This window comes from Phyllostomus hastatus, unplaced genomic scaffold (genome assembly GCF_019186645.2).
Source record: "Phyllostomus hastatus isolate PE091 unplaced genomic scaffold, TTU_PhHast_1.1 phas_contig_65, whole genome shotgun sequence".
NCBI classification, from domain to species: domain Eukaryota; kingdom Metazoa; phylum Chordata; class Mammalia; order Chiroptera; family Phyllostomidae; genus Phyllostomus; species Phyllostomus hastatus.
The window spans coordinates 956248-1028336 of record NW_025333932.1 but is presented as its reverse complement, the minus strand read 5'-3'; the positions used below and the strand labels follow the sequence as shown (position 1 = coordinate 1028336).

At 37.9% G+C, this 72089-nt stretch overlaps 1 protein-coding gene and 1 long non-coding RNA gene across 2 annotated transcripts in view; one reads left to right on the top strand and one right to left on the bottom strand.

Moving 5' to 3' along the window:
* LOC123825752 overlaps positions 1-26129 on the top strand; it is a 29157-nt gene extending 3028 nt beyond the window's left edge. Inside the window, exon 3 of the long non-coding RNA XR_006786954.1 lies at positions 25938-26129. This is a non-coding gene — a long non-coding RNA (uncharacterized LOC123825752). The remainder of the gene's footprint in view (positions 1-25937) is intronic.
* Positions 26130-53596: 27467 nt separating this feature from the next.
* Positions 53597-59545, bottom strand: MRPL15 (mitochondrial ribosomal protein L15). The gene is made up of 5 exons (XM_045849446.1): positions 59355-59545; positions 58386-58540; positions 57744-57909; positions 54908-55031; positions 53597-54425 (listed from the first exon to the last, which is right to left on the bottom strand). The coding sequence occupies exons 1-5, from the start codon at positions 59460-59462 to the stop codon at positions 54088-54090; spliced, it is 891 nt and encodes a 296-aa protein (XP_045705402.1). The 5' UTR covers positions 59463-59545; the 3' UTR covers positions 53597-54087.
* Between the last annotated feature and the right edge of the window lie 12544 nt (positions 59546-72089).

The window sequence follows — 72089 nt, the reverse complement described above, 5'->3', positions numbered from 1 at the left end:
CACCTCACAGGTGAGGTTTGGATTACACATGAAGCTCATGGTTTCTAGACCCAAAGATTTCACATACTAGGAGGCTGCATTAAAACCTACCCTGTTTCGAGATTGTGTTAAAACCTCAGGTAGATGTGTCACCCACTTGAGTTATATGCTTGTCCTTATCCAGCATTTCTTATTTGTGAATTAATTAAAGAGAAAAAAAAAGTGGGGTGGGTGAGTGGAGGAGGGAATATATATATGTGTATGTATATGTGTGTGTGTGTGTGTATTCATCATTAACTTTAAATATCTTAAAGTTACCCAAAAATTTCTTTGGCAAATTCCTTTCTTCTTGTGGAAATAGCCTCCTATCCATCTCTGATCACGCTCCTTGCTTAGTCCTGGTTTAACTATAAACCCCTTTACCCTCTCAGTAAACAGAGACATCACTGTCCACCATACCTAAATCTATAAGGTAAAAACCAAAACACAACAACAACAACAACAAAAACACCTCAGCATTTCTCTCTTTTTAAGTAAGAACCTTGAATATCTGCTTAAATTACAAAAAGAAAAACCTTGCATGTCCATTCTTTGGAAACAGCTGCACAATACTTTAATTTCTAATGCATTGGTTCCTATCCTTACACTGTCAGGGCTCATCCTTAACCTTTGCTTGTTACACTCAAGTTCTTCAGGGGGTAGCTGTTAAACTGTGATACGGCAAAGTTGTCCTTGTGAAAAAGTTCTCCTACATTTTTGTTCACAACGTGTCCTTTTAGAAGTGATAAATGTTTCTGACATCCAGTTAATTTAGGCACTGTAAGAATGAACTGGTGAGAAGTGATAAATTAGCACCTGGTCTGGTGTGATCACAGAAGTCATGCCCAATGCAGTTTGGACACCTGGTGTCCTGGGGAAACATAGTTTCCCAAAAAGATCATCACAGCTCTGCCACTAAACCAGCTCTGTGACCAAGAGTCACTGAACTTCTATGTAGTTTGAAATTTACATTTTTATGACGGAATGGGACCTATGATGTCACTGGTAGGCCTAAAATGCACATCCTCAGGATTATGTTGGTTAAGCACAGATAGTCCACTGTAACAGCAGGACTTAAACTGGTCAGGCAGACCTTCCTTCTTCTACCATCTTTAACTTATGAGAACTATTAACCTAATTTATTTTTTAAGTGGTGGTATTAATACCAAGATGACAACTCTGCCAGAAAAGAAAAAATCCTAACCACTTTTTAAAAATTACATTTATTAAGTTAACATTTATTTCCAAGTGCCAGGTAAGCTCTTTAAAAGGAATCACTGGGTTAAATCTCACTCCAGTCTTTAGGGTTGGTGCCATTATCTTCACCATTTTTGAGAGGAGGAAACTGAGGTACAGAGAGGTGAGGAATATTCTCAGGGTCATACACTAGTAAATAGTGAAGCTAGGATTAAAATGAATCCAGACTGCATGTTCTTTACTATTACTCATGCTATCTAAAACTCATAGTGATTTGAATTGCAATTCATCTGAAAACACCAGGGATTGCACAGAATAATCAGTGTGTTCTACAGGACTGGGGCTGGGACTAAAATCCTTTACTTTCATGGACTTGGGTTATTGTTAAAATATCCTTTATAGTCCTCTGAGGTAAAATCTATAAGTTCTTGCATGAATCAGAAGAAGAAATGTCAAAGATGCTTGTGGGGGAAGGGAGAGTATGAAATATAATTAGGTAATTGAAGAAAATGATCAGTTTCAAACTGTTTTGATCAGCTGAATTGTTCTCTATTTATTGTACAAACAGAATGGGGTGATCAAAGACAATTTGTGTTCCTATCTTAGGGGAGTGGTCATTGTGATTAGCAGTTTCTGAAGATATTTTAACAGCCCCACCCTGCCTCTATTCCTCTCACCCCCAGTTAAGCAATCAGTCCTAGAGGCCTGAGGACCCCACCTCTCTGTGATATGTAGAGGTGGGAGAAAGGAGCGAGTAAGCAAGCAAGCTATGCAAAGAATTTGTAGAGGACACACAAGTTCATGAATGGAATGGCCTTCAAGATCCCCCAAATATCTCATTTCCAATCTTCTTTTGTATTAAAGAACATGGTCTGAAACCACAGCCAGCCAGAATTAAAAGACAAAGCCCATTTTCCATGAGGAATGGCCCTTCTCCATGGAACGCCCTTCCTCTCATATTCTTACAAAATGATGATTGACTGACCCTCTAAGTGTGGAATCTCCTGTTGATCACCCTGCCCATCAGCTAACACTGAACTCTCCTATAACCTCCTCTTTAAGTAAGCTGTGGACAGGTAGCCAAAGAGAGTGGGTAGGACAGGGCATTCAGGCCAAGGCAGCAGCCTATGTAAAGGCCAGGAGAAGAGAAAACACGCAGCTCACAAACACTGAGCAAAGGTTCTTCATCTTGGCTGCCTATTAGATTCACCTGGAGAGCGTAGGAAAGTCTCCAAGTCCATGTTGCACCCCAAATTAATGAACAGGTTCTCTAGGGTCAAGGCACAGAAATCTGTGATCTCAATGCAGCCATGTTTGAGATCTCATGACCTGGATTGCAGAGAATGAGCCCAAAGAAAAGCCAGGGATGAGGTTGAGAGCTGGCATTGAAAAGTATATGGAGGAGATAGTGGGGCCTTCAACGAATTTTCTGTTGTTGTTTTTTTTAATTGAATTTTTGGGTGGTACTGATTATCAAAATTATACTAGTTTCAGGTACACAATTTCACAACACATCATCTGTACACTGAACTCTATGTTAGGCACCCCAAGTCCCCTTATACCCTTTCTCAATACCTAAGATCCCCCTCCCACAGCCCCCACCCCCAGAATTCACCACACCATTGTCTGTGTCCATGGGTGGGGTGGAGTGAAGGGATTGAGAGAAAAAAAAGAGAAAGAAAACTCATGGAATTCTCTGTTTTGTTTTTTTTTAATTATGAGAGAATCATGATCAGATGCTGCAGGTGAATAAGAAATGGGAATGCAACAAAAGTGAAGCAGGAAAGACAGTAAAGAGGCTGCTGTGAAAGCAAGACAGGGGATGGTAGTGACTGGCCAGGGCTAACTCCAGATACAGTCAGCATCCAGAGCTCACAGAAGGTGGGCTTGAGATAGAGGGAGTGATATGGGAAGAGTCAGGGAATGGGGACAGCCGCATGACCAAAGGAGATGAAGAATGAAGAGTGGGTCATGACTATCCAAAGCAGCTTCATAGGCCTGTTCTGCTATTTCTCAGAATGTGCTAGCAGGAACAAGCCAATGAGACCAGTAGCTTTTGGGACTCTGGTCTGTGCTGTCACTCTAGCCACAGGAGTCACTTGCTCTTCAGGGTGGGGAGACAGAACCAGAAGAGCAGGAGTTATCATCTCCAGTCTAGCAGTGAACACAACTTATGTCTTAGGGCCCTGACCAGCTCCCATCAGCATCCGGAAAGTATCTATAAATTGCCCATATTCTTGAAACAAAAAACTGGAACATATGAGCTGACCATGAATTTTTATAACACTTGAAGTATAATCTGAGAGACATCATTTGGATACCAAAATATTGAAATTTCTAGTTCTTTTTTTTACTTTTTATGTGCACACAAAGATAGGATATTTAAAATAGGACTATGCCAGAAAATCCTGGAAGTATAATCTCAATAATCATATATTGCATGTTTGTACACATGATAAAAAATGATTTTGAAAATGTTCAAGCCCTGGCTGGCATAGCTCAGTGGATTGAGCGCGGACTGTGAACCAAAGTGTCACAGGTTTGATTCCCAGTCAGGGCACATGCCTGGGTTGGAGGCCACGGCCCCCAGCAACCACACACTGATGTTTCTCTCTCTCTCTTTCTCCCTCCCTTCCCTCTCTAAAAATAAATAAATAAAATCTTTAAAATAAAAAAAAGAAAATGTTCAAAAATGAGGACATTAGCACAGAAAGAGAAACTTTCATGAGCATCAATCTTCTAAAGTAATTCTCTAATCTATGCAAAGTTGTTGAGAGAGAAGGGAGAAACCAACCAATGAAGCAGTTTCCAGAAATAACAAAATAAATAAAAATAAAATACTGTGATTATATCTAGAGGAAAAAAAGTACTGTATTTTGAATTACAAAATAAAACTATGAGGAAGAAACCCAGCTCCATGATTGCAAATTTAAGTATTTAGCATGCAACTCATTCTTACATTAATTTCAGTTAAGGATACCAATAACTTACCATGTTAAACCAAGACTGCTGAACAGAGCACAGGAACCTAGCCTGAAGGTGCCCTCACACTTTCTGTGGGACCCCAGAAGCCTGTCCTTGCTTGGGTGCCATGTCTGTCTAACGAGCCATTGAAATAAGTGTTTCTCCTTCCTGTTGCCCATTGGAAGCACCTAGAGAGATTTAAAAACATATCAGTGTCCCTAGAATTTTCCAGAACTATTAAATTGGACTTTGGTAGTGGGTTTTTGGCATCAATATTTTTAAAAACTCCCCAAGTGATTCTTGTGCACTGCCAGAGTTGAGAGTTACCAAATGAGCTAGCTGATTTCTATGTTCTCTTTACAAAATTAGGTTTCTATTTTATGGGACACTTCTCCCTCAGATTCATACTCCACAAAAGAAAATGCAGAATGGCACAAGCTTCCTTTTGTTTTCAGCTGTTGTATGTATATATGCCAAGACACCACACATGGAGGTCAAGACCAACATTTTAAAAGGGGAATGCTTTCAGACTTTAAGTATGATCTTCAATATTATAATGGCTCGGTTTGTTTTAAGGTGAACTTCAAAGTTGCTTCTAAAAGGTATTTGGTGCTTTCAGGTGCTAAAAGGTCCTCAGGTGAGTACAAAGATGATGGAAATGGTACAGAGTGCTTTGCCCGGGTGAGTGCAGTGCTGTGAAGCCAGCACTCACGTGGGAAACTGGCTCGAGGTAATGGCATTCCTGCCACTAACCTTTATGCCAGTGGAGTGAGCAGTTTTTCTAAATACAATGGAACCTCTGCCACTTTGAAGATAAGCTTGCACAGGCCACTTAAAACAATAATTCTGTACTTTCTTTCCTGTTTCTAGATTTATTTTAAGTATTAGTATAAAATGTCAGAGCAGCTGATAGCAGCCAGATCAGTTTGTATAAAACTCAACTGCCTGTTTGTAGTATATTACAGCTATATTTGACACAGGAAAGCACTTAATCATGCATGCTATCAGCACACCACACCCACCTTTGTGAGGACCCTTGGAGGCTGTGAGATTTATCACTGTGAACTTGAACTGGATGGACAGGCCCTAATGGATAATGCAGGCTGCTTCTGAGAAGTTAGGGCTAAAAGTGTACCATCCACAATCCAACTGCCAAAAGAAAGGTCAAGAATGCAAGCCACCTCCCAGGAATGGCTCAGGGGTATCCCACCTATGTCTTAACTTTTATCTCAAGAGGTTGAAATTTTATGAGTTTAAATCTGATGACTTTGTAAGAATCTTTCTATGCCCATTTTACCTCCAAAACTGCCTTTTCTGAAGTCCCCTTAACTATGTTTTTTCTTCATGCCAACTGGTAAGTGACACTGTTTAAAAAGAAAAGGCAATATGGCGTTTTTGCAGTTAACCAACTTCTTTTCCCTTGTACCATTTCATTGGTACCTGGGAGTGGGGGGAGGGGTCATTCTCTTCATTTTACATATTGGACATCAGAAGTCCTTGTAGATAACTGAGCTAACCAAGGGAAAGCTGTCCACAGGAGACCCCGATCCAGAAGTCCCATCCCTACATTTTTCCTCTTAAATGGGAAGCACAAGGGCCATATGATCAGCGTTTGCATTTGGGCCCAAGTTGAGAAATCTGGGCTGCAGCATTCTGTAGTGAATATGTGGCCTTATACACATCATCTCTAACGTCTGCTTCCATGTCCAAAATGGGGTGATTGTACCCATGTAGCCAATGGGATGTACCCATTTAGGGATGCATATCTCACAGGACTGGTATGGAATGCATAGGAAATTATGATCACTTTGTCATTAAATATTAAGACTTTTAATTGCCTTGGATTACATTCTGGAGCCAGACTGACTGTTCATGGCCTACCTCCTCCAAAGTACTTACTAAAGTTCTCCTAGCTTCAGTTTTGTCATTTATAAAGTAGCCATAGTAAAATCCCACATATTTTTAAAATTTTTATTATAGACACTTTCAGACATACTTTTAAAGGCAGAGGGAATAGTAAAATGAACCACCATGATTCATCACCTAGTTCCAAACCTTTTCTTCTAAATTCCTTTAAACCAAATCTCAGGCATCATGCCATCTAACCTACCTCTGCCTAATTAGGTTATGTATTTTCTAACCACCATGCTATTGTCATATCTAGCAAAATTAACAGTAATTCTTCAACATCATCTAATATCTAGTCCATATCCAGTTTCCCTGATTGTCTCAAAGATGTATTTTTACAGTGGGTTTATTCATTCAGAATGTGAATAAGGTCCAAATCTTAAGCCACTTCCATTCAATAACAATCTCTCTCTCTCTCTCTCTCTCTATCTGTATCATCTCTATCTCTATCTCTATCTCTATCTCTATCTCTATCTTTCTCTCTATCTCCTCCTCCCCCCTCCTTTCCTCCCTCTCCCCACAACCTTTTTTTGCTGTTGGAGAAGCCATATCATTTATCTTGTGAAATATTTCACATTCTGGATAAGGATGATCTCTTCCTTCTAGTGGTATTTAACATTTCCCCCCAACCATTCCCTGTATCTCATCCTATATCTCATCGGTTTGATGGTAAGAATAACTAACATAAGTTAGTATCTGTAAAACACTGAGTGTGCATATCAGTTTGCTAGAGCTGCTGTAACAATGTATCACAAACCTGGTGGCTTAAACAACAGAAATTTATTATATCATAGTCTGGAGCCAGAAGTCCATACTTAAGATCTTGGCAGGGTTGGTTCCTCCTGGAGGCTATGAAGGAGTGATCCATTCCAGGCCTCACTCCTTGGCTTTTAGATGGTCATCTTGTCCCTGTGTCTGTTCACATCATGTTCCCTCTATTTGTGAAGCAGTTCCCTCTCTGTGTCCAAATTTTCCCTTTCTGTAAGGATATAAGTTATATTGGATTAGAACCTACCCTAATGACCACATCTAAACTAGTCACATCTGCAATGGCCCTGTTTCCAAAAAAAGTCACATTCTGAGTTGCTCAGGGTTAGGACTCAACACATGAATTTTGTATGGACACAATTCAACCCATAACAGCACAATACCTGTTGTACTATAAAATTTCTATAAATATTAGCCAAATTGTCAATAATTCCATCATTAACATGTTATATTGTTACTTATTTAAGAATTAAATGAGTTAACATATGTAAAACATTGAGCATAATACCTAGCACATAGTAAAATTTCTATGAAAATAGAAAATAGTTATAAGGTTTTAGCATGTTACAATGTTACTTAGTAATTTTTAATACTAACTTAAATTCATAAGACTCAAAAAGAATGAGCCACAGAGACACAGAAGGACAGGAACAGGTCTGCCAAATGGGAGCCTGTTCGGAAAGAGGGAATCTCAGTGGGCACCAGACTAGCTCAGAGCCCAACTCAGGGAAGGCCAAGTCCTGCTTTCCTGTTTCACCAGCTACACAACTTTGAGAAAGCTACTTCTTCAGACTGAGGTTTCCTTTTCTCTAAAATAATCAAATATTACATATTCTCCAAGCCCCTTTTAGTTCTATCATTCTAAGCTCTATTTGACTGGGAAATTAAATTAAATTACATTAAATAATTAAATCCTAGCTTCTATAAGGAAAAGGATCATGAAAGGCATAGCAAGCAACTGCCATTCATAATAGCAAGAAAGCTCTTTCACTATATTTGTAATATCATCAATATGTTACCAGTTATTAGGTGATAAGTCATTGTTAAAATGCACTACAAAAATTATTTAAGTAAAAGTAGTCAAGTTGATATATGTTCATCTTCTTTTATGCCACTATCATCTTCACTTTGGTTTATCCTTAGTATCTTTTTTCCTAGCTCATGGATCCTTTTTATTTTCTTTTTATGTGTGAATATTTTTTGATTTGTGTTGTTTGTGGTTGTTTCTTTTGAGTGTCTTAAGCCTCTAACCAATTATTTTCTTTGTCTTTCTTTTCCATTTTCTCATCACTAAGCACTCTTTCCTCACTTGTTTTCTTGTTTATTTCCATCCTTGGTACATTTTTTTTCTTATTCATTTCTTTCTCCTCCAATCTCAATGAAAAAGCCAAAATTCCTGGATACAATGATAGAATCACTTATAGCATCCCAGTGAGATTTCATCCTGAAACGTCCCCGCTTACCGTTTTAGACAAGAGCAGAAACACAGAGAGTTAACTGGCTGGAAATGAGGAAAGAAGAATGCAGAACAGAACCACAGCTCTGCAGATCTTTCCACATGCACAAATTCCCTGCCTCATATCCAACAGAAAGTCATTCATCCTCTGCTGGAAAGTTTCTGTCTGGGGAACTCTACTAGGAAGCTTAGTTAATTCCCCAGGGAGAATGGTGGAGATCTTGATGTGCAGGCCAGAAGAAAACCCAGCTTTTTATGACCTTGAGCATTTTGAGAAAAGTGATAATGCACTTTCAGGTCATCAGAAAAGATTGTTAATGGAAAAGAAAGCCTAGAGTCTACCAAGGGTTCTTAACGTCCTCACATTACTATTGCCATAGTGAGAGGGGCTAAGGACAGCTGTCCTGGGAACATGGGCAGAAGGAGAAGCACTGTGTCTCCAGCATTGGGGTTGAGGGGGCAGGTGCTTCCCAGACCAGAAGACAGTATCTAAGGAACTGAGGATACTGCACCATTGCTATGGCATCTCTGTTTTCTGTTCCCAGCCATCTACCAAGTAACATTTTGATCTTGGTTTAGCTTTCCTAGTACACTTTGCTCCTGAAAAGATTGTTCCCATTAGAGAAATGGTACATGGCCTTTCTGTCTCAGGCCAATTTTAGTAGCTTTGACAGTATAAGCCAGTTTTCCCCTAGAACCTGACTACCTTGGATAAGCTGAAAAAACAAAGTAATATAACCAGAGCTTGGCAGCTCTTTAGGTATAGGCAGTTAACAATGAGGAAAGCATTAAAGACAATATCAAGTTTCCAAGTCAGAGTTCCTAAAAGGGTGATAGATCACATATAGAATAAAAAAATGTAGAATCTATCAAGTATTAGTAATCTTCAGGCCTTCCCTCACCACCAACCCTCTCTTTTAATATCTTGTGGTGGAGGGTCTGTTGAAAGTAGTCTGCAATTTCAGGGGCCATATTTCATATCCATGTTCATTTAACACTATGTATTAAGTGTTTACCAGATGCAGAACACTGAGATGTACAAAACACAAGACACAGTATAACATACCCAACTCCACATAGAGTAGGGATTATAAGACACACATATAAGTAACTAAAAAGGCAAAGGTATGGGTTATTTGTATTATATATCATTAGGGTGCTGTCAGATGCAAATAATAGAAAATTCCAAATTCTAATTTGATTCAAAGAATAAAATAAGTATAATATCTCACTTACCAAGAAGTCTAGAAGCAGGGTGATTCTGAGATTGGTTGCTGTAAGAGCCTGAGGAGATCATCAGAGATTCACATTCTTTCCAACCTTCCCCTCTACCATAGGGGCATGTTGGCCTTGGTCCTTGAGCTTATCTCTTCACAGACACAAGGGGGCAATAGGTCTAGTCATTACCCATGGCACAACAACATTGGGTGAAAGAACAGGGTACAATGTTTCCATTTGTTTTTCTTTCATGTTTATGGTCAAAAACTTTTCCTTGGATCTGCCCCTCCCCCACTTCCTCTATGTCTCACTGATCAGAATTATGTCACATGACCTTGTTTATGTCAGTCACCAGCAAGAAAATAATATAATACTAACCCAATAGCTTGGACCAATCAAGATTCAACACTCTGGACATGGAGCAGGAGCCCTGGACATCAGATACCAAAACAAAATAAAGATTTGGTTATCAGGGGAAAAAAAGGGGGAAGATAGCTGTTAGGTAGACAATCAACAGGATTTACTGAAGCATGCATATTGTCATTGACACATTTATGTAAAACTGTTTAGCTTCAACCCACAGATCTTTAGACAGATCTAAACCTGGACAATAAAGTAGATGAGGGTCTTCTATTGCTTTTCAAAAGAAAGAAAAAAAATACCATTTTCCTCCAGAACTGAGGACAGCTCAGGGGTAAATACAACTACTGTTCACAGTAGCACCCATTATGTGCTAAATACCATGTGCTAAACATTCCAGACTCATAAGTTCTTTTAGCTCTTAACAAAATTGTGCAAACTAAATGCCTTAGACCCATTTATACAAATTAAATAAAACAAAAACTTTGCTTCAAGGAAGAAACTTGCCAAAGTCACATAGCTAAGGAGTAACAAAGGTGAGAGCCAAGCTAGTCCTATTTCAGGTCAAAGCCCCTTCTCTTCCAGTATACAATTCATACGTCTATACTACATAATTCCTGAGACAAGCATGTGGGAAGCAGGGACTTCTAGGGTCTGCATATGACTTGGGATGAGGAAGGAGAGTTTTATGCCCTCTCACAGGTGCTATACTGCTACAGAATATGAAGTTCAGAGTTAGGGTGAAAAGAAGCCCTACAGAGCTTGCCCAGAGAGAGATGCTGGTATTTGAGGACTATCTAGAATCAGGAGTTCAAGTACACAGGGACTTCCTTCTCTTTCTGCCCAGGAAAAATGAATTCCCAGCACAACTGATTATAATGGAGAAATAGGGCTGACTTGTAAAACTATCAGACAGATATGCCAAAAGAGGCAGATTATTTCATGAAAGTTTTCTTTACAAAACCTGGAATCTACTCTGCATCCATCCAATTTACAAGTCAAGGCTAATGACACAGCTTGTGTTGCTCTTGACAATGTACAAAGTGTGTCCATGTTCACAATTTCATCCAACATCTGAAGTGTGGTTACTTCCCATTCAGGTGATGAAACTGAGTCTGTGAACCAGTGCTGTCTCAGAGAACTTTACGTAATGATGGAAATGTTCTGTATCTTCCTGCCCTGTAGTATTGATAGCCATATGTAGCTATTGAGCACATGAAAGATTAATAATATAACTGAGGAAATAAATTTTTTAGTTTATATTGATTTTAGTTTAATTTAAAGAGCCACATGTGTCTACTGGCTCCTGTAGTGAATGGTGCAGTTGTAGATACTGAGTAACTTACTCAAGTGTATTGCTTTATTAAGCTTGAACCCTCTATTTTTTGTTAACAGGTTGCAACAGAAATTCTCCCTGAGTTCCTTGAGTAAATCAACAACTTGATTTAAATACTGAGAATTAAATTCCATTGTGAAAACTTAAGCATGAATTCAATAACGGGGAGGGACCAAAAACAGTTGAAATAAACTTTCTCTTATGTCAATTAGGTCTGAAATTATTGGGCTTTGGTGACAAAACATATATTCCATCACCTGAGTGAAGTTTCCCACTCAGGCGTGGGTGCAAGAATGAGCTTCTGAAACCAGTAATTCGGATAATTGCATAAGATGGCCTAGTCACTGAAGGGCATGGCCATAACTATCCTTCGCCTTCTAAAAGGAAAAAAAGCATGAAAGTCTCTCATGTGATTCATTCCAATAACCATAAATTCTGGAAGGTTCTAGGCAACAAACAAAAATTATCATCTGATATTATTCCTTCTTGTCACATTGGTTGGCCTCCTGAGGAGACTCAGGGAGAGCAGGAGAAAGAATACAGGAAGGGGGATAAGGGTTAAAGAATTATATGCCCTCCAGGGAAAACATTTCATCCATTTTGAGGGTGTAAGTATAGTCCTCTCTTCATTCAAACAAATACTTCATCCTGCAATAGATGAGGACAGTTATCCCACTTATCCCACTCTGTGTAAGGCCTTAGGTACTATTTCTTTATCTGCACTCTTTGCCTACAGAGGGATTCTGGAAATGGTTGAGAAAATCTGCCAATGACAATATCCACAGCTCCCTCCCAACTGTGACCTTTAGGAGGCTTGGGTTGCCCTATTGCGTGAAGCTGAGGGATTCTCAGCATGTACATTCCTATCTTCACAGCCTGCCTTCAGATAGGTCCCTTCCTTCCTGCATAGATAGAAGTATAGGTTAGCTCAGCAGGTGACCCTCACCTCCACCCGGGACTTAGAAACTTCATTTAATCATCATTATTAATAGCTGGGTGTGCTAATGTTTCCTGAATGACATGATAAGAACCACCGGATCAGAAGGAAGCAAATCCATGACTCAGCATTTTCCCCTCCAGTCCAACAGTTGTGAAAGGTTCCTGTTTGACCTAAGGATTTCTGTGAGGACTGGGATTCTTGCCCGATGTCTGCTTGAAGATTTCATATTGTGTAAGACAATGGTATGCAGTCACTAAAATTTAGAAAACTGGGAGGCAGTCTCTGTGTAATGCTACTCTCTAGCTCTCCAACTACCTGAAGCTAATGAGCAAAGCTGCCTCCTTAACTTCAGTCCAAAGCTAGTTTCTGTTTCCTAATTTCCAATTAGTTTGCCAAACGGAGGGAGCCTAAAGTCTACTGAGAATTGTGTTCAAGGTGTTTATATTTATCTCACATTAGCTTCTTCACCTCCCTATGTGATATTAACTTATTTTAGAAATGGGGAAGCTAAAGTTCAGACAGTGAATAATTACCAAAAATCACAAAGCTCATTAGTGGGAGAACCAAAATCTGCACCCTGATTCTCAGTCTTCTAGTATCAAACTGTCACTTCAGGCAGCATGATCTGAATGGAAACAGGGTACTCACTGTTGTGGACTGAACTGTGTCCCCCAGAATTCGTGTGTTGAAACCCTAACCCTCACGTGACTATTTAGAGATAGAGCTTTTAGAAAGGTAATTAAGGCTAAAAGAGGTCACAAGGGTGGGGCTCTGGTCTTATAGAACTGATATTCTTACATAGAGAGGAAGAGATACCAGAGATCTCTCTTTCCATCCACATGGAGAAGAAGCCATATGAAAACAGAGAGAAATCAGTCGTCTATAAGCCAGGAAGGGAGCCTCACAAGAATCCAACCCTTTGGGCACCTTGATCTCAGATTTTTAGCCTCCAGAACGGGGAGAAAATAAATGTCATAGTTTAAGCCACCCTGTCTGTGGAACTGTTCTTTGTTATGGCAGCCCCAGATAACTAATATACTCAGCTTGGGGCCTTAAATACTTTCTCTTCAAAACTTCTAATGTAACACTCAAAAAATTGTCATGCCCCATGCCCACATCCTATAGCACCTCACCTACCTGCCTCTGCAGCAGGGTGAGAGCTAGGGTGAGGTAGTTGAGGCAATCTCCCAGTGCACAGAAAACACAGTAATTTCCCAAGGACACCAAAAACACTCAGTAATTAACACAAATAACATTGTAATGAAACATTTTTAAAAATAAAAATCAGGCCAAAAAAGTCCATGAGGTTTTGGCTACTTGGCAATTTTTCCCACAGGTAACCATGGTTGACAGCTATTTCTCCCTGGCTTTTAATGTAAGTGGAGTCCCTGTGAGTGAACCCCAACTTCATACTTTAGAAAAAGGAATGCCTCTATTTTTCCCCACAACAGATTATTATCAAGCTGTTAATAATAATAAACAACTTTGGTCTGAATGCCAGCTATGTTTCAGACTTTGACCTGGGTGCAGAGTATTCAATATGGAACAAGGGAGATGAAACCAAGGGAGAGGGCAGTCTGCAGAGGGACTTGGACAACTAAGGGGCAATAACAGTCTACAGTGCTCAGGTTACAGCAGGTGTATGCAAAGGAGGGTGAGTGAAGGAGGCATATAGAGATATCTAAGCCTAACCAAGAGCATCAGGAAAGAATTTCCAGGGAAAGTACCATCTCACTTTACCAAATGGCGGGGTTAAGAAAATGTGGCTCCAGGCAGAAGACAAATGTGTGTAAGTCCTGTTTTCTGTTTACTGATTGCTTACTACTAGTTGACAAATCACAAGTAACAAGGCATTAAAAGTTTATGACAACTATAAGGAAGGTGTGCTTCTATCTTGCACACTTTTATCTATTCCATCAACAAAGTCAGTTGATTCCATCTTCAAAAAAGAGAGTCCAATTACCTCTTGACAAATCCATTTTTATCTCCTAGTCTCCTAATTCGTCTCCTGGCTTCCTTCTTTCCCTTTGCGGTCATTTCTCAATGCTGATGCCATAATTAACCAATTAAATCATAAGTCTGATCATGCCATTTCTCTGGCCCAAACCTTTCAATTGCTTCTCATTCTTACTCAGAATAAAGTCAAATAACCAGTCCCACAAAATCCCCTTCCCATTAGCTCTCTCACCTCATCTCTTCATCACAACTCTATATTTACTCATCTTGGTCATTTTTATCACCAATTGGCTGCCCAAACAACCATGAAAAACACCTATTAAGCAAGGGAAGCTAACTTTATTAGATTTACTGTAGTAAGGGAGAAAACTATCTTGACAGATTCTTAGTAGTATACAAAAATGAGAAGTTAGAGCAGAGTACTTATAAAGGTTTAGGGCTTGGGATAGATGATATTAAGGATGATTTTGCAAGGTGGGAAATTATCTAGAATTGGACAATTTATAACATACCAGTTTAGAATTGGTGGGGAAACTGAGATGAGGGTGTTGTAACACTTGGTAAATAAACTATTAGTACTGACAAATAAGCACATCAATTGAGAATTATTTCTGCTTCAGTTCTCATACAACTAGAATGTAAGCTCCGCAAGGGTATAAACTTATTTTTCTGTTCTGTTCACTTATATCCCATCTTACAGAAGAATGCCTACAAGTTCAGAGTAGGTGTAAATAAATGTATGTTGTATAAAAGAATGAATGTTACTCTTCTGATTTTTAAAATATGGAAACTGAAACTCAAATAACTTCCCTCAGTACATAACTAGAGAGCAAGACATATGAAATTTGAACCCAGGGCTACTTTATTCTAAAGTCAAACTCTTTCTCCTGTGCCATCTGGATTATGGTAATTAATATTTATTGAGGTTCTGCATTAAGTGCTTTTAATACATTTTATTTAACTCAATAATGCTGCAATACAGTTGCCATTGTTATTCCCCTTTTCAGGATGAGGAATCTAAAGCTTACAGAAATTAAGTTATTTAAGTTCAAAAAGCTTGCAGATACAAAGATAATTCTCAAAGTTAGGTTACTGTGATCCAAAACACTAAGCTATACCCAAAATGTGGAAAGCAATCCAAATGTGCATCAGTGAATGAATGAATAAGCAAAACATGGTATATACATACATGGAATATTATTCAGCCCTAAAATAAAATGAAATTCTGACACATGCTACACCATGGATGAACCTTGAAAACATATGCTATGTGAAATAAGCCTGATGCAATAAAACAAATATTGTGTGATTCCATTTATACAAGGTACCTGGAATAGGCACATTTATAGAAATGTAAAGTAGAATGGTGTTTATCAGGAACTGGAGGAAAAGAGAATGGGAATTATTGGTTAATGGATACAGAGTTTTTTGGGGGGGTAATGAAAATGTTCTGGAAATGGATAGTGGTGATGGTTTCACATCATGAATGTACCTAATGCCACTGAATTGTACACTCAAAAGTGGTTGAAATGGTAAATTTTATATTATGTATACATTGCCATAATAAAATAACATTAAAAAGAACTTCTGGGTGAATAGAGTGAAGGGATTAAGAAGTAAAAATAATGGTAGTTACAAAATAGTTGTGGGGATATAAAGTACAGCACGGGGAATATAGTTGTAACATTGTAAAAACTATGTATGGTGCCAGGTAGGTACTAGACTTATCAGGAAGATTACTTTGTAAATTGTAGAAACATCTAACTACTATGCTGTATACCCTAAACTAACACAGAATAATGTTAAATGCCAACTGTAATTGAGAAATGAAAAATAAGGGGAAAAAAATACCCTAAGAGAAAATTCTTCAGTCTTCGGCATAGATCCCCTCCACATTTCTTCTGAGTCAGCTATAGATTATTACCCAGTCAGTTATAGATCATTGCCTCAGTCTTTTAGTAATGCTGTTCTAACCTCAAAATAAAACCTTCCTGCAACCATCAGTCACCACTGAGCCTGTTCATGCAATGAAAAATAAAGAATATGAAAAAGGAAAAACACAGAAAAATGGGGAGCTGAAGGTAAACACATTGTGTTGACTAAAGAAAGACCTACTACTCTGGAAAAGTTAAGGAAAGTATGTTCAAAATTCAATAAGGGTAAGGAGTTTTAATTTTTTTTAATTATGAGAAAAAATTAATTCATTTCTTCTCTCTCTCCAATCCATGATTTATGGATTAATGGTGATTTACTACTCACATGAGAACTGTGAAGAGCCTAAAATACTACCCTCAGACCCCTGAGTCAGGGGCAAAAAAAAATTTTTTATAATGTATAGCAAACAGCATGAGCCTCAGCATATTGGCTTCAGTTCTTATCCTCATCCCATGGGGTGAATGCAGATGAGCCCAGATGGGTACCTGCAAACAAAGTGAGTTGCATTAGAATATTTAAAAGAAACTTTGAGCTTAAGAAACCCAAATCTTTTATAATGAACAACAAGCATGCTTGCCCTTTGTTCCAAAGGAAGACACTATCTATTGCTCAAATATATTTGTTATATAAAAGCCTTGAAAAAAATAGTCTGGAATGAAGAGTAGTCAGTTTTTCTGCAGCAAGATTTTCAGGAACTCAAGAAACCCAGAGAGAATTATTTCTCCACAATATTCACCCCTTACTTCTACACTATCTTGGCTTCTGGTCAGTTTTCCCATATGTATCAACTCTGTAATCCACTCCATTTTATCTGACCAACAGAGGCAGGAGCTGAACACATTTCATTTGTCTCATATTTAATTAAGTCTACTACCTACAAGACTCCAAGGCGCACAATGAAGTCACCCTGCAGTACTGACTTCAACCATGCACTTTAGGGTCTTGTATCCACTAAGCTGAATAACCATCAGTGTCTACCTCAGAAATCTAAGTAATTTTTCTCTTAACTTTCTGTATCGCTCTTTTAACTTTGCCCAGGACATTAATTTAGGTACAGAAGAAGAAAGTCTAGGTCAATCATGTTAACCATAACAACCCTGGCCAATGAATTTAGCCTTGTCTAAATGGTATTCAGGTATGAAATCATAGCATTGATCACTTCAGCTAAAATCAGAGGCAGATTCCATACCAACTTTTTAAAAATATTTTTTGATTATGCTATTACAGCTGTCCCATTACCCCACTCCATCTCCCTCCATCCTGCACACCCTACCCCACCCACATTCTCCCCCTTTAGTTCATGTCCATGTGTCATAAGGTTTTAGCTTCTACATTTCCCATACTATTCTTGCCCTCCCCCTGTCTATTTTCTACCTACCATCTATGCTACTTATTCTCTGTACCTTCTACCATCTATCCTCTCCCACTCCCTTGTTGCTAACCCTCCATGTGTTCTCCATTTCTGTGGGTCTGTTCTGGTTCTAGTTGTTTGCTTAGTTTGTTTTTGTTTCAGGTGTGATTGTTAATAATTGTGAGTTTGCTGTCATTTTATTATACATGTTTTTGATCTTTTTCTTAGATAAGTCCCTTTAACATTTCATCAAATAAGGACTTGGTGATGATGAACTCCTTTAACTTGACCTTATCTGAGAAGCACTTTATCTGCCCTTCCATTCTCAATGGGAGCTTTGCTGGATAGAGCAATCTTGGATGTAGGTCCTTGCATTTCATGACTTAGAATACTTCTTTCTAGCCCCTTCTTGCCTGCAAGGTCTCTTTTGAGAAATCAACTGACAGTCTGATGGGAACTTCTTTGTTGGTAACTGTCTCCTTCTTTCTTGCTGCTTCTAGGATTCTCTCCTTCATTTTTACCTTGGCTAATGTAATTATGATGTGCCTTGGTGTGTTCCTCCTTGGGTCCAACTTCTTTGGGACTCTCTAAGCTTCCTGGACTTCCTAAAAATCTATTTCCTTTGCCAGATTGGAGTACTCCTTTATTAGTTATTCAAATAACTTTTCCATTCATTGCTCTTTCTTTTCTGGTAGCCCTATAATTCGGATGTTGGAATATTCAAAGATGCCCCAGAGGTTCATAAGCCTCTCCTCATTTTTTTGAATTCTTATTTCTTCATTCTTTTCTGTTTGGTTGTTTCTTTCTTCCTTCTGGTCCACTCTATTGATGTGAGACCCAGCTTTCTTTCCATCACTATTGGTTCCCTGTGTATTTTTCTTCATTTCACTTAGTGTAGCCTTCATTTTTCATCTAATTTGCGACCAAAATCCACCAATTCTGTGAGCTTCCTGATCACCAGTGCTTTGAACTGTGCATCTGGCAGGTTGGCTATCTCTCAGTCACTTAATAGGATGGGTTCTGGGGCTTTCATTTGTTCTTCTGTTTGAGCCATCTCTCTCTCTCTCTCTCTCTCTCTCTCTCTCTCTCTCTCTCTGTCTGGTTGCACCTATTATGTGTAAGGGGCGGATCCTTAGGTGTTCACCAGGGTGGGGCAACCCAGTTGCTGGGTAGTAACGCTGTATGTGGGGACGGTGCCTGAGAGGGAACAATTGCACTTGCTCTGCTCTCTGCTGATTTCAGTCCCTTCCACTGCTTCCTCCAAGCAAACTGAACCTTTCTGTTGCTGATTCCTTGTGGGTGGGCTTGTGTACCCTGTGCGTCATTACAATGACCTCTCCTGTGAAGCTGGGAGTCTCTCCCTGCTCCTCAACCCCCACAGGTGTTTTCCATCAGTGCCCCAAGGCTCTATTTCCCAGCTCTGGGATCCTGGGTTGAGCACAATGACTGCCTTCATGATTGCCGCCTCACTGGGTTGCCGGCTGCCACCCCTCAGCTGGGGTTTGCCAGCTGCTGCTTTCACTCCCAGGGTCTGCCCGCTGCAGTCTTACGGGTCAGGTCCCAATGTTCTTTGTGCTGCACAACCCGTCTCGCCTGACTTCTTGACTCCGCCCCTCCTACTGGTCTGGATCAATGTGTCTTAACTCCTTGGTTGTCCGACTTCCATACAGTTCAATTTTCTATCAGTTCTAGTTGTTATTCTATTTCTAAATTGTTGTTGTCCCTATCTTGGTTGTGTGAGGAGGCACAGTGTGTCTACCTATGCCTCCATCTTGGCTGGAAGTCCCCAACTTTCTTAATTGGATACTTCTCATAATAGGAAAACTGCTCATAAGGTACACATAAATAACAAGCCATTTGTCTTTCCAGGATGCTCCCTTAAAAACCAAGGTTTTTAAGAGATTTCCAGTCATCCGAGGTCTATATGATCTGCTAGTGGTATTCCTTCAATGCTTGAAGTTCCCCTTTGACCATCCCTAGGGGTCAAGACCCCATGTTTTCATGATAAAGGCAAATTAACACCTGGCTTTCAGACCAGAAGTGCAATGCTGAGAGTGAAAAGAAAGTTTACAATTATTGGAGTCATCCAAATTATATCTACATCATTTGTGTGTGTGTGAAAAGATTGATATGCCAATGACATGGCCTCCTGGCCAACAGGTAAACATATGGGTTCCAGGTTCAATTTGAATAATTGAGTCCAGTCCTTGTTTTTAGAATGACTGCCTAAAGGTCAGTCCACCCAACCTGTCCTGTTTGTGCATGCTACCTGCAGCAGAGCAGTACTCATTCAACCCACAAAATAATGGTACAATGGCTATGGAAATGGGGATGGGAAAAACATCCAATGGTGTCAATGGTGTTTTACATGGGAAGGCCCTACTCTGCTGTTCTTGATAGATTTCTCATTAATATTAAGATAAATGATAACCAAATTATGATGAGCCACCTGGAGGGTGGAAGATCCAGCAGTCTTAAATTTAAATCACTTGTAACAGTGTAAAGGAACTACACAAGGGTATTTTCCTTTTTCTAGAAAGGCTCCAAAGAAAGATCATTAATGTCACTTGTTCCCCTATATATCTCCTAAGGTCTAAGGTATTCCTCCCCAGGTGCCAGGGTCGTTGTTCTCCCTCTACCAAAACGAAATCTGTGTGGCCCATTCTAGTAGCTATAACTTCAACTTTTTTCCAAATATTCCTCTATGCACACCAAGACATTTCTCTGGAAGGGTCAAGTACAAGAAGAACAAAGGCACATTAAAAATGTATGGAGAATACTTTTACTAGTCTTCTGGGACTGCCATAACAAAATATTATGAGCAGGGTGGCTTATACTACAAACATCTATTTTCTCCAAGTTCTGGATACTAGGAAATCCAAGATCAAAGTGCCATGGTTGTTTTTTGATGAGACCTCCCTTCCTAGCTTGCAAACAGCCACCTTCTTAATACATCTTTACATATGTTTATGGAGGGAGGTTATTTCTTCTGTGTTTGTGGAGAGAGGGAAAGAGAGAGGGATCTGGTGTTTCTCTTCTTATAAGGATATCAGTCCTATTGAATTAAGGCCCACCCATATATAACCTTAATTATCTCCCTATGGGCTCTATTTTCCAATACAGTCACATTAGATTTTAGGGGGTGGGGGACACAACTCAATCCATCACAATACTTATTCCCTCACATTGGCTTGTGTAGGCCCCTGTTGGTAAGCAATTTACTCAGCCATGTGATCATTATGTCTATGACCATGTTAAGTCAACAAGAAAATCCAGGTAGCTGAGCAACAATTAAATTTGAATCTTCTTTTGGCTGGGGTGTCTCCAGAGAGTTTACCACAGGTCAGCCTAGAACTGCTATGAGGTGAAAGAAAGGAGCATTATGCCCATTTTTCATAGGAAAGGAATCCCAAATTTTCAAAATAGGCCTATATAACTATTGAGAGACAATTTCCCAGAGTGTCTTTCTACATACCTTGTGAGCAAGGGAACTGGCTCTCTTTATTTTTGATTCTTTTTTTCCAGAATGTTTGTCTAGCCTACAGCCCTGGAAGATAAAAATAAATTCTTCCTCCAGAACAAAGGGCAGCTATGTTAATTTTATAGTATAATAACATTTTTTTCTGGAGCAAGGTCAGGAAGGCTCGTTGCCTACTATAAAAGATGTGGGCTCCTTAAACTTAAGGTTCCTTTCCTGTATGCAACCCATTGCATGCACAGATTTCATCTGCCCCTCATCATATCACCATATGGGAACTGGTCTTGGGAACTCTGGCTACCACTATTGCCTTGAATGGTGAAGTCCTTTGTCTTTGACCCAGGAGTCTCGTGTCTTCTGCCAGCATCACTGAAATAGTGACAGGCTAACATGTTATTTTACAAGTAGGACAAACCCTTAACAATTATTGATACTCACCACCTCTTCATTTGTTCTGATCATTACCCAGGAAGCTGCTGAGAGAGGGCTCTGCTTTTCTGAGGACTGCCAAATTCAGCGACCAAACTGTCACACTAATGTGTGTGGACCAGGAGAAGGTGAAAGAGTAGAATCAGAAATGTTTTTCAGTCAATTTCTGAGTAGGCTGTTTCAATACTCAGAAACACAAGATGGCTGTGAATGGCGGAGAGCACAGAAAGTCCATCAGATACTTGACTTGCAACACATTGTTGAGAGCCTTTTGCAATAAAAGGCTCACCATTGTCAGAATGCAAATGGACCAGAAAGCCAAACACAGGATATGGATCAGTTTCACCGGCCACAATGCTCTGGCACGGAATGGTGGATCAGACTAGAACAACATGAAAAAGTGTCAATAGCAGTGAGGCACCACCAACAACCCTAAGAGAGGTCAAGGGTCCAGTGTAGCACACCTGCCAGGAGTAGTCAAGGGCAATGTCCCATGTTATATTGTCCTCCCACTTGGTAAGGAAAGTAAGGTTGGGCAATTGAAGGCTGAGAGACTGCAATGTAGTTCTAGAAAAGCTTCATTAAGGCTGACAGGGAGTCCTAGAGCTAAAGAAATCTGTCATGGGTGTCCCAGGGGCAGGTATCAGAATCCCCAGTGTGCTCAGTCATTGGCTGGGAAACCCCATGAGCAATATGAATGGAAAAATAGATAGAGTTCAGCAAATGTAGTTGTATCCAGCTACACTCTTTGCAAGTAGAAAACCTAAGAGGTACATTTTCATGGTTACCATAACCAGCTATGGTTAACAAAAATATTCTATAATAAATCATATCAAAAGGGACTAAGACTCTGGAATAGACAAATGGAATAGCAAAAAGTTAATACATAGTCAATATATACACATGTACATATACCATAAATATATAAAAGGGAAAGAATCAGACTGTCATGTGCACTGTCAATTTGTAGTATATATATAAATATTTATACTTTAAAAAGATTCTGTGAGAAACTAGCACCATCTTTAAAGCTCTGGAGAGAAAGGTATACTGACATACACATAAATTTTTCAGTGTGATAGATCACATTTTCTTCTCTCAGTAACCAAAAACAGCCTGAGGGATTTCTTTTCATCTTTTGTCTCTCTGAGACTCAGCTAAGTAGGAGGAAGGAGTAGAGAAACACAGCTACCTTCCTTCTCACAGCCCAGCTGGAAAAGGCCACCCTTTGGCTACCTGAGATAAGGACCTGGTGGGGGGGAGAGGGGATCATGGGGTGTAGCAGGCCTTGAGAGTGCAGTTATATCATGTCTTATCACCTATATACCTACATGTCAATTAGTTTAAGGAGTCATTGAAATATAATTCACAGCCCTGGCTAAATGGCTCAGTTGGTTGAAGCATTGTCCAGAACACTAAAAGGTTGGGGGTTCAATTCCTAGTCAGAGGATGTATGAGAGGAAACCAATCAATATTTCTCTCTCACATCGATGTTTCTCTCTCTCTCTCTTTTTCTTTCCCCCTTGCCTTTTCCCCTCTCTCTAAAATCAATAAACATATCCTGAGGATTAAAAAAATAGAGAAAGAAATATAATTCACATATCATAAAATTCACCTGCACGTAGTACACAATTCAATGGTTTTAGTATATATGCAGTGATGTACAACCATCTCTATGATCTGAGTTCAGGATAGTCACATCATCCCAAATAAGAAACTCATTAACAGTCCTTCACCAGTTCCCTCTTCCCCACCCATAGTCTTAAAAAACCACTATCTACTTTCTATCTCTATGGAGTTGCCCATTCTGGACATTCCATATAAATGGAATCACATAATAGATAGTCTTTTGTACCTGGCTTTTTTCATCTAGCACAGTGTTTTCAAGGTTCATCCATGGTGTACATATGTCAGTATGTTAGTCCATTTTACAGCTGAATAATATTGTATAGATATATTATACTTTGTTTATCCATTCATTAATTAATGGATACTTGGGCTGCTTTCATGTTTTGGGGCTATTATAAATAATGCTGTTATGAACATTTATGTACAAATTTTTGTGTGGGGCATATGTTTTCAATTTTCTTGGGCATATACCTAGGAGTGGAATTGTTGGCTCATATGGTAATTCTAGGTTTAATGTTATGAAGAACTGCAAAACTGCTTTTCACACCAGCTGCACTAATTTACATTCCTACCAACAATATATGAGGGTTTCAATGTCTCCATATTCTGGCCAACACTTATTACTGTCATCTTTTTTATGATAGTTATCCTAGTGGGCTTGAAGTTATATTCTATTATGATTTTTATTTGCATTTCCCTACTAGCTAATGATACTGACATCTTTTCATGTATTTATTTGGCCATCTTTGGAGAAATGCTTTCAGATCTTCTGCCCATTTTTTAAAAATTGGGTTACTTGTCTTTTTGTTTTTGTTTGTCAGAATTCTTCATATATTCTAGATACTAGTTTCTTATCAGATATGTGGTTTCTAAAAAGTTTCACTCATCCTGTGGGTTAGTTATCCTTTTACTTCCTTGATATATCACTTATAGCACAAAAGGCTTAAGTTTTGATATAGTAAAATTTATCTATTTTTTATTTGGTTGCTTAAGCTTTGGTGTCATATCTAAGCAACGATTGACTAACTAAAGGTCACATAGATTTACTGTCATTTTTTTTCTTAAAGTTTAAAAGTTTCAGTTTACATGTATGGTCTACTTTGAGTTAATTTTGGCTATAAGAAAGGGTTTCCATTTCATTCTTTTTTTTAAGATTTTATTTATTTATTTGTTTTTAGAGAGGGAAGGGAGGGAGAGAGAGAAACATCAATGTGTGGTTGCTGGGGGTTATAGCCTGCAACCCAGGCATGTGCCCTGGCTGGGAATCGAACCTGCCACACTTTGGTTCGCAGCTCGCGCTCAATCCACTGAGCTACCAGCTAGGACTTCCATTTCATTCTTTTGCATGTGGCTATCCACTTCATCCCACACCATTTATTGAATATTTTTCTTATCGCATTGAACAAGCATGTCAATTTTAAGCAAAAATGATAATTTTTCTATGACCACAGTCTGAGAGGACAATCAGACTCATTAATTCAGTCTTCTCATATTCCAGAATTTCTACCACTTGGTATTTTGTGAGACAAAGATCCTCTAAACATATTTGTTAACTGAACAAATACAAGAACCTACTTAACCTTGCTGAACTACCTAAAAACTTGAACCACTTCTGTTTGCTATAAATACTCAGTGCTGTGAAGGAGAGTGCTGGTTTCTATTGAAACTTGATCCCAGAGTATTTATCTGGGAAGCTGGGGGACTGATTTTCCTGTTTTATCTATGACCTCTCCCAATAAATGCATTTATTAATTTCCATGAATTGTTATGGTTTATGGGAGGTGTGTAGCAGCCACCAGTTGTGTGGCTAGAAAATGCAGGCTGCCAACAGAAGGCCACAAAGACTATTGAATCAGCCCTTCCCGACTTTATCACTGCCTTGGCCACTATGTATTTATGCCACTGTTTGGCCTTCCATCTTACTGCACAGAGAATAATGCAGATATTTAAGTGTTCTCCAGGCCAATCTTATTGCAACATTTCGAAAACACCAAATGAGATTTTTGCCACTAAGGTGGACCAACTCAAGCAAACCAGTTGGTGCATGGAAGTCACTCAAAACAAATTGGTAGAGAACATTAAAGATTTAATGCCAAGCTTCCATGCTCCATGGGACTTCAGGGAGAAAAAAAAAAGCTACTGAAGTGGTCTTCAAAGAGCCCAGACACAATCTCAACCAAAGGTTCTTAATTATCTTAAAGAAGTTAATCCCTAATTCACCTGTACTTTTATTTTAGGTTGGTGTTGCTCATTCTAATTCTTACACCACAGTCAGGGCCAGAGCTATTCCAGGAAAAGGAGACCTCCATCGTACCATTCATGAGTCCTGGCACGCTCCAGAGAAACATGGTTCAGGCTCTTCACCCTTTCAGAGCAGCTGAAGGTGCCTACTCCATCCTCTGGACAGGGACATGAAAAGGCTTAGAATCCTAGGACCTTAGATCTGGAAGAGCCCTTAGAGATGCATGACATTCCCAGGTTTGTAGCTGAGACAACTAAGGCCCAGAGAATTAAATGATTTGGCTTTAGTGACACAGTGAATTAAGGTTGAAGAAGAAATATCTATAATGTATTTGAAGCATGTTAATATTCTGAGTCAAAATCACTGATGTAAGCAGTTTTTTCTTCAAAATCTGCTGTTTCAGACATGCCACTATCTTACCTAAATGTTAAAGCTGAGGTTTTGACAATCAACACCAAGTGCTGGGAAAAAGTGGAGTGGTAAGGCAGTTACTACAGCTTCAAAGAAACCAAATCTAAATATAATTCCCTACTACCTTGTAGGGATTAAAAAGATATCCTCTAGTACCTTTTTCTCAGCATTAAATGCATTACAATGAGAGGTAAATTGACCTTTGTTCCTTGGATTATTCTGATATTGTTCAAAGAGTCTCCCAGTTTGCATTGCACTGAGCCCAGGTGCGGAGCCACCCTTGAAGGCAAGTCCCCAGACCTTACTGTCAAATTCACCAGTTATTTTCTCTCTCTCTGCAGCTGCACTCAGAAGACTGCTTTTGTGGACCACCAGGAATTTCCTGTGATAGAATATCAGAAAGCTACTGGTGACTCGGAGGAGGTGACTTCACAGGGCAAAAGTTCCCTTTCTATAATAAACATTCTCAGTGTGGCCATGTAGGAGACTTCCTACACAGACCCCACACCTATGAGCCACTTGTCATCTTGACACCAAATAGCCAGAGAAAGAAACAGAACCATTTGTAAGAGATTATCTTTTTTAAAGTGAACTTTGGTCTGGGTCTGGATATGTTTACATCATCATCAAAACCAGTGAAGCAAAAGCTTACCTAAAAAGGATTTTAAGAGAACATACAGGTTTTCTGAAGCAAATAGGCAAGCCATTTCTCAGCTCCTAAGTGAGGGGTAGAGGCTGTCAAAGGACTCTAAGACCCTTTAGCATTTGAGGGCCTTCACTTCCTGGCACACTGACCAGCCTTGTACCCATGGGAGGCCTGGGAGCATCAGGTTGTCATGTTTCAGGAGGCTTTACCTCTCCAACAACAATTCTAAATGCCACAGCTCAGAAGAGTTACTAAAGAAAGAAGCCAGAACTTCTAGGTCATCAGCAGTGGGAGCTGGCATATGCTAAGACACATCTAATGCTCTAAGCCTGAGGGGCAGCCAGCACAGCTGGCCTGGGCCTCTGCAGTGTGCTAGGCAGCTGTAGGAGTAGGCACCACAAATATTGCACTGGACTTCTTACCTAGCCTTTGTGTCTCAGTAGTGCAATGGATTGTCATTCCCAAAATCTCATTCTTAAAAGCTGCTTGTATTATCTGTAAATAAGAAAAAACATGAGGATTTCTACCTTGATAGCTCTCTACCATGACAGAGGATGAATCCACCGAAAACTGAAAGTAAGCTTCCGCCCTTTCAAAGATGTTAATAATAATCCATTCTTCACCATGGCTCTTACTTATAACACCTGCCTTCCCCTTCCACCTAGTTTATAGCTTTATCTCCCAACTTTCACTTGTTTCCATTGGTTAATATTTCTCATTAGTATGCTTACTCTCCTTAGGTAGCTAATAAGCTCCTCTCTCCTTTTTGTAAAATAGGACCTAATTGTTTGATTAGAATCACATCTTTCCAGGTTCTCATGACTCAAGAACAATCTCTCTGTCTCTCTCTCTCTGTCTCTCTCTCATACACACACATGACACTGCAGGAGGCCTAGGGTCCTTACCAGGCTTTCTGTGAAAAGGTGACAGCAGCTGAGTTGAGTTGCAGGTGGAGGGGGCAACTATCCTCAAATATTCCCCAGGCCCCATCTACCTTAGGGTTATGTAGAAGACCAGTAGGACAAGCAGCAGAGTTATAAGCATCTTCAGTACAATCCTTTCATCTTCATGGATCTAGATTAATCATAATTCTCTTAAAGGGCTCCAAGTATAAGAGAAGCATTTCAACCACCTCTATATTTCTTTTATTCCTATTTCTATACAAATTGGGATTACAGGTGGAACTTTGTAACAACATTTTGGCACCTCTTACACCTTTTCTGAGGCAAAATACAGTTGGCTTTTGTTGTCACTTCTACTGTCTCCATCTTAGGATTTGACAGTGACTCCTTTCTAGACTGTGATATGGGTAGCCCAGGCTCTCTCCCCCTCCTTCATTCCAGAATACTCTGTTTAAGCCTGTCATCATTTTCAGTGGGGCACATCACCTAAGAGTGGTGATCCTAGGGTCATGGTCTAGGAAAGAGAACTGATAGGTAACACATATGACAGGATTACAGATTCTATTCTTATCCAAACAGTATTTTAAATCTTCAGAGACATCTTAGTGCTTGAGCCCTAAGCATTCAACAACCAGCCCTAATACTCTCCCAGCCCAGACAGAACCCTGTCTCTGGTGAAGAAACAAAGCACATATTACAAGGTTTGGGGAAGAAGGCAAAGGGGCAGGCCAGTCTCCCCACTTCTCACAAGCTTACTCCTCCCATTCTGGGATGGCAGCTCCACTCCTGAGCTGTTGCTCTGTTTTGTTATTACCCACTATGTCTCTTTGCCCAGGATGCTGGGGTGAAACTTACTTTCATCCATTGTTTAGCTTCCTCGTCAATTTCCTAACCCATGACTGAATCATTACAAATTAACATTTACAAACACATTTGTTTAGGTATAATAAACTGGCACTGACTTCTCCTCTATAGAGTATACAGGAAGGATATATACAATGAGACCTAAACAGAAACCAAGGCCTGGAGGACAGAACTAGGACCTAAGAGTGAAGTAATCTGGGTCTCAGAGCCAACCACCCCTCCCCTGCTATGACAAAGAACAAGGGACAGCATCTCACCAGACCTTGGCCTACTAACAATGTATGAAAATTTAAGGGCATTAAGATGATTTGTGAGCACTTATCTAGTACCAGACATAAAATGGCCCAGATCCCTGCCTAATAAACATAGCATAATGGGGAAGGCAGATATAAAAAACATAATTAAAAACAATAAATTTAGGAGTGTCTAAATTACTACAGAGGAAAACTCAAAAGTGCTCTAAAGAGAAGTAATTCAGTTCAGATATTGTGATGGCATTAACTGATGCATTTTCCCTGATTAAGAAAATGTATCAATGTACATCAGAAGGAAATAAAGAAAAGGCAGGACTTTAGTTTCAGTGGAAAACATGGCAGCTCCAATGATATCAAGATTGCAGATCTTGAGAAAAAGAAAAACAAAATGAAGAAGCCCATTTTGGCTCTTCAGATCTTACTGCCCATGCTCACAGTGCTCATTCACTCAAAACAAACTGAAGACCCTTCTTAGGTATAGTCACTTCCTGGTGAAATCTATAGCAGCAATCATTTGATGGTTTATTCATCAGCAAGAGAAACTGACCTACCTGATTCAAACAGAAAAGTGTGTAGCAAATTTCTCAGGCTATCTGGGAAGGCTGAAGAACTGGGTTCAGAAAATGAACAGGAACAAAGGCAAGGCAGGCAGGAGGGCAACCAAAATCACAGCACAGAAGCAGACCAAGGTAGATAAGGAGCACACACCGCAGTAGCTCAGAGTACAGGTCCTCAAAGAAGCCTGTTTTGCTGACATCCTATCACCAACTAGCTGTGCAACCTAGAGCAAGTTGCTTAACCTCTCCATGCTTCAATTCATCTTCTGTAAAATCAACCTTTAAAAATGCTATATTCAACAAGTCTAAAATGTTGTGAATTGCAAGATGTACTGATATTTTGTGAGCCACTAGGAAAGAAAAACAATACTGCCAATTAAACTATGACACAGTGCTGTCTCATCACTTTTCATTTTATATTTCATAAAAATTCTTATTAGTCCCCTAGAGCAAGGGACATAAAGGGAAAAATAAACAAATGGAATCTCATCAAAATAAAAAGCTTCTGCGTGGCTAAAGAAAACAATATTAAAATAAAAAGAGAACCAACTGTGTGGGAAAACATATTTGCCAATGATACCTCAGACAAGGGTTTAATCTCCAAAATATATAAAGAATTCACATGACTCCACTCCAGGAAGACAAAAAACCCAATTAAAAATGGGCAAAGGACTTGAACAGACACTTCTCCAAGGAGGACATACCAAGGGTTCAGAATCACATGAAAAGATGTTCAATATCGCTAGCTATCAGAGAGATGCAAATTAAAACCACAATGAGATACCACTTTACACCAGTCCAAATAGCCATCATAAACAAAGCAACAAACAACAAGTGTTAGAGAGGATGTGGAGAAAAGGGAACTCTAGTGCACTGTTGGTGGGATTGCAGACTGGTACAACCACTATGGAAAACAGTATGGGATTTTCTCAGAAAGCTAAAAATGGAACTGCCTTTTGACCCAGCAATTCTACTGCTAGGATTATATCCTAAGAACCCTGATACACCAATCCAAAGAAACTATGCACCCCAATGTTCATAGCAGCACAATTTACAATAGCCAAGTGTTGGAAGCAACCTAGGTGCCCATCAGTAAATGAATGGATCATAAAACTATGGTACATTTACACCATGGAATTCTATGCAGCAGGAAGAAAGAAGGAGCTCCTACCCTTTACGACAGCATGGATGGAACTGGAAAGCAATATGCTAAGCTAAATTAGCCAGGCAGTGAAAGACAAATGTCATGTGATCTCACCTTTAACAGGAACCTAATCAACAAAACTAACAAACAAGCAAAATATAACCAAAGACACTGAAATAGAGAACAGGCTGATAGTGACCAGAGTGGAGAGGAGAGAGGGGAGGGAATTTCAGGGGAAAAGGGGAAGGGTTTGCAGGAACAAGTATAAAGGACACATGGACAAAAACAAGAGGGAGTAGAAATAGGAGGAAAGTGGGAAGGGCTGTGGGGTGGGATGGGATGGGAGTAAAAGACAGAAAACTGTACTTGAATAATTAAAATTAAAAAGTAGAAAAAAATCCTCATTAGATCTATTTAGATACAAGTTTTATCATATCACTTTTATACATAAAAATAAATTAGTGAGGATACTTCTAAATCTTTCTCAATTTAGAACCCAGCCCTCCCTACTGGCTTGTCATCCAGGTCATTGTTGTCCACATGTCAGCAGACTCTGGCTGCTCTTCTTTAGGTAGTATTTCTTCAAAGTTGACTCCACTCTTTTCTCTGGGACTATCAGCAAGCTTTGGGCACTCCTTCTCTAAAATCTGGTGCTACTGCTTTCTTAATATTACCAGAAGTATCAAGAAGCTTTCAGATGACAGCCATAGTCCTTTCCAAATGATCCTCAAAGGGTTTGTTGCCTAAAACAGGAAAGCATGTGGGTATCCTCTTATACTATCAGGAAGACCACTGAATGTGTGCAGCAAGACAGGGATGACAACTCCTGCAGGCATGAGTTGAACACTCTGAATACTCCCCAGATTGGTGATGCACCCCAGGTAGAGCAGTACCTCAGAACCCATGAAAATTGTTGCTATCAGCCCCCAAAAGACTGGTGTGAGGCTTGAGTTGATTCATACTATAAAGAACTTGGACCTAGGCCTGTACATTGTCAGCATTCAATTAACATCAATTACTTGTTTTTAAGAAATACTTGTAGAAAATTATAAGTATTTCATAAAGCTGTTCCCTTTTATATTAGTTTTGTAGATTGACCAGGGTACCTGGAAAACAAGGTAAAATGAGCTAAACTACTCTACCATTTTCAGGCTTTCAAAAGAAATGTGTAATTTAGGTGGCTATCTAGGATAGAAAAGTGAAATGGCTTTTCTTTAGTTCTGCCACTTAACACACATAACCATGTAGTTGGGATTCAGACTGGCTCAAATGAGTCACAGCAAGTGGGGGACATTCCTTATGGTTCAATAATGCAAGTGTCTAAAAAACTTTTCCAGTTTTTTTCATCTTTAATTATTCCAACTTAACTTATTTTATAGTGTATGTTATGATAAGACTTGGAACACCGAATTCTGTTCCTGACCATGACCCTTAATATACCTTCCTCTCCCTGTGAGACTCCATGGGAGATAGCAAGGGTTCTTGCTGTGAAGGAGCTGTCAAGATAGGAGTGGAACAAGGGCCAGGATAACCTCTTCCAGTTCCCTCTGTGGGGTGGGAGGCAGTATAGGTAAGCTGGCCAAAGGGTTACTCTGCCTAACTGGAAAAACCTTTATTTCACAATCCTTTTAAAAAATATATAAGACATTTTACCCTTTAAATACCATCAGTTCCTTTCCTTTACATTTGCTTTGCTACAATTTGGTATTTCTAAGGAAGATATATGAAGAATGTTTTGAAATCTTGACTTGACAACTCATTGGCTGCATGGACCAAAATTCTGTTTTCTTTGGTTTGATCTATAAAATGAAAATAAATAGCATAGACCCAAGTGGCAGGCACACAGGAAAACAAAACAACATGGCTACTGGCTTTCTCTCTGCATTTGCAAGCTGGTTTGTCAGGCTTTAGTGTTAAAAACACTGTTTCTAGCTTAGGATATGACTTCAAGCCAAAGAGTATGAGTAGTTTTTATCTTGGCAAATATTGTCAAGCTGCACTCTAAAAGGCTGTTGCCAAAATGGTGTCTCAACAATGTGTTCAACAATGGTGTTCAAGGGAACCCAGTTCTACACATTCTCACCAACAATAAATTCTGATTATTATTTCATCATTGGTAAGCTTGTATAGATTCTGTATGCTATGAACTACTTCCCTGAATTTCTCATTTCTCCATCGGACTGTTTCATCTATCTATAGTCATGTGTGTATTACAGTTGTAACTTAACTGGTGAATATCTGAGCTGAAGGATATTCTACCCGGTCCCACAGAAAAGATTACTTTAATTTTTCAAGTGCATTTAGGCCTGACACACGACAGGAACCCCTCTCCAAGAAGCCTGCTCCTAAAACCTGGAGGTGGAGAAGATAAAAGTGCTTCAAGGAGCTACTACAGTGTTTCACCCTACATAAAAAGATTGAGCAGACTGTCACTGTGTGGAAATTTGAGAAGCCAGGGGAATTTGGCCCATGGCAGTGTGCTGTGTGGCCCAGGAATGCAAGGTAACCAGATGTTGCAAGTTCTCTCTCCCCAGAGGAAATGTTTATTGATTTTAGAGGGGGAAGAGAGAGACAGAGACAGACAGAGACAGAGACAGAGACAGAGAGGGGGGAGGGAGGGAGAGAGGGGGAGAGAGAGAGAGAGAGAGAGAGAGAGAGAGAGAGAGAGAGAGAGGAGGTAGGGAAGGAGGGAGGGAGGGAGGGAAGAGAAAAGAAAGAAAAAGAAAAGAAAAGAAAAGAAAAAAGAAAGATAGGTTGCCTTCTGTATGCACATCAACTGAGGATAGAACCCAGAACCTAGGTATGTGCCCTGACCAGGAATCAAAACTGCAACCTTCTGGTGTACGGGATGATGCTCTAAACAAATGAGCCACCTGGCCAGGGTAAGTTCTTTCTTTTGTCACTTAGCCAACCCTTAGATTTCCATGTAGCTGGTAAGCCTCAAGTCTCAGTTTATATATTTCTTTTTTTATTCTAAACGAAAGAAGCAGGCAGTTCATTCTTACCAGTGACCTTGACTAGATGTCTTTGTTGATGATGTCTTTGCTGATGAGTTTTGGTTCATTGTGGTTTATTTATATCATTATGAAATGCTGCCATCCCTTTTAAAAATATTTTTCACATTTCTTTAGTGAGTGTACCTCTTGAAATAAAGTTCACAAACATCCATAAAGTAGACATTTTTCAATTTATTTTTTTTACGTTTTTTTATTGTAGCTCCATCCCAATCTATACTACAAATGTAATGTCATTTTCAAATATTTACCTGGAATTTTAAAACAATAATTGCTTTAGTCTTTCTAAAATATTTCAAACTTTAAAAGAGAAATTTAAAAACATTTATTTTCATCCCTGGCTGGCATAGCTCAGTGGATTGAGCACGGGCTGGGAACCAAAGTGTCCCAGGTTCAATTCCCAGCCAGGGTACATTCTTTGGTTGCAGGCCATAACCCCCAGCAACCGCACATTGATGTTTCTCTCTCTCTCTCTCTCTCTCTCTCTCTCTCTCTCCCTCCCTCTTCCTCCCTCCCTCCCTTCCCTCCCTCCCTTCCCTCCCTAAAAAAATAAATAAATAAAATCTTTAAAAAAAAAAACATTTATTTTCCACAATCACTTATTAACTACAATTTGCATAACATACACAATATTTTCATATTTCTTTGTTTTCTCTTTATTCAGAGAGCAAAATGTTATTCCAATGGGAAAAAAATTAATTAAAAAAAAACCAGCTGTAGTTCTCAATTCACCCTTAAAAAGTACTATAGGCCCTGGCTGGCTTAGCTCAGTGGATTGAGCACAGGCTGTGAACCAGGCATCGCAGGTTCGATTCCCAGTCAGGGCACATGCCTAGGTTGCAGACCATGACCCCCAGCAACCTCACATTGATGTTTCTTTCTCTCTCTTTCTCTCTCCCTTCCCTCTCTAAAAATAAATAAATAAAATATTTTTTTAAAAAGTACTATAGAAAATTTAAGGAAATGGCTCCTCTTAGTGTTCCAGGTGTGGTACTGCCGTATGAAAGCTCCATAACTTGTTTCAGATTGCCTGGAACTTTAATCGGTACATAAATTATGTGCAGATCTTGTTAAAGTGCAAATTCTTATTCAGAAGGTGAGGGATGAGAATTGAGATTCTTCATTACCAACAAGCTCCCAGAAGACCCCAAATCCACGGGTTCATGAAATTTCAGTGAGCTTACCTGTAAGCCCAGTTATACAAATAGAATTAGAAAGTTGTAGTTATATGTAAAGATCTTTTTAGGTGTTAAAAATGTATAAGTCAAACTCATTTCACGTTTTCTACAAGCAGCAATATCTTAATTGAAATAAAGAGATGATGTTAAATTACTAATTGCAGAAAAACTAATTACCCTTAAATTAATTTCCCTTCCTTTTGAAACTACAATATACAGGAATATGCCCACTTACTTTTTTGCCCACTACCTTGCTGTTAAGGCAATTCTAAGAGCAATGTTCTTATGTTCTCTTTTGTCTCCTTAGTGGCTAGCATAGGCTAAGTTATAGCAGGTGCTCATAGCAGGTTCTTGGGAGATGAATCTTCCAGGTAAGAGAAAGTAAGTGGTACAAATACCTCTAGCCATAACAGTGGCAGGGAGACAAACCCAAGTAGTGCTTGCTCTGAGATCCTGATGCATAAGGAAAGAAGTCTGTGTCATAGAGACTGTCTTTCCTAAAGTGGTACATATGATTTCCTCATAATAATATGAGTGTTCTTGCTTGTTGGACCTTCACTCTGTCTAGAACTTGCTGAATGAATTGAATTATACACTCTCTCTCATACTCATGATCATACTCAGCATCACTTTCCAAGAAAGAAGGCATTAGGGCTCTTGCCATTGTGCAGAGGAAGCTGCTAAGGCTTAGAGCTTGAACAGCCCCACTGGGCATGCAGCTAACCCAGGACATACATCCAAGATAATGTCATTCAAGAATTATTTCTTTAATCAAAATATAACCAGAGACATTGAAAATAAGAACAATCTGACAGTAACCAGAGGAGAGGTGGGAGGGGATAACGGGGGGAGAGAAGGAAAGGGTTTTCAGGAACATCTATAAAGGACACATGGACAAAACCAAGGTGGGGTGGAATCAGAGGAGGAAGATGGGGATGGCTGGGGTGGGGGGCAGTGGTGGGGGACAAATGCAGACAACTGTACTTGAACAATAATAATTTAATTAAAAAATAAATAAAAGGAATACCAATAAAAATGAGGATGTAAAAAGAAAAAAGAATTCTTGCTTTAGACCACTTTGCTACCACATTTAACACTAGCTTGTAAGTGCACACCTTCTGGAGCTTCTCTTTCTTAAATAGTTTGCAGCTGACTTTCAAATATATATGTATAATATATAATCTCAAAAAGTAAAAGTTTGTTTACATATTCTTTATCCTTAAGATGCAAAGAGATACTATAAATATAAGTTTAGGAAACTTAGTAAAGTTCACATCTAAACAACTTTATAGTGTTTCTTAGAAAGTTAAGTGAAAATAAATGTAAAAGTCATTGTTGCTACTTTGGATTTGTTTTCCTTTCTTCTTCTTCCTTCTTCTTCTTCCTTCTTCTTCTTCTTCTTCTCTTCTTCTCTTCTTCTCTTCTTTTCTTCTTCTTCTTCTTCTTCTTCTTCTTCTTCTTCTTCTTCTTCTTCTTCTTCTTCTTCTTCTCCTCCTCCTCCTCCTCCTCCTCCTCCTCCTCCTTCTCCTCCTCCTCCTTCCCCCCTCCTCCTCCTCTTCCTCTCCTTCTCCTTCTCCTTCTCCTTCTCCTTCTCCTTCTTCTTCTTCTTCTTCTTCTTCTTCTTCTTCTCCTTCTCCTCCTCCTCCTCCCCCCCTCCTCCTCCTCTTCCTCTTCTCCTCTTCTTCTTCTTCTTCTTCCCTTCTTCTTCTTCTTCTTCTTCTTCTTCTTCACTTCTTTCTCCCTCCTCCTTCTTCTTCCTCCTCCTTCTTCTTCCTCTTCTTCTTCTCCTCCTCCTCATCATCATCACCAACTACAACCAATGAAGGACTTGAGTTTGCCAATCCCAACTCCAGTTCCAATTCCTTTGAAATTAAAAGTGACTCAGAGTGTTGGGAATAGGTTACATGTAGCATTTACCACAAGGTAATTTGATTATTCCTTTACTTAGTTTTCTGCTCCTGTCTACCAGCTGTGTGCCTATAGGGAAGAATTCTGCCTTTCTGCTTTTAGTATTTCCATTGCCTAGCATTGTGTCTGAAGTATAAACTCTTCAGGTTTGTTGAATGTATAAATCCTGAATAATTAATGACCCTAAGTGGGACCAAGATCAAAATTCCCTGAGAAATGTTCATATTTGGTCACTAGGTGGCAATCTAGCCTAATTTCAGACGGATATAATGATTTTTCCCCCTACTTCTTTACTTTAAAAAAGTAGATCATATGGTATTTGTCTTTCACCACCTGACTTGTAAATACAAATGATCTCACCTATAAGTGGAAACTAATCAACAAAACAAACAAATAAGCAAAATAAAATCAAAGACTTAGAAATAAAGAACAAACTGGCAGTGACAAGAGCTGAGAGGGGATAAAAGATGGGGGCTGGCAGAGGAGGGGGGAGGTAGAAGAAAGGAAAGGGGAAAGCAAAGGAACACAAATAGAGGACTCTTGGGCATAGACAACGCGGGGATTGACTGTGGGACTAGGGGGTGACGGGGCAGGAGAGAGCAATGAAGAAAAAGGCACAACAACTGTAAGCGAACAACAATAAAAAATAAAAAAGGAGAATCTTAAGAAGCTCTTCAGAGTTGGAAAGAGCCTGAGAGGCCATCGCTAATCACTTCTGTGGGTCCCTCAGTCTAGTTTGTCAAAGCAGAAAACCAACATTTCACTTTCAATAGCTACTACATTCAGGTACCCAAAAGATTACTAGTTAAATGAACAAAAAAGCCCTTTCAACTGAACATGTGAGAACTGACCCTCACAGCCTAGGTTAGGAGCTATGAGAAACACAGGGCAAGATCAAAGCTCTGCTCAGTATCGCTCAGTCTGTGGTGACATGCCCCAGGCCATCAGCTCACACACATGATGCTGGACACACAGAGACACACTGAAGCCAAAGCAAAGTTGGCTGGTGTCAGGGATCAGCATGGAAGTGAGAAGGTTATAACTGCAGCTTCTTCAACTTCTAACAATATCTAGCAACACCTAACACATTCTCTGGAATCCTACCTTTTCATACTCCAGTCGATGAAATGAAATTACAGAAATTCTACAAATGATATTCACAAATGAAAAACGATGAGTGTACATTAGAATGACTCCCTTTCTTGTACCAGGGGGTTAATTTTTTCTAGTTGGGTGTGATTGCAGATAGAAACCAGTCTCAGTACCAGCATCACTGCCAGATACCTGCTGCGCTGGGAGGTGCAGGGCTCAGCTGAGGCCTAATTCTTGTCTGCCATGACTCCTGGTGCAAGGCAGAGGGAATTCCTACCTCTCCTTCAGCAATTTCTCTGTCCACAGAACAGGAATGATAATCCTGACCCACTTTTAGAGCAGCTCCTACCTGTGGAGTTGTTCATACCTACGCAGCAGAGAAGCAATAACAAGAGACCTACCTCCCCAAGAACTTCCCTGGACCAGTCATTTCTCATGTTTAAGATAAACAATAATTTGCAACAACTGCTACATCTTTGGCCCCTGAGGCCTGTGCCTTCTGTTATAAAATCATTTGTGAATGATGACTTTATGTTTAAATAATATTGGAGGCAGAGAAAAGAAAGAACTATAAATCTCTGGTTGATTTGAGAAGGCACTGCTAAGAAACAGGTTTAAGACTTGCAGGAAGTGCACAAAAAGATGGATAGAATCCTTACACTAACAAACTGGCCACAATTTTATGGCATTGCATAGAGTACATCTACTATTCTGATTTTATTTTAAATGCAGTCTACATTGAAAATATCTTGGTTTTAAAATATTTTTAATACAATAGAAAAGGTAATTTTTGCCACACACAGAGCAAATTACTAAATCAGGGATAAATAAAAGACAGTATATCAACCTTACAGAAATAAAAATGAATATGAAAACACTTTTGAACAATTATATGCCAACATATTAGATAATCTACATGAAATGGATAAACTGCTAGAAAGACACAAACTACCAAAATGGACTCAAGAAAAGTAGGAAATTTGAAAAGATGTCTAACAAGAAAAAAGGTTGAATTAATAATCAAAAAACTTCCTACAAAAAAATATTAAGCCCAGGATCAGATGACTTCAGTGGTGAATTCTACCACACATTTAAAAAATAATTAATATCAAGTCTTCACAAACTCTTTAAAAAATATATACAAAAAGGGAACACTTTCAAATAATTCTATTTGCCCAGTAGCACACTGATATGAACTAGATCAAGACATCACAAGAAAACATCAAATATATTTATAATTATTTGTGCAAAAATCATCAACAAAATGCTAACAAACCAAATCTATTAACATATGAAAAAGGATTCTATACCATGTGCCAAGTAAGATTTATCCCAAATATGGAAGATTGGTTTAATGTTTCTGAAAATCAATCAGTATAATATCCCACATTATTAGAATAAAAGATCAAAACAATACAATCATCTCCAAGACAAAGCATTTCACAAAATCCAACACCCATTCATGATAAAAAACACTCAAAAAAATAGGAAGAGAGAGAATTTCCTGAATGTGACAAAAGGCATCTATGAAAAACCCACAGTTAACATCATTCTCAGTGGTAACAGTCTAAAAGTTTTACTCTTCAGATCAGGAACGAAAATGACTAAAGTCACCATTGCTGTTCAACATTGTACTAGAAGTTGTAACAAGGACAGTTAGGCAAGAAAGATAAATAAAGGGCATCCAGACTATAAAGAAAAGCCAACTATTTATAAATGACATGATTCTGTATGTAGAAAACCCAAAGAAATCATCACCAACAACAACAAAAAAAGAAAACCCAAAATCAGAGCTAATAAATAAATTCAGTATGTTTGCAAGACCAAAACACAAAGATCAAGTGTATTTCTATATAATAGAAATCAACTGATTTTTGCCAGAGATGCAAAGGGATTGGCTTGTCAATAAATGATGCAGGAACAGTTGGAAATACATGTGCCAAAAAAAAAATTTTTTAAGAAGTCTGACCCATCCCTCACACCCTAAACCAAAATTACCTTGAAAAGCATCACAGACCTAAAATTAAGAAAACTTTTGGGAAAAAGTTATAATAGCTGAACTTTAAAAGATGGCCCACCAAGGCTGGTAAAGACAAGGAGCATCTGACATTCTCACACATGCCTGGTGGGAGTATAAAATGGCACAGCCACTTCAGAAAACAGTTTGGTATCTGATCTAGGCATTTATCCACAAGAAATGAAAACATATGTCCATACAAAAACTTGTACACAAATATTCATGGCAGCTTTCCTTGTCATAGACAAAAACTATAAATATGCAAATGCCTACCAACAGGTCAATGAATAAACAAATTATTTAATGGAACACATACTCCACTAAAGCTGGAAATAACCTGAAAGCTAAATGATCAACAAATTGTACTGTGCCCATAAGATAAAACACTACTTAGCAATAAAAAGGAAAGAACTACCTGTAGAGCCAACAACATGAATAAATCCTTCAAATTCATTGTGCTAAAGTGAAGAAAGCCAAACTCAACATGTCAAAAACCATATATTTCCATCTATAGGAAATTCTGGAAAAAGCAAAAGTACAGGGACAGAAATCAGATCCCTGTTGCCAAGTGCTAGGATCTGGGGGAAAGAGATTGACTAAGAAGGACAAGAGGCAACTTTAGAAGTGACAGAAATACTCTATGTCTTTATTATGGTGGTGGTGTTTATATGCCTATATAAATGTTACAATTCTGCTGTACATCTAAATACCTTTGCTGAATATAAATCATACCTCCACACCCCTGACCTTTTAGAAAAAGAACATATCAACATTCACTGGAGAAACACAGGCCTTAGGTCAGGTCCACAAGTGTGGAGTGGGGAGGAAGGCGGGCATAGCAGGAGGGAGGCAGGCATAGCAGGAGGAAGAAAGGCAGACTTAAGTGCAGAGCTGTAAGGATATAAAACGAGAGATCTGAAGATAATGATACAACACAAACAACTCCTTACTGACTTCTTCAATTAGGAGGTAAGAATTCCTTTATTGCACAGGGATTTTACTTTGAACCTGGACTTATAGCAAGATCACAGCTACTTGTATGCTTGATTTAGAGCAGTGCACCCTGCCAGGTTCTTCAACTGAAGCACACCCTGGAAGCTTAGGCTTGGTAGGTATCTTAAACTAATCCTATTACCTCACTGAAATGCACATATCAGACTATTAAACCTTCTCTGTACCAATCACCACCAGAAAATGCACTTCAGTTTCCCCAGATGTAAAATGGAAAATATATTTACTTCACAGAGCATTTATAAGAATTTCTGGCTCTGGATCTAAGTCCACTGTTAATTATCAGAATAATCTTTACATAGTCAGAAAAAAATCAAGAAATATTAAGTTTTACCTTGTGGTTTCTTTTATCTTATAAACTTTAATGCTACTTTTATGATGTTGATTTTTAAAAAATAATTATATTATTGAAAAGTAAAATTTAAAAGTTTTTAAGAGAATATAAAGTTTTTCTGTTAATGCTAGTAAGTTCTGGACCTGATGCTCCCATTTAAAGCTTTTAAACACTATATACTTAAAATGTGTATATCCAGCTGTGACCAGTGTAACTCAGTTAGTTGAGCACTGTCTTGCAAGGCGAAAGGTAACCAGTTCGATTTCCCATCAGGGCACATGTCTGGGTTGCAGGTTTGGCCACTGGTCAGGGCACATGCGAGAGGTAACCAATGGATGTTTCTCACCCTCTTTTCCTCCCTTCTCTCAAAAAAAAATTTTATATATTGTGAGGGGGCTCCACCTGCAGAGCCCCCCCTGCCACCACTGATGAGACTAAGTCTACCAAGACATGATCTGCCTGGAGAGGAAAGGTGATCGATCTCTCAAAGGAGAAGGGCCGAGTGCCTTTTCCTCAATGGGCTTTTATTGGGTTCATTTTGCACAGGAATACAGGTAAAGCTCATTAATCATTGTCAGGCAGTAAGGATCAAACAATAGATAACATACAAAGAACTCTGAGGACCTAGTCTGAGTCAGGGTCTATTAGCTAAAGGGCTACAAAACTTTGGGAAACAAACTCATTTCCTGCTTGGACCCTTATCATTTAATTAAGAACATTCTTAGCAAAGCAGGTTTCACAGGATTGTATATATTCTTTCTCAGGTCTGATCACCCCGGGAGCCCACCCTTTCCAGCACTGGGCTGCACCACCCTCTGTCATTGTTTCAGGCTTAAGTCAAGCAGGAGAAGTAAGGCAGCCAAGAGATTAGGAGACTTCTCAAAGTCAGAATGAGGAGTCAGGCTTTGTCAAAGCCAAGGGGTGAGGGTCCATCACCCCCTTTTTTCCATAGACCCCCAAGTCCTTCCCTGGGGCCTCACCATGATCGTGCTTGTCTTAGGTCATTCCCCCTAAGAACAGGAAATCTTACCCATTCTTGGGGAATCTTACCCATCATTGGCTAACCAATCAAGCATTTGGGGCCAGTTATGGATGAAGTAAAAGGCGCAGAAGCGGTGCCCCTGCCAGGGAGATAAGCTTTGTCTCCTTAGTGGCTTTTGGTCCAAAGGACACCCACTCAGCCCTACCCTTGGCGAGGGGGGCGGGGGGGGGGTTACAGCTTCTGAAACCAGGCAGGGTGGTTACCAACAATATATCTATATATAAGAAATTTAAGCTACTTTGATGTTTATGAATCTGTCCCATGAGATATATGCAATAATCCTAATTGGTGAAAATGAAAAACAAACAAACAAAAAAACCCAGAACATCTCTAAATGGAAAAAAGACCAGAGCTTTATATAGTCCAAATCTCAAGTGATTAATACAATACTTTCTTTTTTTCTTTCCCTTTTGTAGTTTTCAGATTCTTTTAATATATAGAAATTTGAGGTCAGATAACATTAGTTCTTTAAAATTTTTCCTCTCAATTTCAACACATTTTCCAGATAGGTAGATTCCTTTTATCAATTAATGGAAACATGATTTTGCAGAGTAAATCAGTGACTTAAATCATTGAAGTTCAACTTAACCCCTCTGGTTTTGGGTCTAGTTCCTACTATGTTGCCTCTTGAAAATGTACTTCCTCTGAAGGTCTTGCTAAAAATAATAAAGTTTAGCATGCCTTTCTTTTCATTAACAAGATCCTGATCACTGTTGAAAATCTTAAGGAAAAAAAGTCTTGAGAAAGGGCACTAGCGTATGGAATGATGACCAAACAAGAGGAACTACAAAAGATGCTAAAATGAGAAACACTTATAGAGGCATTTGTCATATGCCAGGTGTTGTGGTAAGGGCTTTACAAAAATTGACTTTTTTCAATCCTTTTCATAACCATATGCTTTAGTATCTATCATTTCCCCCAATTTCTCAGGTGGTAAAACTGAGGCACAAAGAGTTTAAATAAGGGCTAAAGCCATATAGCTAGTACTGGGATCTAAGCTCAAGTAAACCACACCAGATGGCTCTGAAAACTAACTCTCTGTGCCTAATGTCTTTCCACAGATAGCCTCACCAGAGTCCCCAACCACAGAACAAGGTGGGTATTATCCCCACCTCACAAGAGAAAACTGAGCATACAGTATTTAGATGATATGCTCAAGGTCATTCAGCTGATGTCTTAGACTGGATAAAATCCAGGTTTATGACATGTAAGGCTGAGCTACTTCCATCATACTATGTCTCTCCAGCAAAGAATCTAGAGTCATATCCATTCTGGAATTTGTACTAACTTCAGAGAGCACACTTTATTCTCTGACACAAACTAAATTGGGTTGCACTGCTGTTATCTGGTATTTTCTTTACTATTGAACAGCCATTCCATTTTATAAAGAATAGAGTAACATTTAAAAAATTAAATGAACTCAGTAACTCAATAAACAGGAAATTCCTAGTAGTTACTTCTCAGGTGTTAAGAAATCTTTTTAAATGCATATCAACTCAAGCTTTTCTGGACACAAATAGACCATGTAAACTGAAAACAGGCTGAAGCCACACACCAAGAAAGGACTAAGATCTAGATTAAAGGTTCCTTCATTTTATACTTAGATTTTTAAGTGAAATGAACTCAGCAAGATAAACTACTGTCTGGCCCTGCATTTATTCCCTCATTATCCTTGTAAAGGACCATCAGTACGGCAGCACCTTAGGGCCAGTGTTGTTAAATAATTAAACTTGAATCTCCCTGCAATATGGCAATTTAAAGACTGTCTTTATAAAGCAGAATGGATGGACTTAGTGGAACGTGCCTATTTTGGCTGAGAATTGCCTGCACAATTATAATATTAAGACCAGGATACAGCTGTTTGTGACTAAACCCATGTTCAGTGAGTAAGTGCTTGCTATTGAGCATTCCATGTTACCAGACATCTGTTTCCTGTTTTTATTCTTCCCTTTATCATTCCATCTAGATTTCCTTACACCTCTAGGCAACCTAAACAGCCACAATTAAGCAACTCTGATATTTGCCTTTTCCATCTTTAACTGTTGCTCAGTGTAGTTTAGTCATTCTGCTTGGAGGGGTAGGGGGAAGGAACCTAAGTTCCCTCAAGAATACATTCTGAGAGATTCCAAGATGGCTGCAGAGTAGGTGGGAGCTACACTCACTTGTTCCTGGCCTCAACCCAGATTAACAGCTAAATTATAGAGGAATCAACCTGAATAACCAACCAAAGGCTAGCTATACTGGTATCGTAACCAAGCATTTACAGAAGCCACATAGAGATTGGCAAAAAGGGTGGAGACACAGAAATGGATACCCCCCACACCCAGGTGTCACTGATGCAGGGATCATCAAGCAAATAGCAAGAGTCAGGAAGAGGAGCCCACATAACATCTAGTGGTAAAAGAATCAATGGGGATCCAGTCCACCTGGGAGACCAAGATGCCACCTTCTCAGGGACCAGCATTCCTATTTTTAAAACACCAGACTGGGGAGTGCACAGCCCAGTCTCCGAATACTGGCAAGGCCACTCTGCTATACTTGGGTCCTGCAGAGGGGTCTGCTGACTGCACCCAGCAGTGACTTTTAGGGTTCTATTTTTCTGGGGAGACTGTTGGCATAGACTCAGTGACTAAACTGTGTGGCTTTAGAAAGATAGCCACCTCAAGCCAAGAGCCAGCACCCCTTGCCCCACCAGCTAAATCACTTGGCTGGCCCAGTCATCCTGAGTTTGACTGTTACAGGGGACCAGAGTGCCCCACAAAACTGGAACTTTCAGACCATGTCTCAGGGGAAAGGTTTTGTCCAGGAACCACACAGGTAGGTGCTGTGGTGTGTGGCTACATCGTGGTGCGGGTTGGGGGGCACTCCTATCTCCACTGCAAGCTCAGACCATGGACCCACCAGCCCAGTCCTCCTGACCCTGGTTGCCCCACCTTACCAAACTCAAAACTTGTGGAAGGGTCTGTGGGCTGCAGACAGCCTGGGTCCACTCTACAATCCTTCTTTGGAAAGCTCTGGAGGAAGACCAGGCAATCTCAGAGGGAGGTAGAGTAGCTAACAGGTAGAGGTGGACCTCAGGGAGCCTCCATCCTTTTATAGATCTCCCAGTTCTAAGCTGGAGAAAGCTGCCCTTTATACACAGATTGGCCACTCACATGCACTAAGGTCCAGTAGATGCAACCACAAACAGCAAACAGTGCATTGCTACTCTAGAGAGGCAGGTCAAGGCTAGTTACACACAACATCTGACATTGACCTGTACCTGAATCCTGTCCAAGTGGGCCCAGAATTAACACAAATGGTGGTGGGCTCCAGACCACAACAGGGCTTGTCCCAACCAGACAAAAGTGACACACCCACAGGGGTATTCCAGCAGCCACCAGGCCTGCTGGAAAACAACTTGGCCTCATGGGGCAGCCCCTGCACAGCATCTCATACATGGTGATCAAGGTTTACCATTATAATCAACAGCCTAAAGGGCTAACTCCACCCACAAAAGGATCAACAGCATTCCAGTTTCAACTACAATAGGAGGGCATATATAACCCATAAGAAACATTCCTGGAGCAGGGAGCTCATGTGACCTGGAAAATTGTGCCAATGAGCCCAAAAAGACACCTTAATCATAAAGCCATGATAACAAGTTTGGGAGTCACAGCCGATCTATCTAATACACAGAGACAAAATGGGGAGACAAAGAAATATGCTTCAAATGAAACAAGAGAAATCCCTCAGAAAATATTAAATGAAATAGAAGCAATTTAAAAAAATGGTTATAAGGATGCTAAAGGGCCTTGGGAGAAGAATGGATGATCTCCATGAGAACTTAAACAAAGAGAACAAGTATTAAAAAGAAAATAAAAACCAAAAAAAGAATCAATCAGAAATGAAGAATACAATATTTGAAATAAAGAATACACCAGAAGGAATGAACAGCAGATTATTATGCAGAGAATCAAATCAGTGATTTAGTGGGCAAGGCAATAGGAAGAAAACAAGCAGAGCATCAAAAACAAAAAAGAATTTTTTAAAAATGAGGAAAGTCTAAGGGACTTCTGGGACAACATCAAGTGTTACAACATCCCCATCATAGTGGTACAAGGAGGAGAAGAGAGTGAGCAAGGGATACAGAGCCTGTTGGAAAAAATAATGAATAAAAACTTCCTTAACTTGGTGAAAGAAAAGTCACACAGTTCAGAAAACACAGAGTCCCAATCAAGAGACCCACAGCAAGACAGATCATAACTGAAATGGCAAAGGTTAAAGACAAAGAAAAAATCATAGAGGCAGCAAAAGAGAGACAGTAAATAACTTACAAGGGAGTTCCCATAAGGCTGTCATCCAATTTTCAACAGAAACAACCAGGCCAGAAGGGACTGGTATGAAATATTCAAAGTGATGAAAAGCAAGGAACTATAACCAAGACTACTCTATCCAGCAAGACTATCATTTAAAATTGAAGGTGAAATAAAGAGCTTCTCGGGGGGGGACTACTAAAGGAGTTCATTACCACCAAATCAGTATTGCAATAAATGTTAAAGGGCCTATGTTTAGAATAATAAATACAGAGACAGAGGAATATAGGTATGAAAAATAAAATGGCAATAAATAAGTACCTATCAATAATAACCTTCAACATAAATGGATTAAATGCTTCAATCAAAAGACATAGAATAACTGAGTGCATAAGAATACATGACCAATATATATGCTGCCTACAGGAGACCCACCTTAGAACAAAGACAGACACAGACTGACAGTGAAGGGATGGAAAAAAGTATCCCATGCAAATAGAAATGAAAAAAAACCTGGAGTAGCAATACTTACATTTGACAAAATAGACTTCAAAACAAAGGCCATAGACACAAAGAAGGTCACTATCTAACACTAAAGGGATTGAGCCACTAAGGGGATATAACCCTTGTAAACATATATGCACCCAACATAGGAGCATCTATATATTGGGTTGGCCAAAAAGTCCATTTAGTTTTTTCTGTAAAATAAAAGACACATTTTTCATTTTCACCAATAACTTCATTGATTTGGATATTTTAACTACGTCGGCTCTCTCCCACGTGGTGTAACATTGATTATTCTCAATTAATGTCTTGATTTTGATTGCTATCAACTTCAACTGGTCTACCTGACCCTGGAGCATCATCCAGTGAGAAATCTCCAGCACAAAACTTCACAAACCACTTTTGACACATTTGATCGGTCACAGCACCTTCTCCATACCCTGCACAAATCTTTTCCTGTGTTTCAGTTGCATTTTTACCTTTCTTGAAATAAAGCATAATATAATGAAAATGTTGCACATTTTCTTTCATCTTCAATATTAAAATGGCTGCACAAAAATTCACCAATTTTGATGTTTTTTTTAAAATGCATGCTAATATGACAACTATCACAATGCAATCTAACAAAATTGTTTCAAATGAAGTTAAAGACAATTGAGCACTACTAGAGCCATCTTATGGAAAACAATGAAGTAACTGGCCATACCTATATATAAAGAAAATCTTCGTGGGCATGAACGGAAATATTGATAACAGTACAGTCATAGTCGGGAATTTTAACACCCTATCATCATCAATAGATTGATCTTTCAGATTAAAAAATCAACAGGGCAACAGTAACCTTAAATGATACATTGGATCAGATAAATTTAATTGACATTTACAGGACATTTCATCCCAAAGCAGCAGAAGATACATTCTTCTTAAATCCACATGAAACATTCTCACAGACAGATCCCATGTAAGGACACAAAACAGGTCTTAACAAATTCAAGAAGATTAAAATCATATCAAGCATCTTCTCAAATCAAAATGGTATAAAACTAGAAATGAACTACAACAAAAAAACTCAACAACGTTCAAACAAATGAAGGCCAAATATTGTTATTAAACAATTAATAACAAGGAAGAAAACAAAAATTACCTGAAACAAATGAAAATGAACACAAAACAACCCAAAATCTATAAGACACAGCAAAAGCAGTCCTGAGAGGGACGTTCACAGCATTAAAGGCCTACATCATGAAGCAAGAAAAATCTCAAACAATACAACCTAACACCTAAAAAAACTAAAAAAGAAAAGAAAAAGAAAGACCAATGAAACCAAGAGCTGGTTCTCTGAAAAAATAAACAAGATAGACAAACCTTTAACTAGACTCTTGAAGGAGAAAAAAAAGAGAGAGAAGACCCAAATAAATAAAACGAGAAATGAACTAACATCACAGAAATACAAAGGACTGTAAGAAAATAGTATGAACAACTATACGCCAACAAATTAGACAACCTGGAAAAAATGGATAAATTCCATCTTTAGAAACAGTCTTCCAAACTGAATCAGTAAGAATAAAAAAACCTGAATAGACCAATTACAAATAATGAAATTGAAGCAGTAATCATCCCACCAAACAAAAGTCCTGTACCAAATGGCTTCATAGGCAAATTTTACCAAATATTCAAAGAAGAACTAACACCTATCCTCAAATGCTAACAAAAAATTCACAAAGAAGGAAGACTTCCAAGCTCTTTTTACGAGACCAACGTTATTCTAATTCCCAAACCAGATAAAGACACTACAAAGAAAGAAAATTATAGACCGATATTCCTAATGAACATAGATATAAAAATCCCCAACAAAGTATTAGCAGACCAAATCCAGCAATACATTAAAAAGATCATACAGTCCTGGCTGGTGTGGCTCAGTGGATTTAGTGCTGGCCTGAGAACTGAAAGGTTGCAGGTTTAATTCCAGTCAGGACACATGTCTGGGTCATGGGCTAGGTCCCCAGTTGGGGGAGTGCAAGAGGCAACCAATCAATGTTTCTCTCACATATTGATGTTTCTCTCCCTCTTTCTTCCTCCCTCCTCCCTCTCTGAAAATAAATATGTTAAATCTCTTTAAAAAATCATACACCAGGATCAAGTGGGATTAATTCTGGGAATGACAGGTTTATACAATATTTGTAAATCAATAGATGTGATACATCACATAAACAAAATGAAGGATAAAAACCACATGATCATATCAATAGATGCAGAGAAAGCATTTGATAAAATCCAGCACTAATTCATGATAAAAACTCTCAGAAAAGTGGAAAGAGAGGGATCATACCTTAACATAATAAAGGCCATATATGACAAACCAACAGCCAACATCAAACTCAATGGGCAAAAACTAAAAGCATATCCCTTTATATTAGGAACACGACAGGGTTGTCTGTTTTCACCACTCTTATTCAACATAGTACTGGAAGTTCTAACGATTACAATCAAAAAAGAAGAAATAAAAAGCATTCAAATTGGTAAGGAAGGAGTAAAACTGTCATTATTCACAGATGACATATCGTACATAGAAAACTTTAAAGACTCCATCAAAAATCTACTAGATCTTACAAATTCAGCAAAGTAGCAGTATACAAAATAAATATGCAGAAATCAGTTGCATTTTTGTACACCAATAATGAACTATAAGAAACAGATATTAAAAAAAAATCCCATAAAAATACAATAAAAAGTACCTAGGAATAAAATGAAGAAAGAAATTGAGGAAGATACAAATTAAGTGGAAGCATATACCATGTTCATGGATAGGAAGAATTAACATCATAAAATGTTCATATTACCCAAAGCAACCTATAGATTCAACACGATTTTTATTAAAATAACAACAGCATATTTCCTAGATCTAGGACAAATATTTGAAAAACTTACATGGAGAAAGAAAGAAAGAAGAAAGGAAAAGAAAAGAGAAAGCAGAGGAGAGGGGAGGGGAGGGAGGGGGAGGGGAGGGGAGGGGAGGGGGAGGGGAGGGAGGGGAGGGGAGGGGAGGGGAGGGGAGGGGAGGGGGAGGGGAGGGGAGGGGAGGGGAGGGGAAGAGAAATCCCCAAGTAGCCTCAGCAATCTTCAGAAAGAACAAAGTTGGAGGGTTTGCATTACCTGATATCAAACTATACGACAAGGCTGTTGCAATCAAAACAACCTGGTACTGGCATAAAAACAGGCATACAGATCAATAGAACAGAACAGAGAGCCCAGAAACAAACCCACATCTTTATGGTCAATTAATATTTGACAAATGAGGGAAGAGCATACAAGACAGTCTCTTCAATAAGTGGTGTTGAAAAAACTAGACAGGCATATACAAATAAATTAAACTAGAGCACCAACTTACATAAGAATAAATTCAAAATAGAGAAAAGACTCAAATGTAAGTTATGAACCATAAAAATCCTAGAGGAAAACATAGGCAGTAGTATCCCAGACATCTCTCACAGCAATATCTTTGATATGTCTCCTAGGACAAGGGATTCAAATAAATAAATAAATGGGAGACTACATCAAACTAAAAAGCTTTTGCACAGGAAAAGAAATCATTAAAAAATTCAAAGACATCCCACTGTATGGGAGTATATATTTGTCAATGATACATCTGGTAAGAGGTTAATTTCCGAAATATGTAAAGAATTTATACAACTCAACACCAGGAAGATGAACAATCCAATTAAAAAATGGGCAATGGACCTGAATACACACTTCTCCCCAGGGGACATACAGATGGACAACAGATATATGAAAAAATGCTCAATGTCACTAACCATCAGAGAAATGCAAATTAAAACCACAATGAAGAATCACTTTACACCTGCCAGAATGGCTATGCATCAATAAATTAACAAACAGGTGCTGGAGAAAAAGGAACCTTAGTGTACTGTTGGTGGGAATGCAGATTGGTACAGCCACTGTAGAAAACAGTATGGTTTCCTCAAAACATTAAATATGGAAACACCTTTCCTCAAAAAATTAAATATGGAAAAATTAAATATGATAGGAAGTACCTATCACACCTCTTCTGGGAATATATCCTGAGAATCCCAAAACAGTATTCAAGAAAATATATGCATTCCTATGTTCATTGCACTGTTTATGATAGCCAAGCTCTGAAAACAGCCCAAGTGCCCATCAGTAGATGAGTGGATAAAAATGCTGTGGTACATTCACACAATGGAATACTATGTGGCTATAAAATAGGAAATCTTACCTTTTGCAACAGCATGAACAGACCTGACAAGTATTATGCTAAGTAAGCCAGACAGAGAAAGGCAAATACCCTATGATCTCAATTATGTGTGGAATCTAATGAACAAAATAAACTGATGAAATAGAGGCATGGATACATGGAACAGACTAATAGCTGTCAGAGGGAGAGGGGTTGAACGTTTGGATGAAAGGTGAAGGGATTAACCAAAAAACATATACACCACATGTAACACATAGATACAGACAACAGTATAGTGATAGGCAGAGGGAAAGTGGGGTGGGAACTGGGTGGCGGTGGGCAAAGCTGAGGAAAATGGGGACAATGGGTGCATGACGATACAGTGGTGCAGATGATGTTTTATTGAGTTGTACATTTGAGATCTGTATGGTTTTGCAAACCAATGTCACCCCAATAAATTCAATTAAAAAAACTGCAAAAGAATTCTGAGACTGAAGGGCCATTGCCCAAGTAATCTACCCTCATCTGACTAATCTCCCTTATTTCCAATTAAGAACTTTGCTGTTGAGGCAATACCTGCCTATCTAACAATTGTGAATTGAATCACAAAAGGAAAACCTCAAGCAGCACAAATAAGTTGAGGCAGTAACTTACCTAGAATGATGCTCCATTTCATGCCCAAATACAGAAAAAGATGTGTTTAAATTTAAGGAAGTTCATTTCTATGCAGATAGATTGATGTCAAAGGTTTCCTTAGTTCAAGGTGGCATCTTTATCCTCATTGTATATTAGAATTTAGAGACTTTAGGTCACCTTACACAACTTTTGTATCATACAAAGATTTGGTGTCACTGCACTTTACAGTTAAGAAAGGTTAAGTGACCTATCTAACGTCTCCTATTTCAGACAGCTTAAGAATAGGGTGCAAAGTTTAAATACCCTAATGGAAAATACTCAGAAAAAGTGTCTTTGAAATACATTAGATATCATAAGCAAATTCAGAATGTGCAAGTCTATTCCTTTTTGACTGGGAAAAAGAAAGGACTCCAAACTTAAGTGGTTTAGTCAGCTCTAGGAAAAGAATTTGGGCAGGAAAATGAGAATATGGACTTTCACCTTTTATACTTCACTATTACATAATTTTAAAACAAACATGAATTACTTTTATAATAATAATTAGGTTTTTTCCCCAGCAGTGATTTTTTAAAAAAGAAAATGTATTATATTCCTGAGTCTTAGTGACTCATTATAATCACTGAAAAAATTTTCTTTGTACCTTAGCATTTTTTTTTGCAACCTATCATCTCTCTTCCTCTATACACTATATTCAAATGTAACTTTTCAGATACCTAATATAGGGATATATATTGTTCTGGTATTGTCCTAAGTTCTGGTATTAAAGAATATAGGGAGCATAAGATGGCTTTCAAAATATTTAGAAAAAGCAAGCACATAAGAAATGATTTTTGATTGTTTTCTGGTGCTATGCTATCACTTTTTCAAAACCATTTTGCCCACCAAAATTGATGAATTAACCAACTTACTGACTTTCATAACTTACTGAACTCAGCCTTCCAGAATGGTGCATATACTAAACATAAAATTAAAGAGTTCTGTATTTTTTCTGATGTTTTTCTACTGTAAGTCAATTAACCTAGAGGTTGAAGTTTGATGGATACCAAAATAGTTGTCAATTCCCCTGTTCTCCAATATATCCTCTTATTCACCCATTGTAACAGAACTTTTAAGCTAAGAATGTAAGTTACCAAAGTAAAGACTTCAGGCTGTTTTGCAGAAGAGCACTGTATCCAAGCTCTGGCCAGTCGGGTTTCAGCATTGATTTTGTGTCGAGGTTTTCTGAATCTTCCTTAGGAAAAGCTAACTCCTTATTGATCTCAATTTGGATTATGAAGATGTCCATCTCACTCTAGAGATTAGAGCTCAACAGGGAGAAGCCATGGGCTCTGAGATGTTGTGGAGCAGAGGCAGCAATGAGCCCTGCACTAACCCTTGGCACTCCCTCTGAGAGAAAAAGATAAACTTCACCTCATTCAAGCAACTGTGATTTGGGGTTATCAATGGAGCCAAAACCAATCCTAATACCCCAACTCTGTTACTTGGGGTATCTGAAAAATAAAAACACGTTTTTATGTTTTTGCCTGTCCTCTGAAATTCCTGAGTGGCTATCATAGAAGATGATCCTAATAGATTTTCCTAAGTTCTGGTATTTTAAGGAATAGTTTAATAACAAGCCAAACTACATAATCCTGAATAAAAATTGAAATAAACTTCTGGTATATAAATTACAAACTGAATTTCAGGCCATCAGTATATGAGGTAAATAAGTTAACAAAATATTGCACCATTTAGGTTTTTAAATTTTTTATTTTAAGAATATACATAGTGAGAATCATTTTATCTATGCTGTGGTAGATATAACTGAAAATCTAAATAAGTTTACCGACTGCTGAATCTTATATTAACTTGTGTTTAATTTTTCACATTACTGTTTTTATGGCTTATACACTTAATGAACAATTTTTCAACATCATTTAAAATGACTGAAAGATAAAGGTCTACAATATCTATGAAATAAGTAAATGTATATTAGTAAGAATTAGAACATTTTTGTCAAGAAAAAATAGTGGCTTGTTTGTGAATTGTGCATCAGAGTTGAGAAAATTCACTTAAATTTTTGTTTCAACTTGCTAGCAAATACTGTACTTCTTAGAAGTCATTCACCAGTCTTAAACCTTATACTCACATTCCACATCTTAATCTCAAGTTGGAGGTTTACCGTCCTAACACAGGATAGCAGGGCTCCCTTGAGGCTACTGATTAAGAGGGGGCACCTACCTGCTGACTAGCAACTGTTCTAACCTTGACTGAGCAGGCCTGCAAATAAATCCCATAACATTTACCCATTCATTCTGATTTGCAAAAATGACAAGACCTGGATGAAAAGATCATAAAAAAATCAGCTAGAAAAAAATTTTTTTTTAAAGTTAGTCTTTTTCTTTCTTGCTTCTTTTAAAAATGATTTTATTTATTTTTTGAGAGGGGGGAAAGTGAGGAAAACCTTAATGTGTGAGAAATATGTCATACCATCAATCAGCTGTCTCCTGCATGCTCCCAACTAGGGACCTGACCCACAACCCAGGCACATGCTGGGGCAGAGAATTGAACCAGTGACCTTTCGGTTTGCAGGCCAGCACTCAATCCACTAAGCCACATTGGGCAGAGCTAGAAATATGTTATATTTCTAAATGTTATAATCTTCCTTTGGCAGACCATCAGGGAGTATCTTCGATAGAACCCACACAGTTTGAGTCCCTCTATGCAGTCCTTGTTTACTGCATTTTTAATTTTGGATAAAAGTGAAAAAAAGATACGATTATACCAAAAACATTTTTTAAAAGGCATCTGGAGAATTACAAAGGAAATGCAATGAGTAATACATATGTTTCATTCCCTTTTCCAGTATTCTCTTACAACTCTGCTTTCTTGGAAGAAAATTCATGAGCTGTAATACTTGAGCAGATTCTCCTCTGTAGGCTTTAGGATTTTCTTATCTGCCATATTCACCACCCATCCAGGAGCAAGACCAAAGAAAATCTGCCTTGGATCCTTTCGAGTACTAAGCATCTTGAAGAGTTCATCTTTAGTGATATCAGGTAAAATATAACCATACTTCTTGGCAAGTTCAAGTCTTGCTTCAGGAAATTTGGCAGGATCCGCCAGGTAACCCCGATTCTTTGCATCAGTGTAATATGGGACTAAGGCTTCAGGTGGAAGCATTCTTTTTGGAATGGGTTGTCCCCGCAGGAAGAATGGAACAGGTTTGCATAGAATTTCTAAAAAAAATTTTCAAATTAAAAAAAGAGATATAAATATTGGCTATATAGATAGATAGATGTTCTTTAATAATAATTGTCTTAATTATTTTTTAAATATTATCAAGATCAGAACTTAATTCTAATAACTTGTTTTAATAGGCTAATTTTAAGAAAATGGAAATGCTTTAATTTTGAAAGTTTACATCTTAAAAGTCAAAGTTACTACTCAGTTACCAATGAATAATGAATTTCTTATGCATAGGTAACACCATATTTAAGCCTCATGTTTAAAATCAAAAACTAAACCTCTTTATGTCATACTGGTTCAAGTACATTAAAAAAAGATGGAGCCCCACCAGCCAAACCACTAATAAGAAATCCTAAAACAGAAAACCAAAGTTCCTGAACTGCAAGTCAATGAACAATGAGGACTTTTAAAATCCTCTTGGCAACCAGGATGACACAAAGAAGAAAAGACAAATACTGCAGAACAAGCTTACCCAGACTTCTTGGATCATAGAAAGCTGTAGTAATGACACCGCCATTTTTTTCAATTGCAGCAATGGCTAGTTCTGAAGCCAACTGTACTTCAATATTAACTTTTGCCTTAAAGGTGTCAGCACCCTGTAATATGTTAAAACAAAGTCTCTTAGTAGATAGTTTGAATTGAAGTAAATTATGGCAACCTTCCATTTTACAATGTTTTCTCCTCCATAGTACCTATAATATAACAGTCATTCCTATTTTTTTAATCATTCCTACTTTAAATACCTCTGCTCTGACATCCTATCAAATAATATCAAATTTTTTACATTTTTTAGACCTCTTGTTTTACCAATTTTCATTCCTTGTAATCAGGGATGACTATCTTTTCACTTGATGTCTTTAGTAGACCTCAATATAACTGCCCACTCCCAGTACTTCATTAAATGTAGACTGTATAATTCTCCTAACAACTCTATGACAGAATTACTGCTAAACCAATGCCATTGATGGGGACACTGAAGTAGAGAGGTTAAGGAAACTGCTCAAGACCACAAAGCTAGGTTTCTAATCCAGGGAGTTTAGTCACACACATCTATATCCTTAACTACACTATGCTGTATGATATAGATAAAAACTTAACTTTCTCATCCCTAAATAAGCAAGAGGCCAAGAGATGATTAAAGAGGGGGATGAGTGGGTTAGAACCAGGGAAAGAACAAAAGATCTGACAACCATATCTGAGCTTTAGAGGGGTCAGCTCCCTCTAGGGAAAAAAGTAGAATAACAGAAATTTAGTTTGCATTCACTATTGATTTTATTATAGCCTCTAAACTGGTAATAATAAACATAATGATGATGATGTCTATCTTTCCTGAGAACGGTCAACACTAAAAAAATGCAGTACTAAACTTTAAAGTTTTTGGTCACTTTAGTTTGGATGTGTGTGCTGTATTTTACTTTATTTTTATTATTTTTTTAATTCTCATCTGAGGATATGTTAATTAATTTCAAAGAGAGAGAGAATGGTGGGGAGGAGGTGGGGAAGTGGGGGAGAAACAGAGAAACATTGATTTGAGCGAGAAACATCAATTGGTTGCCTCTCATATGCATCCCAATTGGAAATCAAATCTGTAACCTAGGTATGTGCCCTGGCTGGGAATCAAACCTACAAACTTGTGGTGTATAGGACAATGCTTCAAACTGAGCCACCCAGCCAGGACTATTTCACTTTAGTTTCAAAATATTCTAACAAAAATAAAGAGATGGTGGCCAATAGCATCTCTTTAGTGGTGACAAAAATATTTTGCTAATTTGGTATGGCTGAAATAAGCTGGCCCCTAATCAAGTTCCTTTTCTTAATTATAAAACTCTAATGTATCTCAAAATGTTCCATCAATTTCAAGACACATTTTCTCACAATTTTTTTCCATTTATAACTCTAGCCTGCATTTGTATAATCAATGGCACCTCTGACTCAACAAAATAACATTTTATCATGGTATCTGTGATTTTTAATTATTACGCCATAATTGCTTAACCATTTTTCTATCCTTGGGCATTGGAGTTAGTTCCATTATTTTCAGTATTATGGAAAGGATTTTTAGGAATATCTTTGTATCAGTTGGGTTTCTTTTGTTTTTCCTTTAGTACATACATTCCCAAATTGGTATTGTTGCGCTGAAGGATAAAAATAATCTTAATAGTCACTTTTTATTGCAAATCTGAAATCCAGAAATGGTCAACCTATTTACAAAGCTATAAATGATATGTAACACTACTTATGAAGCCACTGCCCTGATGTAATCTTCACGATTATTTCAGCTAGAGTAGACACATGCTTAAAAGCTGCTGAGATGTGCACACTTTAATGGCTGATGAGGTCATGGATTTTTCCACAGCTTAATTATATACATATCTTCTTGTATACCCTGAGTAAATACTGAGGCTTAATTGTATATTTAGTATTCTCTTTTCAAATCATTTTATTTGGAATGCTTTTATCCATAAGGTTTATTTTTTGAAAGGAATCTTAAAATATTTTTCCAGAAACACATGTTTCCCTCTAGTGCACACAGCTATATTACTGACATACAAGAAACAGGAATAGTTGATTAACAATGTACAAGTTTATTTGCTTTTGAAACTCCTGGCCAACTGATAAAAAACAGAAAACTGCACGCAAATAACTTACATGATAGTGAGGAAGACAATAAAAACTAAATACATTGCATGGTAATAAATGTCAGGAGTTCATATATTCAAAGAAAAATACTTTGAGCAGGGAAAGGCAGACCAAGTATGACTGTGGGGGTGGGGGATGAGATGGGATGTATGAGTGCTCCCTAATAAAAAATGTAAAAAGGTGCCCTGGCTGGCGTAGCTCAGTGGATTGAGCACAGCCTGCGAACCAAAGTGTCGCAGGTTCCATTCCCAGTCAGGCCACATACCTGGGTTGCAGGCCATGGCCCCCAGCAACCGCACATTGATGTTTCTCTCTCTCTCTCTTTCTCCCTCCCTAACCTCTCTAAAAATAAATAAATAAAACCTTTAATATAAAAAAAAATGTAAAAAGGTGACATGTGACCAGAGAACCAAAGAAAGTGATGGGGCCAGGTGAAGAGATACACAGAAGAGCCTTCCAGGACCATGGATGAGAGGCCCCATAACGAAAGAATGCTGGCTTTCTAAAACACAGTTTAGAGTGCACAACTGAGTATAGCTCACTACTCAATCACCACTATGTAATAACTGTAACAACTTAAAAGGGATAAAAATAAAAGAAGGCAAAGTGATGATTATATAGAAATCAGAAATACCCTTCTATATAACTCCCAAAAAATCTAGACTTACCTCTTCTACTAACTGGACACCATAATCCCTTTTAAGTGGTTGAATGGTCACACCTCTTCCATTGACGAGTTGGGTTAAGTCAATAGGTTGAGTGGGATCAACTCGACCCAAATCAATAAGATACTGCAGTCTGTTGAGACTCAAAGGCTGATACTGGCGTCTGAAGCTACGAGAAAGTAACAGTTGAAAAACTCAGAAAGATAAGAAACTTAACTTTCTGTAAGTCCTCCAATTCAACTCAAAGCTTTGTTCTGTGATTTTTTTTAAAACAGTTAGCTGTTTTAACAGCTGCTTGTTTTTTGGTAAAATAATTTACCTCTCTAAGCATTTATTTCACTCATTTACACAAATAAATTTGTGAAAAATTACTGGGTGACAATGGGCCAAATTTTTATATATGTTTTGCTAAGCCTTTGAACAACTACGAGAGCAGGGATTATTATCTCCATTAAGCAGGTCTAAGTGCAATGTCTGGGGTTTTCTTCCTACAAATTCAGGCTAAATTTCATTACCAAAAATAATTCAGAGAAACAATAACAAAAGTTGGTTTCAAAATGAATTTAAATTTGTACCAAGCTATTTTTTTAAGTTATTCTCAGTGAAATTAGGGGCTTTTACTTTAAAAACCAAAAGCAACCTTACCTATGGCCTTCATTAAACCCGTATTTGGGAATTCGGATGTAAAATGGGGTCTGGCCTCCCTCGAAGCCCAGTCGGGGCCGTGTTCCCCTCTGCCGTTCTCCTTTATGGCCCCTGCCACATTTTCTACCTCTTCTCCGACCTCTTCGTCGTCTTTCCTACAAAGAAAGTTTTATGATCTACTGATGCATTTTTTAAAAAACTGTATTTTACCTTTTCACTATATGTATATATTTTATGGCATTTATTCATCCAACCGACCCAAACTAGCTAAAACTATGTGCCCTGAACAGTTCTAGCTGTTCTAATGTCTACACACTCTGAATCAGTATCTCTTTGCCTCTGAAGATGTAGCCGATTCCTGCAACGTCCAAGTTGTTTAAAAGGCAATGAATAAGGATTCTATGACAAGCTTGCACCGAAAAATGCTAAAATTAAACATCCACAACAAACGATACAGGATATTCGAAAAAACTTATTTTGCAATTAATTGTAAATATGTGTTTGTTACGTATATTATTTTTATTTAAAGATTAACCTAGGAAAATATTTTTATTTCCTGTGACCTCACAAAAGGTGCTAATTTTTTAAAATGACAGTATGTCAACTTTTCAGAGCTGTATTCAGTGATTTTTCAAGAGACGTCTAACAGCAAATCAACTCAATTCTTTCTCATGTAGACAAGGATACATTAGAAAAGCACTTCATTTTAAATCCAATTTTGAATGAGGCGGTCATTTTGTAGTTTTTGCGTCTTCGAAGCTCCGCTCTAATGAACAATTACACTTTTAAATGTAAACCTTATTAAGAATCGGAACCACATGGGAAGATTATTCTCTCTGCAATGAAGGATTGCAATCCTACGTTCAACCCAACACTCTTCGGGAAAGGAGTCCTCTAGCACGACCGTAAAGGGCCGCTCTCGTGGCCCCCGTCCCCCAGCGCTTCCCGCACCGCCAACCAGCGATTTACCAGTTTCCTCGAACCTGGATTCGGCTTTAGGTTGGCCAGACTCACACGGGGCAGGGTCCGGATCAAGCCCAGAGCCCTGGCCCCACCACCCTGGAATGGACCAGCCATGCCTGCACCGCCACAAATCTTTCACCAGCACCCTTTCCACCTCAGCGCCTACTTGGCCTCGGGACGCTGCTTTACGGACTTGGCCCCGCCTCTGTCGTACCGCAGTGCGCTGCGTCTGTCACTTGCGCGCTCTCCGCCGCGGCTCGTTTGGAGCCCTGAGCCCGGCCTTTATTTTTGGCCACGTGATGATATCTTGAGAGTTCGTTCCTGGACGAGTAGGGCTGTCAGCATGCTCTACCTACAACGTTTTCTTACGCCACGCTCTGAGAGTGCTGCTCCTTAGGGAAGTTTTGAGTGTGTGTGTGGCCTGGTAGTCCTTTTCAGGCAGTTGTCTTCTCTAATCTCAGTGTGGAGCCTGGAAGAAAATAATGCGCTAAATGAAGATAACTAGCTTTGAGCTTGGGTAATCACTTGTGGTAAAGTAAAAAAATAATACTCAATGTGTACAAGTAAGTATGGACACCAACTGTATTTTCTCAGTAAATATTTTTTTTCAAGGAGGTAATGCTGAAGGGTCCAGCTATTAAAATTCCTCCCTAGTAATAACCTGTGAATAAGATTAAAGTATGCATTTTCATCTGTGTGCATGTATATTGCCTTGATCGAGTCACTGGGATACTAACATCACTTACTGCTAATAATGATAGGATCTCTACCAAGGCTTGTTAAGTGTCCAACGCTGTGTTAAGTCAGTCTTACTTGATTTATGTAACTAAACAACCATTGGTAAAAGTAGATACTACCTTTTATAGATGGAGAGAGTAAGCTTAGAAAAGTCGGTCAGGTAGCTTGACCAAGGCCTCACAACAATCAGCAAAGCCAGGATTCAAACTTACACTGCGTCCTATAGTAAAATTTTAAACTATTTTTTATAATATAAAAATTGAGTATACGCAAGCACAAAATACTTAACATTTTTACTCTAAAAATATCAGCTTTTTAATTTTTGCCTCAGTTGAGGGTAATATAGAAGACCTTCCTTGTTTCTTTTTATTTTTCTTTTTATATTTTACCATCTTCCTGGGGATTTTTTTTCCTGCTGATTCCTATTAGCGATCACAAATAGTAAGTGAGAAATTTTTGGAGGGCAGTTTGATAGAAGAAACATCCAAACCTGTAGAGAATTTTTATGAGTTTGTCTGAGCCAAACTTGACAGCAATTACTGGGAAGCAAAATCTCAATGGACTGAGAAAATGCTCCAGAGAATGGCAGTTTTACAGCTTATTTTATATATTCAAGTCAAAGGAAAAGACAAGGAGAGTTACATGAAGTTCATTGGTGGCAATTAGGGAGGTGGGAGAAAGCAAAGTGCGGGGAGGGAATCTCAGACTGAATAAATAAAGAGTAAAATACAGTGACCCTTCTTTTATATTGGTAGGTATAAGTAAGTTAATAATCAACATTGACAGCACATATAGATGGTATTCCAGGATCAAGATAACAGTGAGAGGTTCTGTAGTCTGGGGCTCTGGTGTGCCCTGAGTAGTCTTCAGATTCTCTGACATTCCAAGGGTATGTTATCTTAGATGCAAAAAGACAATATACTGGCTTATCTAAGGTAAAGATTGGCCTTTGTCAAGGAAGTTACAGGCCTCGGAACTGATGACCAGCCATGACTCACTTTTAATTTAGTCTGGACATGAAAATTCCTTTGCAGTTACTTTCAGTCTCTGAGTTTAGAAGGCCCACCACACAAGCCTCCCCTGAGCTTCCCAGGTCTAGTAGGTGACCCCTTTTTTTGTCCACAATAGCTACTTCTATGTTTAACTAAAACTTTCTGAAGTTATTTTAAGTCAAGTATAAAAATCTAGAGAAAGTAAAGGTTGCTTTCATTTCTACAGTTAGGCAATATTTATGAGAAAGACACTGAGCTTGTTACTGAAAACTACACTGTTACTGAAGTCAAATAGGATCTTTCTCCCAGTTTGTTTGAAATCTAGTACAGGAGACTTTCCAAAATTGAATATTCCTTTAAAGTTAAAAAAATAATGTACATCTCTTGTAGATCAAATACTACAAATACAAAAAAACAAACAACAAACAAACCCAAAAAACAAAATATGAGTTCTATAGAACAATATGAAGATAAGGTCTAGACCAGGGGTGTCAAGCTCACTTTCACTGGGAGCCATATCAGCCTCGTGGTTGCCTTCAAAGGCCCAAAATAATTTTAGGACTATAAATGTAACTACTCCTTAACTGTTAAGAAGTTGAAATTACATTCGGCCCTTTGAAGGCAACCAGGAAGCTGATGTGGCCCCTGGTGAAAAGGAGTTTGACACCCCTGGTCTAGACTCTATTTAGAAGTCCAGTACAAAAAAATCTAGGAGGAAAAAGGAAACTAGTTTCTGCCTTTAAGTTTTCTCAATTCAATATATTGTATCATCTTGTCAGAAATTTCATACTTCTGGCAAGAAAATCTCAAAATACATTGCAAAATATGACCTAATCTACAGAAAGATACACATTTTCCCCTCTACCTAGAAAATCATTTCTTGCATTAAGTAATTAACTTCTGGACGAGTGTTAGTACCAATAATGTTTTTTATCATGACAAAACTTTTATTGAATAAATGAGATACAAGAAATATAAAACAATGTGTTACTCTTCTTGGAAGTGGATGCTCTATGTTGTGTAGGTTATGTAAGGTTATTGGTGTACATCACTTAATAATAGTGGAAGTAATAGTTGTTTGTTGTTAAATTGTAGGTTCCATGTTTGTTTATCATATATCCAACATGTTGATTAAGCATATAAAACTGTCAAAATAATTCGATGAGTTTATTTAAAATAATGTTATTAGTTTATTTGAGCTAAATTGATGACGTATGCTGGGAAGCAAGATCTCAAATGCTCTGAGGAATTTCATGTGTGTTGTAAGAATGTGAATTAAGCCTATAGAAGTTTTATCATTATTGTTATTGCACATTAATATTTATAAGCACCCACATGTTTGGGGTGTTGTGCTAAACCCAGCTAAAATCAAGTTAAGGAGACCATGTAGTAAGAAAACATCTCAACTACTTAAGGTCTAGTTAAGGTCCGTCCTGTTTCCAGCCCCAGTTAATAGTGACTACTGAATCATTATATAAAAAGAATGAAATGAACCCTGTAAAATGGTATAATTTGAAGTCCCTTGAGAAGGTCTCTCCTCCCACACTCCCAAGTAGTCTTCCCCCACCTTTCCCAGTGACTGACATTCTGTCAACATAGATTAATTCTTTCGAGCTCATTACTTAAAAAAGAAAATCCTCCGGGCTGGCGTAGCTCAGTGGATTGAGCGCGGGCTAAGAACCAAAGTGTCGCAGGTTCGATTCCCAGTCAGGGCACATACCTGGGTTGCAGGCCACGGCCCCCAGCAACTGCACATTGATGTATCGCTCTCTCTAGCTCCCTCCCTTCCCTCTCTAAAAATAAATTTAAAAAAATTTAAATTAAAAAAAAAGAAAATCCTCATAGTGGATAGAGAATGAGAGTGGGGGTGATGATCAAAGGGGATAAATTCATCACAGAAGGTGCTCTGTATGAACCATAATGATAATACACTGTGATGACTCTGAACAATTTAACCCTCTGTTTCTGAGATTAAAAAATGACAAGCTAAAACAAAAACAGGCACATAAAAGTTGCTCACCTAATCTCCCTAAATGAGATCATACATTTGGCAGGGATAACATCAGGTGAAGAAAAGGAATTTCCTTTATTAGATTATTATTGAATTTGACTGTGAACCAAGAACAAGACATATTAAGAAGGGGACTAAGAACAGACTAATTTTGTGATGATCAAAATTGAGGAGTGGAAAACAGAAGTGATTTTACTTAGTGAAAGTGAGAGGACTCCAGGATCAGGAAAGCAGTGAACCCTTTGATACTGGGTGAAGAAAAATACAGAGAACTATAAAGAGGGCAGGGCAAGGGGCTGGAAATAAATGTTATCCATCTCCTCACCCTTGCATTATCAATCTCTCCCCCTGCTGGTTAGTCTCATCAGCATATAAAAATGCTCTAATAGCACTCATCTTAAAAAACAAAACACTTTTATTTGTTCCATTATCCATCCATATCTGTCAGCTGTACCTATTTTTCTGCTTGCTTCCACAGAAAAACTCCTCAAAAGAGTTCTACCAGGGCTATCAGAGCTACCAGGGCTATCTCTATTGCCTCCTCTTTGATTCATATGTTTTCCTATGAATAACCTCCATATTGCCAAATCTGGTAAGAAATGCAGATCAAAACTATAATGAGATATGACCCCACACATGTTAGAATGACTTATAAAAAAAAAGAATAACAAGTATTGGTTAGGACATGTGGAAATTGGAAACTTTGTACATGTAAAATGGTACAGCCACTATGGAAAACAGTATGGAGGTTCCTCAAAAAATTTAAAAAATAACAATCATATAATCTAGCAATTCCACTCCTGGGTATATATCCAAAAGAATTGAAATTGGGATCTTGTAGCAATACTTGCACTCCAATATGTATTGCAATATTACTCACAGTAACCAAGATATAGAAACAATCTAAATGTCTATCAACAGACAAGTGGATAAAGAAAATGTGGGATATATATACAATTAAATATTATTCAGATTTAAAGATTAAGAAAACCCTACCATTTGTGACAACATGCTTGGACCTGAAAGACATTATGCTAAGTGAATTAAGTCAGTCTCAGAAGGACAAATATTACATGATTTCTTCCATATGAGGTATCTAAAATAGACATATAAACAGAAAATCAATTGGTAGCTTCCTTGGGTTGGAGAAAATGGAGAGTTGTTATTAAACAGGTATAAAGTTTCAGTTATGCCAGATCAATAAGATCTAGAGATCTACAAAATAACATTCTCCCTATAGTCAGCAATATAGTGTTGTGCACTTAAAAATTTGTTAAGACAGTAAATCTCAGGTTAAGTGTATTTACAACAACAATAACAAAAGCAAGAGAACACAAGAAATTTTACAGAGGCTGTGGATATGTTTATTACCTTGACTGCAGTGATGGCATTGGGTTGGTCAAAAAAGTTCCTAAGATGGCTTTGGTAGTGCTTAGTTGTCTTTCACTTCATTCAAAACATTATTGTTGGAGTGTAGTGTGACACTTGTCATATTAGCATGCATTTTTTAAAAACTTACCAAAATTGGTGCATTTTTGTGCAGCTTTTTTAATATTGAAGATGGGAGAAAATATGCAACATTTTTGGCATAGTATGCTTTACCATTTCAAGAAAGGTAAAAATGTAATAGAGATGTAAAAAAAAAGATTTATGCAGTGTATGGAGAAGGTGCTGTGACTAATGAAATGTGTCAAAAATGGTTTGCGAGGTTTTGTGCTTGAAATTTCTCACTGGACATGATCCTCAGTCAGGTAGATCAGTTGAATTTGATAGCAATCAAATCGAGACATTAATTGACAACAATCAATGTTATACCACATAGGAGATAGCAGGCATAGTCAAAATATCCAAATCAATAAAGTTATTGGTAAAAATGAAAAATGTGTCTTTTATTTTGTGGAAAAAACCATATGGACTTTTTGGCCAACCCAATATCATGGGTATATGCATATAACCAAACATCAAAATGTATGCATTAATATGTACAAAAGTTTGCATATTAATTATACCTTAGTAAAGCTGGATAAAATAAATATTCTCCATTCTTTTAAATGAGTTCTTAGCTGCATTCAAGATGGTTGACCACTTCCTCCTTGAAACAATTCTCTGTTTTGGTTTCTGGATAGCCACATTTCTGGGCTGCTTTTTCCACCCCTGGTTGATCTCTCTCAGTTACTTTCACTGGCTTATATATATCTGAACTTTTAAATGTTGAAATTTATTTTTTCTATGTAGGTGTTCTCCCAAAGTGATCTTAAATGGCTTATAAATTCTCAGATTCATATCTGCACCTAAAGCTGAATTCAATTTACCTATATCCAGCTGTTTACTTGGTATCTTGACTGGGATATCTCCTCAATGTAGTCAAAAGAAATTCTAAATTTCCAACTTTGCCACAATCCCCCTCAAAACTACTCTTCCCTTATATTCCTCATCTTAATCAATGATTCCTCTACTTACCTAGTTATTAAAGCCAGAAAACTGAGAATCACTCTTGATGCCTCTCTTTCCCTTTTACTCACTTTGGCAAAACCATGCTGGTTCAGCCCACCATCATCTTGCCTAGAAAAATGCTGCAGTCTACTGACTGATCTATTTTTACTTTCACTGTTGCCCCTCCATTCTATTCTCCAAAAATAGAGTCACAATACCCTCCAGTGACTTCACATTGTCCTTAGAATACAATGCAAATTTCTTACCATGGCCTATAAGAATTGGGCTGATCTGATTCCTGCCTTTCTATCCTCAAAGGGTGGAGATACTGCAGTGAATGATAGGCAGGCACGTCTTCTGTTCTAATGGAATTTTTGAGTTGTATTTTTTGGGGGGTGGGGGTGGGAGATAGATAGTATACAATAAACAAATACAAATAAAAAAATAAAGTAATTTCTGAGACTAAGGAGTACCATAAAGACAAACAGAATATTTTAGAGAGTAACTGATATTTGTACTAGTCTTTAGACTGAGTGGTCAAAGATTGCATCTCTGAAAGTACATTTGAACTGAATCCTGCAAAGGGATTTTTAGGACTTTCTTAGCAAAGGTTCATTTCTTCATTACATCATAATCCCACTGAGGATCAGCTGGGAACTCTGCTGACTGTCTTCTAGGGTATAGGCTGAGAGAGTAATCAGCATCTTGACATTTACAGGTTGCTGGGGCAAATGGAAACCAGCAATTAAAAGTGCTAGTCAGGGAAATAACACATCTCTTCCACCTACAATTCCTTGACCAGAACTATTCACATGACACCACCGAGACCAAAAATCTAGGGAGTACAATCCCACCATGTCCCAGAAGGCAGAGAATCAGATATATTTGCAAAGTATTAAGAACAACCATAGTCATTCATATTTACAAGGGAAAATAAAAAGGGAGGGAAGGTATAGATACATCTTTGGTAGCATCAAGAGTTCTACAACTGTGTAAAGCCATCAGTATTGTTAGGTCTGGTCCCTCTGGTAGGCATACAATAGAAACAGAAAATGGCTTGGTGAGTTTTTCCAAGTCTTGCTGCTATTATATCCCTCTAAGAATAGGGAAATGGCTTTCTACTGTTTTACACAGCTAGAAGAATGAACTCATAGAATGTTAACTCATTCACTCTACTCAAGATTTCAGTTTGCTCAGGTTCAGTCAAGAACAGTCTAGAAATATGTATATTCTCCATCTCAACTTCTCAGAGCTAATATAAAAAAAATAAGCACAAGACTGGCTCAAAGATTTTTGTGACTTATTGATTTTAATTTCAAGGTTATTTCTTACATATTACATTTATATTTGCAAGAGTGATTAAAAGGCTTAGTCAGGGTTATAGTGATGTATTAAGACATGTTTTCATGGTTTCCTTTTCTTTTTAAGAAATCAATTTTTCTGTTTGAGACCCTTTTATTATAAAATATTTCAGGCCTTAATTAAATATAACTAGTAATAAGTTGAATACCTGTGTGCAGACTACCCAGCTTATGAAATAAAATATTGCATATATAGTTGTAAGCTCAGAGTTCACACAGAGCTAGGAATACTTTATGTTCCTACCGGCTAAATAGAAAATAATCTAATACAGGGATATTCTCCAAAGGGTATTGCATTAGTATTGGGACCAAGGGTATTGCATTAGTATTTCTGTACTAAAGGCTGTAGTAAACCAACCTAACAAAGAAGAAAAGCAAGCCTCAAAAGGGTCAAGTTGGTCACAAGTGACATAACTGCATCACTCCCCCCCAAAAAATCCTTAGAAACTTCAGCAGCTAACTAAATAAAATTCACAATATTCAGCACCTGATTTAAAAGTTACCAGATATACAATGAAGCAGGAAAATATAATCTACAATGAAAAGAAAATTAAGACAAAGACTCAAAAATGACAGAGACAATATAAATAGTTGGCAAGAATGTTTTAATAGTATAAATGTAGTTCAACAAAGAAAAGGATGAGTATTTTAAGGAGATATGCAGTATTTTTAAAAACTATTTTACAACAATGTGAAGATATTTAACACTGATAAACACTGATAAACACTTTACAACAATGTGAAGATATTTAACACTGATATTTAACACTGATTTTTGTTTGCTGCCTTTGTTTTCAGCAAACAAAAATAAAATCACAACTAAAGTCTAGAAGTTAGTCCTGGCCAGGTGGCTCAGTTGGTTGGAGCATCATTCTATAGACCAAAAGGTTGTAGGTTCAATCCCTAGTCAAGGAGTACATGGACCAAAAGGTTATAGGTTCAATCCCTGGTCATGGCATCCAATTGATGTTTCTCACATCAATGTTTCTCTCTCTTACTCTCTAAAAATTAATTAAAAACATATCCTGGGGTGAGGATTAAAAATAATAACAACAACCCTTGGCAGATGTGACTCAGTGGATTGAGCCCTGGCCTACAAACCAAAAGGTCACAGGTTCGCTTCTGTCAGGGCACAGACTCCACAATTAGGGGCATGCAACAGGCAACTAGTCAATATATCTCTCATACATTGGTATTTCCTTCTCTTTCTCCCTCTCTCCCCCATCTCTAAAAAGTAAGTAAATCTTTTTTAAAAATAATAAAATAAAATTTGGAGTTGAAATTATAATGTCTGAGTAAAAATGGTGTGGATAGCATTATCAGCAGATCAGACACTAGAAATAGAGATTAATAGAGTTAATAGAAATCATCTAAAATGAGACAAAGGAAAAGGGGAAAAAATAAATATCAATAAGTTGGAGTTAAGTGTACTAACACAGGCATAACTGAATTCCAAGAAAGGAGAAAAGGGGATGGGATAAAAAATTTTGAAAACAAATGGATAAAATTTTTCCAAATTTAATAAAAACTATAAAATCACGTTTCTGAGAGACTCAACGAACCCTAAGCAGAAAAAAAAACTACACCAATCCACATCATAATCATATTTCTTAAAATTAGTGATAAAGAAAAAACTTAAAAACAGCCAGAAAATAAGATATAAGTACACCTGGCTGGCATAGCTCAGTGGATTGAGCGCGGACTGTGAACCAAAGTATCACAGGTTCGATTCCCAGCCAGGGCACATGCCAGGGTTGCAGGCTACGGCCCCCAGCAACCACACATTCATGTTTCTCTCTCTCTCTTTCTCCCTCCCTTCCCTCTCTAAAAATAAATAAATGAATGTTTTTTAAAAAGATATAAGTACAGAAGAACAAAGATAAGAATGATAGCAAACTTCTCGTTGAAATGAATGAAAGCCAGAAGACTATTTAAAAGCAACACTTTTAAAGTGCTGAAAGAAAAACAATGGTTACCTAGATTTCTGTGTTCAGTAGTATCCATTTCAGAAATGAAAGTAAAATAAAGACTATTTTAGACATATCAAAGCTCTAAAAATTCACCATGAGAATCACAATAAATATTAAAATTTTCCAGACACAAGGAAAATAATACTAACTATAAAACTAAAATACAAAGAAATAAAGAGTACTAGAAACTGAAATTTTGTAATGAAATATAAAATACATTTCCTTAATTTTTAAATATCTTTAAAACATAATTAACTGTGTAAACCAGAAATAGCAATGTATCTAGATTTATTAATATATGTTGAAATAAAATTTAAAACAACATTAGCACAAAATCCAGGAAAGATAAAATGAAAGTAAACTATTGTAATAAGCTTATACAACACAGGAAGAATAATATTATCAGAAGATAGGTTATAATAAGTTAAAGATGTCTAATATAACCCTAAAGCAACTTATAAAATAAAGAAAACAAAGAGGTATATCTAATATTATGGGAATAATAATTTGTTCCTAATAAATGAGTAAAGGAGATTAAATAAAATCATAAGCTATGTTGAATTATCCTAAAAAGGCAGAAAAAGAACTAATAAATCACAAAGAAAAGATACAGTAATAAATACGAAAATGGTAGATTTAAAACCAACCACACCATTAATCGCATTAAATGTAAATGCTTTAAACACAGCACAAGGTAGAGATTTCTAAAACATAAAAAGTAAAGATTGTAATAAAAATGTAGGGATTGTCAGATTGTATAGAAAAAAAGAACAGTACTAAATATATATGTACATAACAGAGTTTCAAGATACATAAAAAAGAAAATAATAAAATTAAAAGGAAAAAAGACCAATCCAGAATTATAAGCGTTATTATAAATGCAATATATCTCCCTCAATAAATGATCAAAGGATTAGAAAATAAAGATACAGAAGACTTGAATAACTTTTATTAACCAACATTCTATCTAACATTTTGTATCATTGATCAGGATAAGTTATAACATGGCCCATAAAACAAGTCTCAAGAAGTGTAAAATAATTCAAATAATACAAACTATAATGTCTGACCACAATGGAATTAAATTAAAAAAGAATAACAGATACCTGAAAAACACCCATGTATATGGGATCTAAGCATATTTCTAAATAATCCATGAGTCAAAGAAAAAATCACAGAAAAAATTTTGAAATATTTTGAACAGAATAAAAATGAAAGCACAACATATTAAAATCGTGGGGTACAGCTAAGTAGTTCTTAGAGGTAAATGTATAGCATTAAACACTCATATTGAAAAAAAAGTCTCAATTCAATGGCTAAAGCTTAAGAAGCTAGATAAAAGCAAAATAAAATAAGCAGAAAAAGGAAATACCATATTTTTCAGACTATAAGACACACTTTTTTCCCCCAAATTTGGGAGGAAATGGGTAGTGAGTCTTACAGTCCAAATGTAGCTTACCTGGCTCACTGTGGGGGCGGCGGGGGGCGCTGGTCTATGTTATTTATGTTATTGAATATTTTACCGGATTTTTTGCTTCAAATTTTTTTTCCTATTTTCCTTCTCTAAAACCTAGGTGCGTCTTATGGTCTGGTTTGTCTAATAGTCCTAAAAATATGGTACATGGCAAATCAATAAAAATAACAAAAAAGAGAAAATCAATGAAACCCAAAGTGGTTCGTTTGAAATCAATGAAACATATCAACCTCAAGCAAGGCCAACAAGGATAAAAAGAAAAAAGGCACAAACTGCTAATATCAGGAAAGAGAGAGGAACCATCACTACAGATCATTCAAACATTGAAAGAGGTACAGGAATATAGTGGACACATTTATGCCAATAAACTCAGCAACTTAGATAAATAGACAAATTCCTTGAAATCCACAAACTAAGCTGATTCAAGAAGCAACAGAGACAGGTCTTCTATATGGTGATGAAACGATTTGGCAGAAAGAACATTTCACCAATGAAACAATTATTTAACTGGTAAAAATTATTTTTAATATATAAATTCTTTGCAAATTGTTCTAATGACATAGAGCAAGTAAAGGAACATTTATTCCAGAAAATGTAATAAGTCTTGGAAGAACAGCAGAAGTCTGTGCCATTTGAACCATGTCCCACTCCTATCACCACCTCCCCCTTTCACCACTTGGAGAGATATCAACTCTAGGCAGCTATGGACAAAAAGATGTAATTTTTCTCTCTCCTCTTAGCTCCCAGACTAGGGTGACAATTTCTCTCTGAAAGAGCAGGCTGCTGGCATCTCTCATACTCTCAGCTTCTTGTTGCAGAAACTCTATTCCAGTCAAGTGCAACCGAAAGGACCAAGGTCCATTTACCCCAATTAGCCCTTTTCAGTAAGGTGGAAGTTATACCACAGTTGGTGGCAGGTTGACAACATTGGGCCCTGAGAGCCCACAACCCAGCTTTCTCATAGAATGAGGGTTCCATACAAAGAAGGATGTTATGCACTGAATTGTGTTTCTCCAGAATTCATATGTTGAAGTCCTAACTCCCAGTACCTCATAATGTGATTGTATTTGCAGAGTATCTTTTAATGGTATTAAGTTAAAGCAAAGGCATTAGGGTGAGCCATAATCTACAATGGCTTATGTCCTTACAAGAAAATGAAATTTGAACAAAAACCTGTGCAGAGGAAAAACATTGTGAAAACACAGGAAGAAGACAGTAATCCACAAACCAAGACAAGAGGCCTCAGAAGAAACCAGCTCTGCCCACACCTTTTCTCAGACTTCTCACCATCAGAATTTTTTCAATATATTTTATTGGTTATGCTATTACAATTGTCCCATTTTCCCCCCTTCACTCCCCTCCAACCTGCACATCCCCTCCCACCCACATTCCCTGCCTTTAGTTCATGTCCATGTGTCATACATATGTTGTTTGGCTTCTACTTTTCCATACTATTCTTACCCTCCCCCTGTCTATTTTCTACCTACCATCTATGCTTCTTATTCTCTATACCTTTTCCCCTCTCTCCCCCTCCAATTCTACTGTTGATAAGCCTCCATGTGATCTCCATTTCTGTGGTTCTGTTCCTGTTCTAGTTGTTTGCTTAGTTCATTTTTATTTTTCTTTCAGGTGTGGTTGTTAATAATTGTGAGTTTGCTTTCCTTTTACTATACATGTTTTTATCTTCTTTTTCTTAGATAAGTCCCTTTAACATTTCATAAAATAAGGGCTTGATGATGATGAACTCCTTTAACTTGACCTT

Coding starts and splice junctions, on each gene's coding strand:
- MRPL15 (XM_045849446.1), bottom strand. CDS start 59,462: ATGGCTGGTCCATTCCAGGGTGGTGGGGCCAGGGCTCTGGGCTTGATC. Junction 55,032..57,743: donor GTGTCCAGTTAGTAGAAGAG/GTAAGTCTAGAT, acceptor AACATATTACAG/GGTGCTGACACCTTTAAGGC. Junction 54,426..54,907: donor CTATGATCCAAGAAGTCTGG/GTAAGCTTGTTC, acceptor AATTTTTTTTAG/AAATTCTATGCAAACCTGTT.